Raw genomic sequence first — 72,089 nt, 5'->3', positions numbered from 1 at the left:
TTATGAGGCAGTGCGTCACTTTTACGCCGCAGGTGCGTCACTTTTTGTGATGCACCAGTGGCATAAAAAATGCGCCTTGTTGCGCCATATTTACAAAGTGACGCATCTAGGTAGATGCGTCACTTTGTAAACCCCTGCGCCACATTATACCTGTGCCAGGTATAATTTATGCAAGGGGGGCGTAATGACGCAAGGAAGGGTCGTAGAAGTGACGCAGTAAAATCTATGAGATTTCACTGCGTCACTTTTAGGACGCCGTTGCGTCAAAATCTTGCGCCTGCCTCACAGCAGGCGTAAGACTGAAGCAGGCCCTTTCACATTGGGGCTTGCCCCATGTGAAAGGACGCATTGCTGGAGTTGCGTCACTTTTGTGACACACTCCAGCAATGCGTCACTTTTGCGCTTACAGATACATCAGAAATACTGACATATCTGTAACTCCTTGCGACATGATGCGTCATACATTAAATATGACGCATCAGGAATGTCGGAAGGAGTGCGCATTGAGAAGTGACGCATCGCTGCTTTCACGCAGCGATGCATCATTTCTCATAAATGAGGCCCCTGTAATATTTTGTTGATGCTCATAAGGGTCTGAGGAGTTTTAGCAAAATTGATCGCAAAATTAAAAACAAATTCTCATGGGAGAAATCCAATCTCCCTTAAACCACCCACAATAAATCTGTTTACTTGTTTTGCTTGCTGAAATTTGGAGGAAGTATTACACCCCACCATTACATAGACCATTAGTCTGCACTAGTGAGCAGAATTAGTAGGGTGTTTTTAGGGACAGGTAAGAGTTGAGTGTTCACTGTCTCTGCAGAAAGGACAGGAGCAGAGATTTCGTATTGAAATAAAAGCATTGTCTAATCATAAAATGGACATAATTGCTTACATTTAGTAAGTGTCTAAGCCTGTCCCTCTCTTACCCTATCTACATTTTTCCCAGGTTATAGTCAAAAGTGAGCCATGTGGTCTGGGCTATCCCAATAACTGTGAATCTGTCTCGCTTGGCTTCGGGGAGCTTCATATGTGTGGGTGGCTGCAGTTGGAAGAGCACACTGAGACAGTGCATTGATGCAGCAGAAATGATCAGCATGAGGCATGTTGGAGCTGCAGCAACAGGCTTTGGAGTACTGGCATGGAAGGGCAGAACCAATTGCTAATTCTTCACAGCACAAACATAAATGTAGATGACAAAAACCTGCACAGACATCTTAGCAGCTTTAATGAGGATGACAAGGCCATTTTGAATGAGGCAACATACTTAATGAAAGCCTCTATTCGCCAATAGGATTAGCCTATCAATAAAAACATGGTCCACAGTGTAGTTAATGCACACCGTGAGCATGTCATGATGCTGTAGGAATATTATTAGTCAATACTATTACCACATAGTAAATAAGACTTCCAATTGCAGACTGCCATGTCAGTGTATTTTTTTAGGGGACTGAGCTCCCCTCAGGATCCAGCAGGAGTACAACAAGCACTGTTTCTAAAGGGCAGCACACGCCTTCTGCCCAGCCAAATATTGTACTCAAGGTAACCAACACATGGGTGGAGACAAAGTCCCTCTCTTAGGTATGCTTCTTAAAGCTCTTTTTATGTTGATCACTTATGGGCATGGGACTACTGCGATGTGCATCCAGATCTAAACTATTTTACAACCTCTCACTGGGTAAACTAAAACTGTACCTTCAGTCTACAGTGGATAGGAAAACATTTCTGGACTTGCAATGATTTAAAACTTAGGAGCAGTGTAAAATCTACAAACAATATGTTTGTTATACAATCAGGTTTGTCCGATGTGTTTAAACTGAGCGATGTGTCATTTCTTTTTCATCATATAATGGCTATGAGGTTATCTCCAACCCCATCTCTGGAAATGCTTGACCTGCCCCATGGCTGGGAGCAGGGCTGGCTTGAGGGCATTGCGACTGGTGTAGTCGCAACTGCCGATGACTGTGGTTTAAAAATAACTCTTAGGTTAAAAGCACATGAACTTCCTTGTGCATCCAGCAGTTTTCAGACAGCAATAAAATGTCAAGAAAACACAGGTGATTAATATTCCTACTGTTGAGAGGTGGGAATTTTGTCTAATGGCAGGTTAGACTCATCCTAAAGTAGCACACAGGGTTAATGTGCCCGCAGCAAAGAAGTTGTACCAAGCAGATTTCAGAACTGAGTGTGAGTGAACTCTGAGTAGCAATATGTACAAATGTAATGTAGGTCACGGAGAGGTTGTGGAGAGATAATGTGCTCTGTTGGAGAGTGGTAGTGATGAAATTCATAGAGTGGGAGGTCATGGGGGAGTTGGCGCCAAAAAAGACTGTTGTACCGTGCACCACCAGCGCTAGAGAAAGCCCTGGCTGGGAGTTTTAGCCTCCCCGAGTTCGGGTCTAGTTGCGTCCCTGCTGATATGGCTTCTAAGTGGCACATAGGGCACTCCAGGCACAGGAGAAATTGGAGGGCAGACTACATAGTGCAAGTCAGGTTGGGTGCCTGTTGATATTTGCTCAAGTAACTCCACTTCTTGAGGTAATTGAAATTTTTATGGTCAAGTATGTCCCCTAACGTGTACCCCAACGTCTCCATGTACGTACTTCAAGTACATGTAATTTCCCTCCATGACCGAATATGAAGACGCAAATACATTTGCGTCCAACGTTAACATGTCCTCTTTCAGATCCACCATGAATGGATCAATAATTCAGTTCCTAACCATGCCATGCCAACGTCTTTACATGGTACACTTTTACGTTTTTCCTGGCTCTACCGAGCTAGGCCCTGATTTCTGTCTCCGAGCCCTTTCTGCTTTCTGCCTCTGAAAGCTGCAGCATGGACACGTATCCCTGACCTCTGCCTTACTTCCTGCCAAGCGAAGCGGTGCCTGGCTCAACCTGGCCTGCCTGCCAAGACAGTATTTAGCCTTCAAGTTATCTGTTCAGCCTCCTCGAAAATACATTCCTGTCTAGTGATTTAGGTAAACATCTCCTCGGCTGCAGAGCAAAGAGCAAGCCGTCCTGTCTCCATGCAAGTAATTTACAGTTCCCGTTGCCATAGTAGGCCCATGGCCCTGCACGTAGACACGTAGACACATATGCACGCACTAGCATTCAGTATAGAATAGCCTCTGCCCGAGAGACCTTCTACTCCAGATAATACATCCTCCAAACATAAGATACCAGATATGTTATAGGTCCAGGTCGTTCTGACATCCCAGACTTCTGTCTCCTCTACTAGTGTTAAAGTTCTCCCCAGTTACCACATCTATGTCACGTCATGCTAGCTGCGCGCGCATCCGCACTTCCTGCTGACTCTGAAGACTACCTCTGTGCACACACCCACTTATGACATCTCCTGTGACGACTACATTACGTTCACATTATACGCCTCCGTGTACGCCTATTCCACGCCTTCTTTCACGCCCCCTGTTACGCACATGTGTTCTTATCTTCTTCTTTTCACCTGTTACGCCTACTGTATTGGATTCAATGATGTTACTTTACTATATATAATGTGTAATGTTAATAAAACGTTGACTGTCCCTTCCCGAACCCTAGTGGTGACGAAACATGATCTCCAACCTCGAGGTTTTACATTAAAAACCCGTATGACTCAGATACCACGGACTCTGCCTCTCATTTGAATGAGCTGTCTTGTAATGATAATTATACGGAAAAATTGACTAGGTAATTTATTTACCACATAATTTGGCGCCCGAATAGGAACTCCTCCCCCACCCCACGCGCCGGCAATGCGTGGCAGGCCTTGCCCCCTGCCACAGCAGTGACGGACACCTATGCGCATCTGCAGGTTTTCCTGTATCTCCCTCAGGCCTACGGAGGTGACGGAGACTGCGGTCGACATCCAGACGAGGCGGTGAGGAGTGCGGAGGATCCCGACCAGAGCCCAGCCGAGAGTAACAGTGTCCGAGGTATCCAGAGGCCCACCTGTTCCGAAGTACTGAGGCGCATGCGTAGTAGCAGTAGCAGTCCAGTCCAGAGTCCAGTCAAGTCCGAGGCCTTCAAGTTCAAGTTCAAGTATTGCTCCCGGTGAGTACCGTTGCTAGGGACGCATCTAGACGGGTGCATTAGTTTGTGTCCGGTAAAGACAGGTCTGGGTACACAGTCCTGGTCCGTACGTGTTCACTTAGGTGAGCGCGGTATGACGTGTCTCTTTATGGGACCGGTCTGTACTGTTTAGCAGTGCATCTAGTGATTCAGTAATTCAAGCCTTCAAGTATTATTTTCACGTAATTCCAAGTATTGTGTTCTATGTTCTAGACAGTATCCATTCGAAATGTTTTAATGTGTTTTATGTCGTGGTATGACTGACTGTTTGCTTTTCATTACTGTGTTTATTGTGTTCAAGTCAAAGTCATAATGCCGTTATTTACAAAGTTACGTCAGATAGGAACTAGGAAAGGGATTCTTGAAGAAGCAGTGCCTGTCCCGCCTAGGGACACTCCAGGATATTTTATGTACCACAAGCACGGCTTAGACGCTGTGTTGTATTTAGATCTGTGGGTGGACTATACCAAGCACTTAGAAGAGAAGTTTAGATGGCCTGTTTCAGGAACATGGGATGCTGAATGCATCATGAGAGTAGAAGAAGCATTATGGAAAAAGAAAGCCAGACAATCTCAGAAAGATGCCATAGAATTGTGGCGTAAAGAATCGCATAGAAGAACAGAAAAAGAATTCAGAAAAGCAGAGAAACATAGAGAGGAATCCGAAAAAGCCAAAGAAAAAGAGTTACTAGAAGAAGGAGAACAGGTCAGATCAGAGCATTAGACCGTCAAAGAAATGCACTCATTACAGGCATGTATCCAATTCTTGCCGAGGGCCTGCCTAAGGCCAACCCGGAAGTACCCTGTAACCTGCCACCACCATTGGTTCCGACTAAAGTACGTCACCATAAGACCGCAGCAGATATTTTCCTTTCTTCCTATTTAGATGATGTAGCTCCTGCATATACCAATATACCCGTGCAACCTGCTAATAATAATCTGCCACAGCATATTCCTGCTGATCGAGTCACGACCCCTCCACGTCAGCATCTTCCCGCACCTGTTGTCACTTCCCCCGCTACAGGTCCGCCTGCCACTGTTTCCCCTGTTCCTGGTCCGCATAATCCGTTTGGCACAGCTACACCACCGTTAGGTTATGCTCATGCTTCCGCTTCAGGAGGTGCTACAGGAGGTCCCCATCACACCCCGCCACAATTACAGCGATTGACAATGAGAGAATTAGCTACACAGCGTACCCCGAAAGCGACTCCTTCTGAGAAGCTTAAACAATATCTTACAGATTGTAGATATGATCCAGTACCAGGTAAGACTGGGACTATGATGTTAGCCTCGTTACGGTTAAGACGTGTTGCAGAATATTTGATTACCCTACCAGGAATGCCCGAACAATTAGACAGGATATACCATTTCATTCAAACAGGAGAAGGCCCAGAATGTGTTCGTGAAGCCATGGCATATCAGAAAGTCGAGACGCAAGCTTTAATATTGCGATTTTTGATTAATTGTTTGATAAGAGAACGAGACCGACCAGGTTTTGATCAAGAAGAGATGGAGGGAGTGACTAAATGGAGTCAGAATATTGCAGATTGTAAGCATGACAGAGAGAAATGTATAGAAGCCATGTCTAGAAAAATCCGTAAAGAAATAGTAGCCATACATACCCGACAGAATGCCGAAAGGACAGCCGAGTCAGACGATAAAGATACCTCAGAGGAGGAAGAACCAGAGAATGCTACAGCAAATCAAGATACGATAGCGTATGTAGGTAGGGCGAAGCCTCCTAAACAGTACCCTTTAGGTAATCCTTTTGACAGACCCATTCGTCTAGAAAGCAAGAAACGATACCTTTCCCTGATACCAGAGCAATGTTCTCTTGAACATATATTCCAAGTTACTGATAAAATCCTGAAAGAAAGAGTAGGTTATCATGAACTCACTACTTTACGTGATCAGGAACTTGCCCGGTCAGCAGTCCAATGGGCCGGGGATGACAATTTATATACAGATGACCTAGTAGTGCAAACGTTTTTAAGTCTTATTCCAGAAGAACAGCGACTAGCTGGTATATACATGACCCAACATCTCATTATCCAGTATGAAAACCAACAATCTGATCCAGGTCCCTTGTATAATTTATTGCAAGACTTACTCCTGAGAAGATGGAGAGGCCTAGGTACCGATTTAATTGACATCATTTTAGAACAACTCATAAATATAGGACGTTCTTGACTCCACTTCTTGTTTCAGTTCCACCCCCAGTTAGACAACCCTATCACCTAGACAGACAGAATCCTTTACGAGAAGTACACCCAATCCGGAAGCCAGATGATACGCTTGAACGTGTGTTTGTATACACTCCTTTGACTAAAATGGAATTATTAGAAATGAAGAAAATTGTACCTTGTCACGATAAAGACCCTGCAGGGTTCCATCGTGAATTAAAAGATATGTTACTTATGGACGATTACACATATTCAGACATTCTAAAAATGTTAAAAGTATTGTTGCCAGCAGGGATTTATGAAAAACTGAAAGAGAAGGATTGGGAGGTGGGAGATAAAAAGATTAATTGGACTGAATTAGAAGATGAAGAAAAAGGACGTACCCCAGGTTTAGGTCTTGGGGACAAAACTAAAGCATTACCAGGATTGTTAGTACAAGTATTGCCCCGATTATTGACAGTTAAAAAGGAAGATTGGGATGCAATTTCAGCCTGCAAACAGAAACCAGATGAAGACACTAGTGATTTTTATTTCAGATTCGAGAAATGTTTTATTATTAATAGTGGCCTGAAAACAAGTAGCGAATCTTTTCCACATCTTTTCGTAACCAAATTAGTTGAGAATTCCTTACCCCAGGTTAAGAACAGAGTATTGAAAGTCGAGAGTACATGGCAAGCTAATACGCCTTCCCAAATGTTACAAATGTTACAGTACCACCAGAATAGAATCAGAGAGGAACACGATCATGAACAGAGACGCATGAAAGATACTAAAATGAAAGTACTGGTTGCCCAGTCTGTTCCAGCAGATGGTCAGAAGAGGGGTAACATGCAGAACACCCAGACTAGTCGTCCTACAGGTCCTGTTAAATGAAATTGCAATTATTGCAAACAGCCAGGTCACTTTATTAATGAGTGTGCCGTTCTGAAACACAATATTGCTACAGGCAAAACGAAAGAAAGACCACGTCAGCCTAGACCAGAATATGTTCAACAGAATATTCAACAGAATCCGCAACCTGCTCCACAACATGTTCAGCAACAGACAGTAGCTGTTCCCCAACCCCAGCCTATTGCCGCAACACAGCACGTCACACAGCAGATGTACCAGTATGCACAATCAGAGTATCCAGATTACCAACAGTATTCATGAAATAGCCTAGAGAGGGAAGTAGGTTTGCCTCTCATCGAGATTCCTGTAGATCAAGATGGTCCTTATGTACATAGTCAAGTATTAGGAAAAGACAGAAATTTTTTGATTGACACAGGGGCAAGCAGAACTACCATTAGTCATGACGAGGTTCCAGGGGCACCCCTCTCAGGCTCACAGAATGTTTCCCTTGGATTTTCAGGAAAGCCTATTATTAATGAAGTATCGAAACCAGTTCCCCTTGCAGTTGGTCCATTGTCCCGTACTACAGATTTATTGCTTACGAAGTCATGTCCAGAAAACCTGCTTGGTATTAAAACGCTTAAAGCTCTAGGAGCTGTAATATGTTGTTCTCCGGAAGGAGTGAGATTGTTTCTACGTGACTTCAAGGGTCACTATGTGTTGAGAGATTTTGATCCCCGATTACTTAATGTACCACAGCATTTATGGGCACAAGGCCCCACTGATGTAGGTTGTATGCACATCACACCATATCGTGTTACACTCAAGCAAGGTGTTGTTCTGCCCAGAATCCGACAATACAGATTGCCACCTGAGGCTGTAGTAGCCTTATTAAAAATTATTGACGAGCTTATTGCTCAAGGAGTAGTTGTAGAAACTGACTCCAATATTTGTAATTCTCCAATCATACCGATTCTCAAACGTACTGATCCAAACGCACCCCCAGTTTATCGTTTAGTGATTGACCTTAGAGAGCTCAACAAATGTATCATACCTCAGTTCCCAGTGGTCCCAGATATTTCATCCCTATTGACTGCCATTGATTCCGAAGCGGCATTCTTTACTGTAATCGATCTCAAGAATGCCTTCTTTAGTGTTCCCATTGATCCGGAAAGCCAGTATCTTTTCGGATTCAGTTTAAATGGCCGAAGCTTTAAATTTGCACGTGCACCTCAAGGGTTCACGGAAAGTCCGAGTATCTATAGCCAAGCATTGAAAAGACAACTTGACAGTATCCACATGCCTGCTAATACTGCCCTACTTCAGTACGTCGATGATCTATTGATCACCGCCCGAAGTGAACAAGAATGTGAACATGCATCTCTGACAGTCCTATATTTTCTGGCCGGCAAGGGACACAAAGTGTCTCCTTCCAAGCTGCAATTCTGTGTTCAGCAAGTTGTGTACCTTGGTCACTTGCTGTCCAAGAGGGGGAGACAGCTAACACCTGACCGCATCCAGTTAATTGTACATATGCCACAACCCAAGACACAAAAGGAAGTACGGGCCTTTATAGGCCTCACCTCTTACTGTAGACAATGGATTCCTCAGTATGCATATCTAGCCAAGCCCCTTATACAGTTGACAGCCCAGGAGGCAGCGTCATCGACTGTCCTCCCTTGGACTCAGGAACATACACTAGCTTTTGACGATTTGAAGAAAGCCCTATGTCAAGCACCTGTTTTAGCGACACCATGTTACAGCAAGCCTTTTACACTTTTTGTCACAGAACGCGAAGGTACTGCCTTGTCAGTACTCACCCAAGATCAAGCTGGTTCACATAAACCATGTGCTTATTTTTCCAGTACACTAGATCCAGTAGCCCAGGCTCTGCCTGCGTGCTTGAAATCTGTAGCAGCAACAGCTCTAGCAATCAGACAAAGTGATTCCATAGTATTAGGACACCAATTGACAGTACAGGTTCCACATTCCGTGGAAGTTCTTTTAAACAGAACACAGACTCAGCACTTGACTATAGCACGACTGACAGGTTATGAATTGACATTATTCCAGCCACACATAGAAATCAGACGCTGCAATACATTAAATCCTGCTACACTTTTACCGTTAACTACAACAGACCCTATGTCACATGACTGTGTGGAAGTCATTAACACTATGACGAAGCCCAGACAAGACTTGACAGATATCGCATTACCAGATCCAGACCTGACACTTTATGTGGATGGTTCATGTATGAGAACAAGTACAGGAGAGTTGGTGGCCGCATATGCAGTGACCACTGAAAATGAAGTCATAGAAACACATCGTATTGACACATTGTCTGCCCAAGCAGCAGAGCTCATTGCTCTGACCCAAGCCTGTATTTGAGCCAAGAACCTGAAAGTTAACATATACACAGATTCCCGTTATGCATTCGGAGTTGTACATGACTTCGGAGTCCTTTGGCAAGAGAGAGGTTTTTTAACTTCCCACGGTGCCAAGATACAGCATGGTCCCCTCATTCAAGCTCTGTTAGAAGCAATACATTTGCCTACAGCCATAGCTATCATGAAATGTAAGGCACATACGAAAGTCACAGATACCATTTCCCAGGGTAACGACCTGGCAGATCGAATAGCCAAGCATACAGCTCAGACTCATACTCAGACTGTTATGACAAAGACAGTAGTTCCAACACATTGCCTGACAGTTAGGGATCCCGCACTAGACGTAATTGATATACAGACACATGCTACCCCAGACGAAATCAAGAAATGGACAGAACTAGGAGGGATCCAGACAGAACAAGGATGGATGACGAAGGGAAAAGCCACATGGTTTCTCCCCGACTCTATGGTTCAAGTTATCATTAACACTGCACATAGTCCTGCACATTTAGGAGAAAAAGCCATGTTAGACAGTATTCAAAACCTTTGGTTCAATAAGCATTTACGAGCAGCAGCAAAACAGAAAGTGCGTACTTGCATGATCTGTTGTCAGTTCAACCCAGGTAAAGGCATTCCCGTAGAGCAAGGTGGATTTCATCCTCCTGATCACCCTTTTGAAGTCCTCCAGATGGACTATATCCAGATGGACCGTTGTCGAGGATTCAAGTACGTCCTCGTAGTTGTATGTGCCCTTTCCCGATGGACAGAAGCATATCCAGTCCCAGATTACACTGCCGTGACCACTGCCAAGCAGTTGGTTCGCGAATATTTCCCGAGGTTTGGTTTGCCTCGTGTCGTGTATTCAGATAACGGACAGCCATTCTCGTCCGAGCTCATGAAGCAAGTTTCCCTTTTGTTAGGTTACCAATGGAAGTTCCACTGTGTTCGGCATCCCGAAGCAGCTGGATTAGTAGAGAGACATAACCAGACTCTGAAAACACGTCTTGCCAAGGTCTGTGCAGAAAAAGGAGTGGACTGGATTGTTGCCCTTCCAGTTGCCCTCTTCTATATGCGAATGGTAGCCCATTCTAGGACAGGGCTATCCCCGTATGAGGTGGTTTTTGGCCGGCCACCGAATATGTGGGGGACGCCTCTGCCCCGTAAATTAACCGATGTTGACAGTAATATGCTGACAGATTACCTTGCTTCCTTGATGTCTGCACTACAATCATGTCGTTCACAGGTCGCAGCAGCCTTTCCGGACAACACCGAGGTGAAGCCACACAAGATCGTCCCTGGCGACTATGTATACGTTCGTAATTTTGACCGGTCAAGCCCTCTGGAGCCCCGCTGGAAGGAACCTAAGATCGTTTTGATGACCACAAGGACTGCAGTGAAACTGGAAGGCAGAAAAAATTGGCTCCACTCGAGCCACGTCAAGAAGTGCTATGGACTTCCGCCAAAAACTGATTCCCAGGACTGCCGCATTCCAATCGTTGATACTAAACTCCCCCTGGTAGAGAAAACTCCGTCCCAGGAGTACAGATTAAAGTTGAGGTCTAGTAAGTCAGACAGTTTAATTGTTTAAGTCCCCCCCTGGGTGAAGCGGTTAGACAGGTTCCTGACATGTACAAGCTAGACCCACACAGTGAGAGAGATAGACAGGAGATCAAGAAACAGAAATATTGCAAGAATCTCCGAAGTAGATGTATTGTTACTTTACTCGTCATGTTTTTTCTGAGTCTTACGATTATATGCCTAAGCTATATGTTACATGTATATTTTCCTATACAAGCACATTCTTCTTTCAATGACACTGCAGACCACACCTTTAGTGATCTGCCCCCGCACGAACTTTCTTACCGACTTGCACTGCGTAACAATTCTTTCATCCGTATGTTACATCATTCACATCAGACCAGCAATGCCACTAATTGCTGGGTATGTGGCCGACTCCCTCGTACCAGAAAATGATGGGAGCCCTGCCTCTTTTTCCTTACCCGTTTACACATAATGGTTCATGTGGGGCATGGTTTACATTAATGTCCTCGTTGGATAGTAAGTCCAAAGTTTCCCAAGGTAATTGGATATGGGGAGACCTGAAGACCGTTATGAATAAGGCATGTTTCCCAGACAAGGAGGGTCTTCCCCAGATGACAGGTACCGATCTAGAAAACGAAGTATATGGATTAGGTAATTTTACACTTAGCCTCATGATTTTGAATGTCCAGTCAGAAACTAGTACGAACTTACCCTCAATATCAGTTTTACCAGTGAAGGGTGACCTATGCGTTAGAAAGAAAGGTTCAGTACATCTAGGACACAGCGATTGTAATACAGTTATTGAATTCAGTGATAAAGGCAAGTCTACATTCAAAGCTTCCCGACACTCCTATTTCATTTGTGGCCATACAGCTTATATACGTTTACCTCTAGACTGGGATGGTACTTGTTACATTGCATTCCTATTGCCACCTGTTTTTCTAGCCCCACCTGATTACCATAGAAATTCTCATCTCGTTCATGTCAGACCCAAGAGAGAACTCCCGATTATCGATTACACTGAAACAACATGGGAACAATACACAGATTTCAATAAAGGATTCTTCCCCTATTTAGGAACTGTTTCCAATAGTAAATTGATACGTAAATTGACCAGAACCCTTGAAGCAGTAGTGAACGAAACTACCTTTGCCCTAGGTAACTTAACAGAAGAGCAGTCTGCTATGAGACTTGTCGTTCTTCAAAATCGTCTCGTCCTTGACGTCATCCTGGCAGATAGGGGCGGGGCTTGTAGAGTCATCGGATCCAGTTGTTGTGTTTTCATTCCAAATAACACACCGTCAGTATACAGAGCCATAACTCGGCTCCACAAGATTGCAAGTCAGATTCACCAGAATCCAGGCACCTGGACATGGTCCGGTTGGCTCTGGAGCATTATATCAGCCTGGGGATGGAAAGTCCTATCCTTCCTTGGAATAGCCCTACTCATAGTGTTCAGTTGTTGTCTATGTCTACAATGTGGGCCAGCGATTTGCGGCTTGTGCGCCACATCATGTATTCCCCATCCAAGTCCACGTTCTCGTGCCCGAATGAAAAAAGATGAGCAAATGATGCTATATGAACAGATAGATGGACTCATGAAGATTGATATATCCTGAAGGGAACGTAGGGGACAAGGAGGGAATGAGGTAATTGAAATTTTTATGGTCAAGTATGTCCCCTAACGTGTACCCCAACGTCTCCATGTACGTGCTTCAAGTACATGTAATTTCCCTCCATGACCGAATATGAAGACGCAAATACATTTGCGTCCAACGTTAACATGTCCTCTTTCAGATCCACCATGAATGGATCAATAATTCAGTTCCTAACCATGCCATGCCAACGTCTTTACATGGTACACTTTTACGTTTTTCCTGGCTCTACCGAGCTAGGCCCTGATTTCTGTCTCCGAGCCCTTTCTGCTTTCTGCCTCTGAAAGCTGCAGCATGGACACGTATCCCTGACCTCTGCCTTACTTCCTGCCAAGCGAAGCGGTGCCTGGCTCAACCTGGCCTGCCTGCCAAGACAGTATTTTGCCTTCAAGTTATCTGTTCAGCCTCCTCGAAAATACATTCCTGTCTAGTGATTTAGGTAAACATATCCTCGGCTGCAGAGCAAAGAGCAAGCCGTCCTGTCTCCATGCAAGTAATTTACAGTTCCTGTTGCCATAGTAGGCCCATGGCCCTGCACGTAGACACGTAGACACATATGCACGCACTAGCATTCAGTATAGAATAGCCTCTGCCCGAGAGACCTTCTACTCCAGATAATACATCCTCCAAAAATAAGATACCAGATATGTTATAGGTCCAGGTCGTTCTGACATCCCAGACTTCTGTCTCCTCTACTAGTGTTAAAGTTCTCCCCAGTTACCACATCTATGTCACGTCATGCTAGCTGCGCGCGCATCCGCACTTCCTGCTGACTCTGCAGACTACCTCTGTGCACACACCCACTTATGACATCTTCTGTGACGACTACATTACGTTCACATTATACGCCTCCGTGTACGCCTATTCCACGCCTTCTTTCACGCCCCCTGTTACGCACATGTGTTCTTATATTCTTTTTTTCACCTGTTACGCCTACTGTATTGGATTCAATGATGTTACTTTACTATATATAATGTGTAATGTTAATAAAACGTTGACTGTCCCTTCCCGAACCCTAGTGGTGACGGAACATGATCTCCAACCTCGAGGTTTTACATTAAAAACCCGTATGACTCAGATACCACGGACTCTGCCTCTCATTTGAATGAGCTGTCTTGTAATGATAATTATACGGAAAAATTGACTAGGTAATTTATTTACCACATTGAAAAAGTAGTTTAATGATACTTCTGCGGCTTTCCTATCAACATCACAACTATCTCTCCCAGCCAGTACTTGCCCCTGCCAATTTCGCCTATTATTTGGATGAAACCTTGAAGTGGCCTAGTGAATGAGGCTGTTGACTGTTGATGCTACCTAGGCAGGCTCCAGTGGGGGAAGGACTGGAATGGGCAAGATAAGGCGGTGTTCTAGATTTGAGACAGCCTCCTGTACACGTGTAACTCATCTGCTATGCCTCCTGAGTGCACCTGCCAAACCAGCCTGTACAGTGCCATTGCCACTGACTGGACATTACTGCCATGGCAAATGCACTAAATTGCACTTACTATCCCCGCAGGTATCTTTGTCTCCAAGACTACAAGACTCTAAAAGGACTGGAACTCAAGGGTGCCACCATCATTAATAAGAAAGGTGAATAAAGTCGAAGAGACATGATCACTAGTGTAGGACTGGGAAAGAAAACAGGCTTGGCACCAAAATAAAAGTGGCCACCATTAGCAAATCAAATAGCTATAAAAGTTGCCCGCATTTGAAAATTGTTGCAGTTTTTAATTTGTAAAGACATGCTGTGTGTGATAGGTGTTTTGCATGTTGGGAGGCATGTAGTTGTGCTAGGTTAGGACACTGTTTGTGGTAATATCAGGGCAATCAATAGTAAAAACAGGTCCACCAGATCATAAACTGGGGCCACAAACTGTCAAAAACAAGGCCCACACACTGATCTGTCATACCAGCCCTTCTAGCACTGCCAGGTGGCCCTTATTACTTTTGAATAGAATATAGTGCTATTTGGCGAAGAATTCACAGTATCAAAATGTAAGTGCCTTTGCCATTTTTTTGCTGGGCATTGGTCTCAGAGCCACAAGGGTGTAGGAATGTGACAGGTGGATTTGCACACAAGTAATATAATAAGTTATGTATTTGCATAAAATATTTCTGTACTGAGTTGTCATTTGCACTGGTATTTATTTTCTTTATGTATTTATTTCTCATTAAAAGGTAGGATGACTTACTCATCCCAAGTCAGCATTGGCCTGCCTTCAATCAGGACACTTGTTAAGCACGCTACATACCCGTGAGGGTCTCAAGGCGCTGGGGGAGTGTGGGGGGGGGGGCGCTGCTACTGATCGAAGAGCCAGGTCTTGAGAAGTCTTCTGAAGGCCAGTAGGTCTTGGGTCTGCCGTAAGTTGGTGGGGAGGGTGTTCCAGGTCTTGGCGGCGAGGTGGAAGAAGGATCTGCCGCCGGCGGTCGTTCTTCGGATGCTGGGGACTGTGGCGAGGGCATGGCTGGCAGAGCGGAGCTTGCGGGTAGGGGCGTAGAAGCTGCGTTGTATGTTGAGGTACGCTAGGCCGGCTTTGTAGAGGGCCTTGTGTGAGTAGATGAGGAGCTTGAAGTTTATCCTCTTGTTGACGGGGAGCCAGTGTAGGTCTCTCAGGTGGGGTGTGATGTGGCTGCGGCGAAGGGATGTCGAGGATCAGTCGTGCAGAGGCGTTCTGGATGCATTGCAGCCGTCTCAGGAGCTTGGTTGATGTTCCTGCGTAGAGAGGACGTTTCCGTAGTCCAGCCTGCTGGAGACGAGGGCCTGGGTGACTGTTTTTCTCGTTTCGGTGGAGATCCACTTGAAGATCCTGCGGAGCATTCGTAGGGTGTTGAAGAAGGATGAGGAGACGGCGTTGACCTGTTTAGTCATGGAGAGGGTGGAGTCGAGGATGACCCCCAGGTTGCGAGCGTGGTCAGTGGGTGTCGGGGTTGTTCCCAGTGATGTCGGCCACCAGGAGTCGTCCCAGGCTGAAGGGGTGGAGCCGAGGAGGAGGACCTCTGTCTTGTCTGAGTTCAGCTTCAGTTGGCTGTTCCTCATTCATTCGGCGATGGCCTTCATTTCTTCGTGGAGGTTGGTTTTGGCGGTGTGAGGGTCTTTGGTGAAGGAGATGATTAGCTGAGTGTTGTCGGCGTAGGACATGATGTTGAGGTCGTGCTGTTGGGCGACATGGGCGAGGGGTACCATGTAGATGTTGAACAGCGTTGGGCTGAGGGAAGAGCCCTGGGGTACGCCGCAGATGATCTCAGTGGCGGTGGAGCTGAAGGGTGGGAGGCAGACGCTCTGAGTTCTGCCGGAGGGGAGGGATGTGGTCCAGTCCAGGGCCTTCTCTTGGATCCCGGCATCATGTAGGCATGTTCGTAGTGTGCGGTGGCAGACCGTGTCGTAGGCGGCTGACAGGTCCCGGAGTATGAGGGCTGCTGTTTGTCCATTGTCGAGCAGGGTCCTGATGTCGTCGATGGCGGCGATGAGGGCAGTTTCGGTGCTGTGGTTGCTGCAGAAACCGGACTGGGATGGGTCCAGGATGTTGTTGTCCTCGAAGTAGCGGGTCAGTTGTTTGTTGACGATTTTCTTGGTGGCCTTCGCCAGGAACGGGAGCAGGGAGATGGGACGGAAGTTCTTGAGGTCCTTGGGGTCCGCCTTGGGCTCTTGAGTAAGGGGTTGATCTCGGCGTGCTTCCAGTTCTCCGGGAAGGTTGCTGTCTCGAAGGAGATGTTGATAGCTTTCCGAAGATGGGGGTCGAGGATTGTGCTGGCTTTGTTGAAGACGTGGCGTGGGCATGGGTCAGACGGGGATCCAGAGTGGACCGAGTTCATGATTTTGATGGTGTCATTGTCGTTGAAGTTGGACCATATGATCAGGCGGCCGGTGGTCACGGCGGTGCGGGTCTCGATGGTTGGCAGGGCGGTCATGGCATTGAAGCTGTTGTGGATGTCTGCGATCTTGTGGTGGAAGTAGGTGGCCAGTGAGTCGCACAGGTCCTGCGAAAGGGGAATGTCGTTGGTGTTGGATCTAGGGTTGGAGAGTTCCTTCCTGATGCTGAAGAGCTCTTTGCTGTTGTGTGCGTGGTTATCCAGGCGGTCCTTGAATGCGGTCCTCTTGGCAGTTCTGATGAGTTGATGGTGTCAGTGGGTGGTGTTCTTGAGGGCCGTGTAGTTGTCAGGTGATTGTTTGCGGAGCCAGTTTTTCTCCAGTTTCCGGCATCTATGCTTGGAGGCCTGGAGGTCTTCAGTGAACCAGGTGGCTTTCTTGCTGGTGTGGATGTTGGGGGGTGTTTTGAGTGGGGCGAGAGTGTTGGCACAGTCGTCGATCCACTGTCCGAGGTTGAGGGTGGTGGTGTCGGGTTCGGTGGGGTCGGCTGGTGGGCTCTTGGCGAGGGTGGTAGCTAGCTGCTCTTCGGTGACTTTGCTCCAGCAGCAACGCGGCATCTGTTGGGTGCGGTGGTGTGTGCTGGGCTTCCTGAAGGTGAAATGGACGCAGCAGTGGTCGGTCCAGTGGGGTTCGTGGTGTGGTTGAAGGAGACGTGGGGGATTGCGGAGAAGATGGGGTCTAGCGTGTGACCAGGGGCATGGGTGGGTGTTGTCACAAGCTGTCTGAGTCCGAGGTTGGCGAGGTTGTCGATCAGGGTGGTGGAGTTGACGTCGTTGTTGTTCTCGAGGTGGAAGTTCAGGTCCCTGAGGAGGATGTAGTCTGTGGAGGTGAGGGCGTGGATGCTGATGAGGTCGGCAATGAAGTTGCTTAACTGTGACTAAAAATCATTGATTTCAGGTATGTTAGTCTGGGTAGCTAAATAGAAGCAGAACAAGACTATAACACCTAGAATGTGTCAGGAGAACACACAAAAAAGTCTAGTGTCCATATTAACACAGAGGGAAGTGATCGCCCTAGAAACAGGAGCATTGGAAAAGAAAAGTACATAGCAACAGTATCACTGTGCATAGTCCTCCTTACTCTTAAACATTCTTTGACAAACACATCTCAGTATGCCATTGATTCAAGTCCCTCATTTCTGTAAGATAGCTAAGGGGAAGCCAAATTGTCTGCTGCAGAGATCTGTGTAAGCAGTCGGTTCACAGATTTGAATACCAAAATAGTACCATTCAGTTGAGAAATTACATCAATTGTTCCTCCCCACCTCAAGGCCACTCTGTTTGATTGCACTTGACAAATGTTAGTTTTGTCTGGGTAACCCACACAGGATTGAGGGATCAACAGGCACGGCAGGCACAGGTAACAGTGGTGGGGCAGGGCATGAGGGAGGAAGTGGACAGACGGCGGGATAGGGAACGTAGCAAATAAAACACTTACCTTGCACTCACTGTATCGCCCAGTCAGCGATGCAGCGAGTGCAAGGTAAATAGTTTTATTTATTTATTTGTTTTACTTTCCCTATTGTGTCGTCTCTCCACTTCCCCCCATCCTCCCCACCACACCCCGCCCCCGCCCCACCGCTGTTACTTTTGCTGGCCGCGCCAGAGGAACAATAGGTTTAGAGAAAGTGTTTAATTAATTCGTTAAAGTATCAGTGATGTGGATTACCCTACAGATCACAAGATCCAGGTTCATTAACATAACACAAGCGGTGTATACCTGCTGCAGACGTTAGGTAGGTTACAAGTTTTAATGTAAGATAGGGCAGTGACTTAATAGACGTGCCAATGAAATCTGTATGAACAGCATACATAGATATAAAACCTTACCCAGACATCTACGCCTTCCCTTGAAATGATGGCTTGGTTTAAAGTTTCAAGGAATAAGAGGGGCCTTTATCAAACACAGGAGCTTATATTCAAGCCCTATGTGCCACTGGAACGTCGCTTTTTTTGATGATCCGGTGGCACAGAGGGCTAAGCTACTGCATGGCTTTTCATGGCCTTGTAGATATGGAGTGAGGCAATGCAGGGCAAGTTGCTGCGTTGCCTCACATTGCATTGTGGAGGCATGTCATGAGCATGCAGTGGGTGTTTCCATGCAAAGCGCATAGGTTTTGACACATTACCAGATTTACAACATGACATACATCTAGGAATGCAGTATAACTGTGCGCCTCCCCAGGGGTGGCATAACGAAGAAAAATAAAATAATTTCTTTTTGTGTTTGCCAATCTGCAGCACACATAGAAAGAGGAAAACACCTCCAATTATTGTTTTTGTGCAGGAAGGGGCCCTTCCTGCAAAAAAACAATCATGCCAACAAACACAAACACCCTTGCACCATGGTGCAAAGGTACCTGGGTTAGAGTGCGGCTACTAATTGTGCTCTGGTGCTGGTTGAAAGGACAGGAATGGACTGTATCTTGAAAATACGGTGCATTACTGCCCTTTCAACCAGTTTATGCGGATGTCCTGGGAGATAATTACGAGGTGTATTCAGGGGTGCCTGGCATGTATGTGCACTGGTGAGGAGGACGGGCAACTATGTAGTGGGAGCATGCATTTAGGCATGGCGAGTGGCACATAATAAAAAATAAAGTCACTTACCTTGCATGCTGAAGGTCCAAAGTCTTCTTCGGTCCCTCCTGCATTGGCTCCTCAGGCTCCAGACTCCAGGAAGTTCTATTAACCAATCCTGGCGCTACTCTCACCAACATGAGAGCAGTGCCAGGATTGAATGGAACATTCTAGCTGTATGCTCCTTTAGGCCCTTAGTGCCTGTACTTGGTCTCAACCTAGCTGTCTAAGACAGCTGAGTGGAGAGCTGCAAAGTGCGCATGTGACTTTGGCCGACTCAAGAGAGCCGGCCAAAGTGACATGGGCACTTTGGAGGTGTCCATCTTGCTCCTCCAGTCATCCTCTGCTGCCAATCAGCAGCAGAGGAGGACCCCCCCCCCCCAAACTAATCCCGGCTGCAGGCTGCTGCGCTGCTAAACATGAAAAATAAAATGGGAATAAAATAATTTCATTGCAATTTAAATTTTCACATTTAGCGCTGCAGCGGATGGGTAAGGGGGGGGGGGCGGCGCCTCCTCGCCATCACAAAGAAACCACAGCTGAATGTATTAAATAAAAGTCTCTTTCTCTGTGGGAATGAAGCATTATATGCACAATTAATATTTTTGCACTAAATTCCTCACTGCTTTAACAGGCACTTTTACCCAATTAATTGTGAAAATGTTTTGCTTGCCGATATCTGCCTTGGATAAGTTGCATTTTTCCAATACCGTTATGTTGAGTGATCCTGTGCGTCACCATAGCTTAATTCTCACTTTCATACTCACCAACACGTAATTATGCTCTAGATGCCAATCTTGTAAAAAAAATGGAGGATTGAGGCACTCACTGGCCACATTACAGAAAGTTTGCACGGCTGGAAAATCCGGGCAAACCATTGGCACCATGTTCTGCTGCTTATTTAATAGGGAATAAAGTGTCAGTGTCCAGTTAAACCCAGTGTCTTCTTTTTCACTTATTTTAAATGCCTCAGACACAGTGATGACTAACCAGGTGAAAATGTGTATATGACTTTTCTTGAGCCCCATTAGTGAAAATGCTGCTAGCCAGAAAATAATGTGTTTTACTACAAATATAAATACCTACCTGCCTCAGGGATCTCCTAGCCATCAAAAATAGTTATTTATCCTAAATGCATTACAGTGAAATCTTTCCAGGGGCCATTTGAGCTTTGCTATTTAGTCTAAAGGCAAATGCCCAACGCATAGTGATGTATACCAGAAACTTTCTGTTTGTTGTTGGTATTTCATTCGGAATGGAAATACCTCACCCTAGTTTCAACTATCTACGGACTATTTGTTATTGGCTGCAAATTTTAAATGCAGATTCCTCGGGAATGGTAACTACAAATAGGTGACTGTTTAAGTTAATTTTTACTTTGCACCAGGAAAATACAGAGGCAACGACAAATGTTGAAATGTTACTATTGTTTAATTTACCAATGAACTTTTAGATGTGTTATAGATGTATGCACGCAGAGTAACTTTGCATGAACAGGCAGCATTAACATTTAGCACTGCAGGGTCTTGCAGAAATACGTTGCTAGATAGAGGAACTCGTTCGTCCCTTCTAAGATACATTTGGAGTGCAGTATAAGAATTGTATGACAGAGGCATGCAAGGCTGAACCATGCGTGCCGCTACAATGAGATCCCAACCGCAAATGGATCTTATCCACGCATTCTTTACAACAATATTTATTGCAAAGGCATTATTGCTAAAGAAATAGGTGTGTAAAATCAAAACTAGACTATCCTAACTACTCGTCCATCCAACCAGATCCACGCGGAACTACCTGCAACACACTCTAATTGAACCCTGAAAATATACAAAACCGCTCCTTTCCATAGGCCCCAATGCCAGCGTTTTGCCATTTAGAAACTAGGCCCAAAACCACCCTTTCCATTGATCGATTTCCTCCCAAAAGATAACAGGCACAGTAGTCATCCTCAATCATCACTCACAGATGCCACTCGTGGGGGTTATAAGAGCCCTAGAAACCACCACCTCCTCCGGGCTTCAATAGTGAAATGGGGTGGGGTTGTGCGGACCCTCTCCTTGGCGCAGGAGGGCCCCAGAAACCCCCATCTCTCAGTGGCCAAAAAGATCAGCAAATGGGGGAGGAAGGCTGTGCGCCCCCCTCCCAGGCTGTTCCAGTGCCCAGCGACCACCACCCCCGGGGGGCAGGCCATTCAAACAGAAAGGAGGGGAGCCACAAGCCCTCCCTTGAAGCCACTAATAGCCCTGGCGACCGCCAACCCCCACGGCTGGCTCACTATGTCCCCATGTGCCCACCCCCAGGACACAGCTGTTTGCTCTCATTTGCCAGGAATGTTGACAACTCCCAGCAAGTGGGAGCAAACTGTAAGTCCGCTCCCTGCAATTGGGCGGAGGAAAAAGGCTCCCACTCTCTGAGAGTGGACTTTTCATCTGTATTCATACCCGCTTATGAAAGGTTTTCTCCAACATGCATGGAGCAGCAATGAGGCAGGGAGCCAGCAGGGAATGCAAGGACATTGAGGCTCCCCCGCAGTCCGCAACGCAAAATAATGGGTGCTCTGTGTGGGCTCCAGGGCACCCAGGAGCAAGAGGTGGGTCCTAAGGGCAGCCTGGGTGAGGGGGGGCCACATATTCATTTTTGACCAGGAATTGGGAGATAGGGCCCTCTTCCCCTTACAATAATTGGCAGGGCCCCGACAAATAGGGTCCCCTTTGCCAAAATCGGCCCGGGAAGAAGGGCTGCATGGCCCCCCTCCCCTTCCAATAATTAACAGGGCCCTGGGGATAGGGTCCCAGGGCCAAAATCGACCTGGGAAGGTGGGCTTCAGGACCCCTTCCCTCATTAACTCTTGGCCAGGCCCCGGGGATGGGGTCCCTGGGGCCAAAATCATCCCAGGCAAGGTGTGCTGTGCTGCTCCCCTTCCAATAATTGGCTGGGCCCTGGGTGATAGGGTCCCTGGGGCCAAAATTGGCCCAGGAAGTTTGACTTAATGGCCCCCATCCCCATTAATTCATGGCACGGCCCCAGGGGATGAGGTTCCCGGGCCGAATTCATCCTGGGGACAGGGGCATGCTTCCCCTTCTATGAAGAACTTACTGGGCTTCATAGGCTAAGCAACTCTAAATTAAAGATGATCTTAAATGCATTGTGGAGGGGAATGCATTGTTGATCTATTGGAGTGCAATCTATATTGACTGTGATGAGTGGGTTCTTTCTTGTCCTTACCTGGTGGGAGCAAAGTCCATGGTTCGCCCTTTAATTTACTACAATTATTCAAATGTCCAAATCATTGGGAAGCCTCACCTGTTTGGCCCAGCCCGCCTTAGTAGAAAGCATTGGTCTTCCCACCTTTAGCCAGGATGGTGTACAGCTTAACAAGAAGCTCCCCAGCGTGTTTTCTTCCGATTTTAGTGATGTGTTCTTGATGCAGTGCTTAATTTGAGCCGGTGGTTTCAAGTGCTTGGCACCAGCACTTAATTGTTAGCACCGGAGCTTGTGACAGCCTACCACAAGTTGGCGCTGCCAAGCTAATTTAAAGATGGCCACAACAACAGTTAATTATTAATGTTATATTAATTAAAATGACTATTAACTGCCTCAAAAGCAATTCTTATAGCCTTGGGGGTCTGAAATAGTCCGAATTGTCACAATTGTAGGAGCGTGAGGGTAGTCGTTATGTTGTTACTATCACTGGAAGCAAAGCAGGGGTAATGTGTGGTGTGAGCTACAGTGGCCTCTTGACGAGAGCCCTGGCACCTACTGTTTTTACAAATTAAGCACTGTCTTGATGCCAAGGAATATGAGGGCATCTCCATCAAGGAGAGAAGCACTTACTTCACATAGTTAAGAAAAAGGACCCTTGTTTGGCAGAGATTGACCTCTTTTTTCTCTCGTCTTCTCTATAGGAAGATTTATGATATCACAAATTCCTGGATAAAGACGCAGGGAGAACAATCACATTGCCAAAATGCACACAAGGTCACTGGTGACATTTCCTCATGCTCCATTGTGCAGCTGTAGTGTAGAATACATACTGGATATTAACTCAAGGAGTTGCACTTAGTAATTAACTAGTAGAAATTACTCCAAGTGGGTATATATTTTGGGCAAAACTGTGGACTCTTGTTGGATAAAGGGCTGAGTGTGGTTGTGATGTGGCCCTGTGACTGACACAGCTACTGACATATCCGTACAGACACCTAGATACCCACTCACACACCTACTCACAGACCCATTCACAGACCCACTTACAGACCTCCTCAGACAATCTCACATGCACTCATAGACCCACTCAGTCACTCATGTTTCTACTCACAGTTACACTCAGAAGCTCTCATACCCACTCACACACCCACTCAGGCTCTCACTCACAGAACCACTCAGACACTCTCACAGGTCCCAGTCACTCATAGACTCATTCAGACACTCATGCACCCACTCACAGACACACTAAGACATGTATTCCCACTTACAGACATACTCAGACACATATGCCCACTTGCAGAACTACTCATACTCTCTCACACCCATTTACAGACCTTACTCAGGGTCTAACGCACTGACTCACAGACCCACTAAGAGACTCTCACACCCAGTTAGAAACTCACACACCCACTCACATACACAGACATTCACTCACAGACTGACTCACACAGTCATGGAGGCTCTCGCAAATACACTCAGACACTCTCACACCCACTACTGACCCACTCACTCAGACACTCATGCTCCCACTCAATCACACGCCCACTCACACACCCATCAAGATACTCACACACCCACTGAGACAATAATGCACTCACTCACACTTACTCTCAGAGGTTACAGGTTACAGTTAGGAAATAAAATTTAAAAACCTTAGAAATTCACAAAAAAACAAAGGTTATAGGGAAGTTAGAGTTAAAAAATAACATTGAAAAAATCATAGAAATTCACTAAAAAAACAAAAATTACATGAAGTTATTGTTAGGATATAACATTAAAACTTAGAGACTGCCCTTATTAAGTCCACAGAAGAAATCAGGAAGGTGTTGGACGCGGGCGGACGGGCAGTCCTGGTGCTTCTTGATTTGTCCGCGGCCTTTGATACGGTCCACCATAGTATTTTGGTGGACCGCCTTGAGGGGTGCGGAGTGCGAGGTGTCGCGCTGAGCTTGTTGAGATCTTTCCTCTCGGACAGGGTTCAGGTGGTAGCCCTGGGAGATTTCGAATCCACTCCTTTTACACTCCCAGGAGGGGTTCCTCAGGGCTCCTCCCTGAGCCCTACCCTTTTTAATATATACATTTCCTCCCTCGCCCCGGTGATTCGGTCATTTGGCTTTGAATTGACATCATATGCAGATGATACACAAATTGTGGTATCTCTGCTCCCGGGTCGAGAGGAAGGAACAGCAGCAAGATTTCAGGACTGTATGATTGCAGTAAGTTCATGGATGGCTAGGAATTGCCTTAAATTGAACTCCTCGAAAACAGAGGTTCTTCTCTTTGGCAATGAGACCAACTTATGGACCCCCAATTGGTGGCCCCAAGAAATGGGAGAATCTCCCATACCTGCCACGACAGTAAAAAATCTGGGGGTACTCATTGACAGACAACTTTCTTTTAAAGCACAAGTCAATGCCCTCTCATCCTCTGTTCACTGGATAATAAAAACAATCAGGAAAATTCTCCCCTTTCTCTCCACTAGCAGCAGGAAAACTGTCGTGACAGCATTAGTGCTGTCACGCCTTGATTACTGCAATAGTTTGTATCTGCAAGCACAGCAAGGGATCCTGAACAAGCTACAGATGCTGCAAAATGCTGCTGTCCGCTTAATTACGGGTCTTCCCAAGTTTGCATCCGTTTCTGGGGAACTGAGCAAATTGCACTGGCTCCCAGTACGGAAACGTATGATGTTCAAAGCACTGTGTATAGTGTTCAAGGCAGTGAATGGACTAGGTCCGTCTTTCCTTCAACAACACTTCCAGCTGTATAAACCAGGCCGACAGTTAAGATCATCCAACAAATGGCTTGTCAAGACTGATCGTATTAGGAAAGCTCGATGGGGAGGTCGCAGCTTTATTTCCGGAGCAGCCGATATCTGGAATAAAATGCCCCTCCCCCTAAAACAAAGCACTGACCTAATGACATTCAGGAAGAACATTAAAACATGGCTTTTTAAGCTATAGGGACTAACATTGTATGGAGAAAGTATATCATTTCAGCGCCAGGACACCTGCCCGGTAACAGTGCGCTTAATAAATGGTAAAAAATAAAAAAAAATAAAGAAATTCAGTGAAAGAAGCAAAAGTTAAAGGGATGTTATAGTTAAGAAATACAATTTAAAACACCTTAAAAATTCACTGAAAAAACCAAAGGTTACAGGGACGTTATAGTTAGGCTCAGATTTAACCTATATAACCAGTGAATTTCAGCAGTTATAGTTACCCGAACTAACTATAATGTATGCCCCCGCAGTGCACTACTTATGACCTCACATATTACATCACTCATGACATGGTCAGTGACATCACTGATGACATCACTCCTGACATCTCAAATGACAAACCTGATGACATCATTCACAGAACCATTCACAGCCTCACAACCCCTTTCATACACCCACTGACATACCCATATAACCACTCATACACCCACTTACTCATCCACAGAGCCACTCAAACACACCCACTCACTCATACACAGCCACTTACTTACCCATACTTACCCTCACTCATCATACAGCCCCTCATGCACCCAGTCACTCACCAGTATAACAAACATCTCAACAGCGCCACTCACGCACCCACACAGTCACTTACATTACCCATGCACCTGCTCGTGCAGTCACTCCCACACCCAGTCAGTTAACCAAACAGCCACTCACCCATACAGCGACTCACTCACCCATACATCTACTTAGCTACCAACATATTCACCCATACAGCTGCTCAAACACTCACTTATGCACACATGCAACTACTCACACACCCAAGCAGTCACTCACACACCCAATCACACATGGATATACACAGTCACACAGCCACTCACACAATATATGTTAGAAACTGTATTACTCATTAGCAGTACACAAAGTTTGCTAATTTACCTTTTGTAGTACCTCAGTATGGGGAACACTCATAAACATTTAGAAAACACTTACAATCAATGGAAGATGTCATCAGTGATGTCATCAGTGATATCAATGACCATGTCATGAATAATGATGTAATATGTGAGATCATAAGCAGTGCATTGCGGGGGAGTGAGTTGCAGTTAGTTAAGCTAACTATAACTGCTGCACTGGTTTTATACGAGTGAAACCTGACCCTAACTATAACCGTTCCTGTAACCTTTGTTTTCTCAGTGAATATTTATATATATATTCACTGAAAAAACCATAGGTTTCAGCCACGTTATAGTTAGGAATTAGCATTTGCTACAAACCACTTGGGGAACTTGCTCACCTTGTCCCACTGCTGCTGTGACCCCCGCTGGCTGCCCTGTTGCCGTGACTCTTGCTGGCTGCCCTGTTCTCCCTCCTGCCGCCGCAGCACACCACCTTGCGGCCGCCGGGTGGAAGGAAAATCCTACATTTACCGGGATCCTCTGTGGCCGCTGCCGCTAATCCTGCGCCGGAGGCGCATAAAAGACACGTGAGTCCCGGTGGAGCGGGGCCTTGCTACAAACCACTTGGGGGACTCGCTCATCTTGTCCCACTGCTGCCTTGACCCCTGCTGCCTACCCTGTTGCTGTGATTCTTGCTGGCTGCCCTGTTCTCCCTCCTGCCGACGCAGCACACCAACTTGCGGCTGCCGGGTGGAGGGAGAATCCTACATTTACCGGGATCCTCTGTGGCCGCTGCCGCTAATCCTGCGACGGAGGCGCATAAAAGACACGTGAGTCCCGGTGGAGCGGGGGCTTACTACAAACCACTTGGGGGACTCGCTCACCTTGTCCCATTGCTGCCGTGACCCCCGCTGGCTGCCCTGTTGCCGTGACTCTTGCTGGCTGCCCTGTTCTCCCTCCTGCTGGCGCAGCACACCACCTTGCGGCCGCCGGGTGGAGGGAGAATCCTACATTTAACGGGATCCTCTGCGGCCGCTGCCGCTAATCCTGTGCCCGGAGGTGCATAAAAGACACGTGAATCCCCGCGTCGCGGGACAGCGCGCGGGCTAAGCCCGGGCAAAGGGCGGGCCGTCTGTGGCCATCCGGGGCAGGACGTGGCAGGGCTGGGCCACACCCCTGACTTTTGAGCTACTATCTTCACACCTACAACTCAACTGCTTTGATTTGTTGCACTGGTTTTTATTCTTGTTTTAAATGTTATAGGTGTATCTTAGCACCTCATTTTCAGTCATAGCTTGTCCCTATTGGCCGATGCCCAACGGCTAGGGACCGCACCCGTCATTATCTCTTATCTTGACCTATGCAACGTGTACTTATTTTTAGCATAGTAGTGTTCCCCTTTTGTCTCTCTGCACCCAACCAACTAAGACCAATATGGGGAAAACTACCATTATCACCACTTCACGTCCTGTGACAAGGCAGCTGGCCGCTTCCACCCAACCCCTCCCTACCCTTACAGCGATAGACAAAATGCTGCAAAAAATGATAGGCGTCGTCTCTAATGCTATAGAGAATACCGAGAGGTGCCTTTCGCTAACCCCGGCGCTTATTCCCCAACAGGTAGAAGGTGATCTGCAGGAGGCCACACTAAATCCCTTTGAAAGCACTTCGATTCTCATGTCCTTTGCAGAACTACCTTGTGCGCAGCAGGCCCTGGATGTTAGTGTCCCTACTATAGACCAGCTGCCAGATTCCAACCATGTGATGAGGAAGGTTATAAGGCAGAATAAGAAGTCCAGGACTCAGAAACCTGGACGCAAACAGGCCAACAAATGAGCTCCGACAACGGCTGCCCCGTTGGCGGACCCTGGCCTGGGTAAACCCTCCCCAGGGCTACCTCTCTGGGCTACCCACATGATTATAGATCTCCAGGCCCTCAAGGAGCAGCTGATAACTTCTCACCTTAAGACACTGTCCTCAAGGATAGACCGGCTAGCTACCCTCATTAAAACTAAGGGTGTGGGGAAAGCGCAGGCCCATAGTACTCCGGGGAGCTTGTATGCAAGTGCCGGACCCGGCACTAGTAAGACACCTGCCCCAGATGCTAGGCAGGGACATAGTATCCTCCCGGCCACCTCCCCAAAACCTCAGGCACGGGGCGTAGCTAAGAAACCTACCAAAATCTTGCTAATACCGGATCAACCAGGTGCACGAAGATGCCAACTGTGGCACCGGGTAGTTCGATTGGCGCCCCTTCTTGCCTCCAGGTCCCCGTGAGACAGCAATGCACTACTGGTAGCAGCCAACCCTCCCTCCCTACTAAACCACATGAAGCTAGCCAAGCAAAACCCCCTCCCTGTCCCCAGCTACCCCCAAAAGCAGCACCCTTTGTGGTGGTGCTCACTGGCGTCCCACTGCTAGATAATGCTCGAGGGGAAACCTACTCAGCATTGAAAAATAGGGTCATTCACTGGCTAAATAGGCACCGACCATTGATGGGACAGGGCCAGGGGGAGATTATGTTTGTACGTAGGGTTGATTGGCTGGGAACCAGACCCAAAGACATCGAGGGGTATTGCATCCTTGTCAACTTCAGGGACCCAGCTGCAGTTAAACAAATCATGGAGAGTGGTGACCAGGCTACCACGGGCATGGTCAACACCTGCCACCTGAGTTACTTCTACAGCACAAATCGGGGGCTGGCCCAGCGTGAACACCAACCCCTTTTCCCTTATGGTTATTGCGCTCCTCAATTTAATATTCCCCTGGGCGATCGATTTAGGGCCCTGAGCAGTGGGGACTGACTATCGCCAACTCGGGGAGCCCTGACCCTGACACATAATCTTGAGGATAGCCAGGCGGTGGGAGGAGTCCGTAGGGTTGTAGAGCCCCCTATAAGTCAAACACATATCTTCCCTGGACCCGCACACCCTACTATACCAACAACAGAGCTAGCGGTGGCCCGCCCCACAATGATTGAGTCTTGGAATGTGCCTGGGTTGGTGACAGAGCTACAAAATCCCGAATGGGGGGAGTTGGTGGATACTTTTGACCTTTGTTTCTTTCAAGAGACTTGGCTTTTGTCTCCTCCTGCTAGGGTAGGCTTTGCATCATATCACGAAGTGGCATCCCAGGGGCCAAGGGGAAGACCCTCGGGAGGGCTGTGCACGTGGGTGGCGGTGCACATGGGGTGCACAGTTAAGGTAATAGACACCAAATGCCTAGACATCTTATGCATCACACTTTCATGTGGTGAGGGGTTGGTTTTGGCGGTGCTAAATATTTACCTGCGCCCTGCCCCCATCCAGAAGGCCCTATCTACCCTGGAGGCCCTGGAGGTGCTATTATCTTCCTTCCCCCCCTCTCATCACATTATTATTGGGGCAGATTTATATGTCATTTTGAGCCATTAACCGGGATCCCTCCTGTTACTTCTGAAGAGGATGAGGCTTGCTCCATCCCCAAGTGCACTATGTACGCTGCATAGCACCTGACGCCGATGGCTCATGCCATCAATAAGCTGGTCGTTACTTTCTCCCTAAGGGCCTGCATTGGTAGACTTTCCCCTGACGTACCAGGTGCTTGTACTTTTAACAGGCCTGGGAAAAGCACTACCATTGATTATATCCTAGTAGACGTGGGCTTTTGGTCACGTCTCAAAGAATTTACTATAGTACCTAGGGTCGATAGGGACCATAACCTACTTTCACTCGAACTAGTGAACCCCTTGGGGAATCACTTGCGATCAGAAGATGCTGGGACCTCACCTTCTCCTAACCTCACCCAGGCCTCGGGAGGCAGGTGAGTCAGGTGGGAGAAGGTTGCCCAAGCCCCGGATAGGGTAGCGGAGATCTATAATCACGTAGCAGGGGCACTAGAGGCGGTTAGCAAGCTTGGGGGATGTGACTATGAGCCCTCTTACTTCTTGGCTCTGCAGGCCACCCATAACTCCCTATTTAACCTATTGGCTGACTTTTTTGTAACATTCCATAGTGGCAGGGGAAAGGCAGCTAAGCACTCCCACTGGTTTAATCAAAGTTGTAGGGAGGCCAAATCCACCTTGATTAAGGAGGTGAAGCATGGCACCCTGATGTCCGTTAGAAATGGTCGGCTCGCCTATAAAAGACTTATCTGTGCGGCCAAGGCTGAATGAGAAGCCGACATTTGGGAGAAAATTAGAGAAGCCCTTGAGGCTTGCGACTTCAGGCTATTTTGGAACCTGGTCCAGGGTGGCTCGGCCTCAGGCGCGTATGCCATCGTCCCTAATCTTAACCAGGAGGTGTGGCTTGCCCACTTCAAGCCCCTCTACGCACTAGACTCTCCGAAGGCTCTGGCGCCTCCATGTGTGGCCGTAATTTCTGATCGAGCTGTCGTGTTGGGTAGGGCCCTCGATGGCTATCCCTTCACGACCTTGGAAATCAAGGCAGCAATTAGGAGTCTGATGCCGGGAAAGGCTCCGGGGCTGGATAAAATCCCTGGGGACCTGTACCAGACCGAGGATGGGGTATGGGCACCATACTTCACTTTTTTTAAATGCCATCATGCAGGGTATGGCTATTCTGCTGACCTGGCTAGGTGCCGAAATCATACCCATATTCAAGAAAGCTTCTTCCCTGGACCTGGCCAACTACCGACCGATAAGCCTGATTGATGTCCTCCAGAAGCTTTTTTCCAGAGTCCTCCTGACCAGGTTGCAGAGTTGGATGGACGATAACAACGTCCTGTCCTCTCTGAAGGCCGGATTCAGAGCGGGGGTGTCGACGATAGACCAGCTTTTTAGACTCCAGCTGGTCCATTGGAAGACTGTTACTCTGGGGGGCGGCAGTCTGTACTTGATATTTGTGGACCTTCGGTCGGCTTTCGACCTGGTTCAGCGGGACAAGCTCTGGGTCATCCTAACCGAGATGGGCGCTCCGGCTTACCTGTGCGAGCTTTTTAAGCAACTGCATATGGGCACGTACGCAAGGGTGAGGTTTGGGAAGGGGGGGCACTGACTTCCCCTTTCCCAGTGGAAAGGGGAGTCAGACAAGGATGTGTACTAGTGCCCACGCTCTTCTCTTTATTCCTCAATGGCCTCATTGCCCATTTACTGGGAGGGAACAATCTGGACTCCCCTACACTAGCTGGTAGAAAAATCCTGGCGTTAATGTTCACTGACGATACCCTCCTACTGTCCAAAACACTGGGGGGTGTCCAGCGCAGATTGGAAGCATTCTCCAGCTTCTGTAAATTGAGGAACTTGGAAATTAATTTCGCCAAAACAAAATACATGGTGTATAATTCGATCCATCCGAACTGTCCCCACCCACATCTGGATGGAACGGCTCTTGATAGAGTCTCAACATTTGATTATCTGGGGGTCACCCTTAATGATAAAATTAACTGGGGTTCGCAGATTGCTAAAGCCAACCTGAAACTCGCCCAGTCATCAGGCGGGATCTTAAAAGTCCATAGTGAATCTTCCCTCAAACTCACAGGACCGCCTGTAGAAATCTATAAGGCGCAGGCAAGAGGTGGCGCACTCTATGGTGCAGAACTCGGGGGGCATGTAAGTGTGGCCCGTCTTTCCCTTACTGAGAATAGTTTTATAAGACGCAAAAGGCACTGCCCTCTTCCCCTTGAGGTTGGACTTAGGTCTGGCGCCAATACACGAGGTCGTTTCAAATCGCCCCCTGTTATATTGGAGACGGCTATGGACTACCCCGGAACTTGAGAGCTATAGGGAAGACTTGCGGGACCTGCTAGCCAGAGGGGGTGTGGGTAGGATCCCATGGCTGAAGTACATTTGAAGCCTAGTACAGAATCTGGGCAGGGGGACCTGTGGTCCTCCCCTGAGGAGGCTTGCGCCTCGCTCTCTAGAAAAGCTTTGAGCATAGCGCTGAAAGAGCATGGTAGCGCTCTCCTATCATCAAACCCGTCCCTGGACAGGCTCACCAATACCTACCTAGAGATTAAGACCCTCCCTTCTTTTGAAAGATTCCTAGACCAAATTCAGCCACCTTTGGCTAAGAAACTTTACCTCCAGTTTAGGCATGGCACACTCCCCTTAAGGGAAACCACAGACAAGTGGTCAAAAACACCACTTCCTGCAAGTACTTGCCCAGGATGTGAGGCTAGCAGAGAGACAGATCTTCACGTTCTGCTCTTCTGCCCCTCTTACTCTAGGGCAAGAACCAAATGGTTAGTCGAGTGTTGTCAGTCTAGAGGCATAAGGGACTACAGAGAGGCCTTTAGACTCTTCAAATCAGACAAGTCCTTTATGTTTGTTCTTGCCACTTCAAAATTTCTTCTGTCGATGTGGTTCAGAAGGTGTGCAACCCTAAAGGGTTTTAAAAAGATATAACACGGGTGGCCCCCTTTTCACTTACTTTGTGTGGTGGGTCAGACTGTAATTTGTCTGAGAGAGAGAGAGACACCAATGCTTGTTTATAAACTCAAGTACGCTGCTTTTAGAGGTCTTTTATGAACTTTTTTATAATTATTAACTTATTTGTATATAGTATTGTTGTATATGATGTGATATTCATGTCTTTTATATGGTTTTTAACCGATAATAAAAAATTTTGACTGACTGTATTTAAAAAACCTTAGAAATTCACTGAAAAAAACATTGGTTTCACACATGTTATAGTTAGCTGGACATTTCACTCATACAAAACCATTGAAATTCCCCCGTTATATTTAGTTCAGCTAACTATAATTCTTGCGCCCGCAATGCACTGCTGATGACATCGCATATTACAGCACTCATGACATGGTCAGTGACATCACTCATGACATCACTGATGACATCTCAAATTACATCACTGATGACATCATCCAGTGAATGTGTGTCTTTCCAAAATAAATACATTTTTTATATATGTATATCTAAAGGTTGATGGAAGAATAAAGGAGTAAATAAGTGTCTAAATGGATGTTTTTTTGTAAAATTGATTGTATAACTGACTTATTAAGTATATCTTAGTAAATACATGTATTAGCGAGTAATGTTTAAATATGTAAATATCTGTATCAGTGTCTCACTTTGTGTATAAGTGGCTGCATGGGTTAATGAGTAGCTACATGAGTGTCTATATGGGTTATTAGTTGGTTTTTTGGTATCAGAATGAGTGTCTGTATGGTTTGGTGAGGGGTATTACTTAGCGCACAGATGCATGATTGACTGACTCACTGTTTGTATGTGTTTTGAAGACAGAATGTGTGCAGGACTGTATGGGTGGATGAGTGTGTGTATGGGTGTGTTAGTGAGTGAATGACTGTCTCAATAGTATCTTTATGAGTAACTTCATATGTTTTAAACTGGTATATGTGAGTAGTGATGTATATAAGTGAGAATATGTGAGAGTGAGAGATTGGAAGAGTTCCTGTATAAAAAAATATGTGTTTCTATAAGTGATTGTTTAAGAGAGTAAGTATGTGTACGTTTCTGTAGAAGTAAGTGTAGTGGGGTGTGTATAGCTGTATATGCAAGTAAATGGATGTTTGATAGTTTATTTGCATGCGTGAGTATGTGTGTGAGTAACTCTATGGATGAGTATGGGTGTGTAACAGGATGTATAGATGTATGAGTACATATGATGCGTGAGTACATGTGTGAGTGACTGTATAGAACTGTTGGTGAATGAGTGTATGTGTATGTAGATGTTGGAATTACCCAATAGGTTGTTGTAAATGATATTGGTATCTCAATTTTATTGAAAATGTTAGTTTCTATTTTTGAATGTGTGTATCAAAGATTAGATTAGGGTGAGAGGAGGTCTGCCACTCTTTCACAAGGATGATGTCATCAGTGATGTCATCAGTGATGTCATTTGAGATGTCATCAGTGATGTCATGAGTGATGTCACTGACCATGTCATGAGTGATGTAATATGTGACGTCATTAGCAGTGCATTGGGGGCGTGTGAGTTATAGTTAGCTGAACTAACTATAACGGGGGCATTTCAATGGTTTTGTATGAGTAAAATCTCCAGCTAACTGTAACATCTGTGAAACCTATGGTTTTTCAGTGAATTTTTAAGGTTTTTTTAAATGCTAATTCCTAACTATAACGTGGCTGAAACCTATGTTTTTTTCAGTGAATTTCAAAGGTTTTTTAAATGGTAATTCCTAACTATAACGTGGCTGAAACCTATGTTTTTTTTCAGTGAATTTCAATGGTTTTGTAAATAATATTTTTTTAATTGTATTAATTGTTATATTTTTTAATACTAATTTACTACATTGTTTTAAAGTATTTATTTTTAGATTTTTTATTTTTTAAATTACATTACATATTTTTTTGTTTTAAAACCTTTATTGTGCAGAAGGAATCATACATATACGGGCCTACAACCAATCAGGCCGGCCACGACACATTATGAAAGCACATGAGACAATAATGGAGATCCCCAGCAGTCGCCCAGCGTTATACAAGCAAGCGATCCAACATTAAAGGGCTGAATATAACCGCTGGAAGCAGGATTAAAGAAAGGTTAATTTTATAATATAATAGGAAGTATATCAGGATCAGTTGCAACTTTTAAGTCATCTAAGTTCCCGTGGCAGGCCACGTTTCAAACATCAAAACAGAAGGGCATTGATAAAACGGGTAACAGCAGCGGTTAACAGGAATCAACTTATAGACACCCCAGTTCAGGACAGTCTCCACCGCAGCCCATCACACATCCGTCGAACACCTAAATGTGTACTAGTACATAACAGAGGAACCAGAGCAGCAGCGTAAATGTATTCATCCACTATACTAACCCAAGTAAAAGAAAAAGAAGGAAAGGGGGGAGAAAGAATATTAGAAAGAGGTAAAGAAAGAACGCCGCGCTTCTGCACGCGCCCCAGCGATTAAAGCGCGCAGGACTGAGAGACCCGCTATCGGGGTTAGGGCATGCAAGTCATGATATATGTTCAATCAATATCTTAGAAGCAAGCAAGTCGTCCCCTTCCCCACCAGCTATCACACCATGGGAGACACGCACAGACGCAGCGTCCCGATAAAGGGATACAAAAGAGCCATAGAACTGAAAGAATAACGAACAGTAAAGAGACCCCATCCCTCCCACCCCACCCTGCACCCCTGCAGAAGGCTACGGCCTACCTCCCCAGCAGCGTGCCTGTCGCCCTAAATAGAACCCGAAATATAGAAAAATCAGAAAGTGAGAAAAGAAACAAAACAGAAAAAAAGGGGGGAAAAGGATCCAGTGGGAGAGGAGATCTGTAATCGAGTCATTCGGCCCCTACCCCCCGCCTTCACACAGATGAAACCCACATCAAAGCGAGATCGACACAACCTCAAGTATCAGGAACATTCGAAGGAATCGGCCATATTGTCACGGCTACGGGCCTTCCTCATCTCCATCCGTTAACCAGTAGTCCGCCGGGTTCAGTCCGGCTCACCCCTGTCCTCTCCTGATCATAGCTTTCATGCACAATAAAGTAGTGGGCAGCAAAGAGTTCGAGGTGGAATGGACACAGGATCGAGACAAATCAGGCCAAGGGTGTAAACCAGAGGACCCCAGTATCAAACGGCAAAGCAAGCAATGGTTGCGGCAGTCTAGACTTTCCAATAGCAACATCAGGAGCAGCAAACAGTCTGGGTGCGGTCCCGCCGCCCAAAAAAGCGAGGTCTCCCCCGCAAGGTAGCAGCGGGACCACACAAAGCAGTTCGAATCGAACATCCAACTCGCTCCCCAGCCAGTTGGGCATGAACGGGCCCCGACGTGGGGCCCCCGCCTGCACCCCTCCACAGTCAAAGCTACCTGGGGATTCGGGGCCGCAGGCGTACAGTCTTGTAGATGCACGGCGGCAGCACTCCTCGCAGCAGCCGAGGGGGACGAAGCATCACACCCTCCGAATCGAGCCACGTCCATGAGGGACGGTCCAACAAACATGGCGGCAGACCCATTATCTTGCACAACAGCGCTGAGGACCATGGCCTCACGTAAAGAATATAGGGCGGCAAGGACATCCCCAATCGTGGGCTCAGGCTCACAAGACTCGCCCCTCATGCACTCCAGTGACCGAGGTTCGCCGCCCCAGACAGATCCGAGACTCAGGGCACCAGCCGCCATCTTGCAAGTTCAGTCGTGACTCTCCGCGCCTCAACTTCTGGAGTGGGCTCTCAAGCAAGGCCTACCGCTGGAGTCCCCTCGAGCCCCAGAAATGGCAACCTTGGTGCAGAAAGGAGGGCCACCAAAAATGGGGACCGCCGGCTCCACCGTCCCACGGACGCCGCCCGCCGAATCTGGGCGAAGGGCTTCAAGATGGCCGGACAGGGCAACAAAGGGGGGACATGCCTCCTGCACGGTCTACCCCCATCTGAGGCGGGCCGCGCTCTACCACAGGGCCCCCAGGCCGCCAGACCGGGCCCGGTCAGTCGCCACCGGTACAACCGCACAACGGCCTCTTCAGCCGACCCCTCTCCTCCACCAGGGGCCGACGACGACACCCTTACTCCGGCCGACCGTCACAGGCAAGTCCCCGGTCTGCACGCCGCGGAGGCCTCGGACCAAGCAAGGGCATAACTCCAGATCCGCGGCACACAGGAGCCCCCGGGACAGACAGTGAGTGCGAGCATTGTTTCACCTTTCCATTTCTTGCCAAGTGTGTCGCCTCGGGGCAGGATGAAGAGCAGGATATGCGTTTAGGCAGGAAGGTTGGCGGAGCCGAGCTACAGTGCGGCCATCACGGTCACGAGCTTGGCTCCTCCCCCACATTACATATTTTTAATCTAAATTGAATTTTTTAAATATTGAAATTGTAATATTTATTTTTTATTTAATATTTTTTTAATTTATATATATTTTATATAGCAGGCAATTATATCCTATGGAAGGAAATTCAAGATACTCATAAGTACAGTTAAATTTACTTTTCAGGAATAGTAGTGGGCTGAAAGATGCAGCACTGAGGTCTCTCCTGATAACAGGTGAGTAAATCGGAATTCGTAGTTTGGCAGATTTTTGAGGAATTTTTTAAAGTTCCAAAACTCCACACAGAAAAATTTCCAAGTGAAACCAGTCAATGTTAGCCTATGGAAGGAAATTCAAGTTACTGTAACTACGATTAGAATTACTTTTCAGGATTAGTAAAGGACTGAAAGATGCAACACTGAGGTCTCTCCTGATAACAGGTGAGTAAATCAGAATTAGTAGTTCGGCTGATTTTAAAGGAATTTTTTGAAGTTCCAAAACTCCACACTTCAAAGAATTTCCAAGTAAAACATATCAATGTTAGCCTATGGAAGGAAATTCAAGTTACTGTAACTACGATTAGAATTACTTTTCAGGATTAGTAGTGGGCTGAAAGATGCAGCACTGAGGTCTCTCCTGATAACAGGTGAGTACATGGGAATTAGTAGTTCGGCTGATTTTAAAGGAATTTTTTAAAGTTCCAAAACTCCACACTTCGGAGAATTTCCAAGTAAAACATATCAATATTAGCCTATGGAAGGAAATTCAAGTTACTGTAACTACAATTAGAATTACTTTTCAGGATCAGTAGTAGGCTGAAAGATGCAGCACTGAGGTCTTTCCTGATAACAGGTAAGTAAATCGGAATTCATAGTTCGGCTGATTTTAAAGTAATTTTTTAAAGTTCCAAAACTCCACACAGAAAAATTTCCAAGTGAAACCAGTCAATGTTAGCCTATGGAAGGAAATTCAAGTTACTGTAACTACGATTAGAATTACTTTTCAGGATTCATAGTGGGCTGAAAGATGCAGCACTGAGGTCTCTCCTGATAACAGGTGAGTAAATTGGAATTAGTAGTTCGGCTGATTTTAAAGTAATTTTTTGAAGTTCCAAAACTCCACACTTCGAAGAATTTCCAAGTAAAACATATCAATGTTAGCCTATGGAAGGAAATTCAAGTTACTGTAACTACGATTAGAATTACTTTTCAGGATCAGTAGTAGGCTGAAAGATGCAGCACTGAGGTCTTTCCTGATAACAGGTGAGTAAATCGGAATTCATAGTTCGGCTGATTTTAAAGTAATTTTTTAAAGTTCCAAAACCCCACACTTAGAAAAATTTCCAAGTGAAACCAGCCAATGTTAGTCTATGGAAGGAAATTCAAGTTACAGTAGCTACGATTAGAATTACTTTTCAGGATTAGTAGTGGGCTGAAAGATGCAGCACTGAGGTGTCTCCTGATAACAGGTGAGTAAATCGGAATTCGTAGTTCGGCTGATTTTAGAGGAATTTTTTTAAAGTTCTAAAACTCCACACTTAGAAAAATTTCCAAGTAAAACCAGTCAATGTTAGCCCATGGAAGGAAATTCAAGTTACTGTAAGTATGGTTAAAATTACTTTTCAGGATTAGTAGTGCGCTCAAAGATGCAGCACTGACGTCTCTTGTGATAACAGGTGAGTAAATCGTAATTCGTAGTTCGACTGATTTTACAGGAATATTTTGCTCAATAGTAAAGGAAGGGGGCGGGGCCTGAAGTAACATGTGTACAAACACGCCCTGTGGTGCGTTTTAGGTTGGAGAATTAATTCCTCTTCAATCCTGAGGTCCCCTGTAAACCAACTAGCCCACCAGGTACCTCCAGTATGCATGCGCCAAGGAGCTGTGTTGCACAGAGGTGTTCAGAGGGCACGCCCCCTTTTTACAACACTCTGCAACACAGCTCTGTGGCGCTTACTGGAGATACTTGTTCGACTAGTTGCCCCCTAGGGGACCTCTGGATTGAAGAGGAATTAATTCCCCAACTGAAAACGCGCCACAGGGCATGTTTGCACTCACATCACCTCAAGCCCCACCCCCTACCTTCACCACTGTGCAAACGCGGCCTTAGCGTGTTCTAAGTTGGGGGATTAAGTCCCCTTGCATACTGGGGGTCCCTGTGGGCCAACTAGCCCACTAGGAACCTCCAGTATGCGCCTGGGGGCTCCGTTGCAGAGAGGTGCAAAAAGGGGTGTGGCCTCATTACACCTCTCTGCAACACAGCCCCCTGATGCGTTTGCAGAGGGGGAACTAATTCCCCTTGCATACTGGAGGTCCCTGGGGGCCAACTAGCCCACCATGAACCTCCAGTATGCGGCAGGGGGCTGCCTTGCAGAGAGGTGTAATGAGGCTGCGCCCCTTTTTACATCTCTGCAAAGCAGCCCCCTGGCACGTTTATAGAGTGGGTACTAATTCCCCTTGAATACTGGGGGTCCCTGGGGGCCAACTAGCCCACCAGGAACCTCCAGTATGCACCAGGGGGCTGTGTTGCAGAGAGGTGAAATGAGGCCACGCCCCCTTTTACACATCTCTGCAATGCAGCCCCCTGGCGCATTTGCAGAGGGGGAACTAATTTCCCCTAAATACTGGAGGTCCCTGGGGGTCAACTAGCCCACCAGGAACCTCCAGTATGCCCTCGGGAAGGTGCAGAGTACTGTACAGAGTACAGTACATTGTATGGTACTTCATACCCCGCAATTAAAAAAATAAAATAACATTTTGGGGCCTTAGGGGGTCTTTGTGGGACCCCCTGAGCAGGCCTAGGGGGTCGGGGTGTTTCTACCCTGCCCCCTTTGCGTGTTTTGCATGTTTGTTTCACTGCTTTCTTGTGCCTAGGTTCTACCGAGGCACAAGATGGCTGCTGACACTTCCTGGTTTGCAGAGTTGAAAGACAGTTGACAGCCAATGACCATGCAGCTCGTGCTCGGGAAGGTACAGAGTACAGTACAGAGTACAGTACGGAGTACGGTACTTCATCGATAGGTATATCTATGATTTTACTTTTGATTTTCTAGGAACTACTGAACGGATTTACACCATTTAACAAAAAGGGTAATCTGCAAACCGAACTCTACCTTTTTGCCAAATTTGGTGTCATTCCGTTCAGCCGTTCGGGCTGTAGCCCTGGCTAAAGGTCCTATGGAAAATTGCATGGGGAAAACACGTTTTGGGACCCCGCTTTTTTCTCAGTCCCTGCTTCATGAATCACCCCCAAGCTTTCAGGGGAGGAGCGAAGCGGAGCAGGCCATTTTCAGGGAGAATTTCGCATGTATTTGTCTACCAGCGCCACAGTTATTCCAAATAGAATGTTACGGATTTCCTATGGATACTAGGTCCAAACTATACCTACTGGTGACCGCCAAGAGGTTATAGATATATATATATATATACATATATATATATAACCTCTCCAAGGTGTCCCCAAAATGGAAGGCACTCGAACACCGTTTGCAGGCACACCCTTTTAATGGTACAAGGGGAAATGAACATCAATTGCTTTCACAGTCCAGCGCATTCAAGAGCCTGACGCGTTTCGAAGTATTACGAACTTCTTCCTCAGAGGCAGGATGAGCTGGCATTGCGTGTTTGTGGACCGGACATTACTTTCAAATGGTCCGCTCTGTATGAGCCACTCCTTCGCTCCAAGCCCCCTTATTAGAATGTTTGTCACGTGCGGAGTGAGGAATGCTGGGCCATGTAGTCCACACTGAATTTAGTCAGATGCACGCTGTTTAACTGTTGCTGATTTCAAGTCCCTAGATGGGCCTCAATGTTCAGACTCCACTTTTATCCATAACGGTGTCCACGCGGTGTCCACAGAGAGGTCCATTGATGATTCGGACCCCATAGTCCCTTAGGAAGGGGTGGTGCGCTTCCGACGGCTGGGACCGCTGCCTAAACATTACCGCTCCAAGGTGTCCCCAAAATGGAAGGCACTCGAACACCGTTTGCAGGCACACCCTTTTAATGGTACAAGGGGAAATGAACATCAATTGCTTCACAGTCCAGCGCATTCAAGAGCCTGACGCGTTTTGAAGTATTACGAACTTCTTCCTCAGAGGCAGGATGAGCTGGCATTGCTTGTTTGTGGACCGGACGTTACTTTCAAATGGTCCGCTCTGTATTAGCCACTCCTTCGCTCCAAGCACCCTTATTAGAATGTTTGTCACGTGCGGAGTGAGGAATGCTGGGCCATGTAGCCCACACTGAATTTAGTCAGATGCGCGCTGTTTAAGTGTTGCCGATTTCAAGTCCCTAGATGGGCCTCAATGTTCAGACTCCATTTTTATCCATAACTCACAAAGCAAGATTATTTACCCACGCTTCACATTCCTCAACCCAGGCCACATGCTTCTCCCACCAGCCCACACATAAATTTGCATAACTGGCGTCGAAGCACGTGCCAATGGCTGCTCCTTGTTTCTGTCTGTACTATTGTCCTCCAAAGGTGAAGATATTGTTGTAGACATAAAATGTAATAAGTTGTAAAATCATCCTATTGTGCTCATAAAGTTTAAGAACCATGCCTCTCAGAAAGAATTGCAGTGCCTCCAATCCTATCGTGTATGCTGTACACGTGTACAAACTTGTGACATAGAGAGTAATCATCAGAAAATTCTCCTCCCACTGCATACCATCAACTAATCACACTAAGTCTTTTGAACCCCTAATATAGGGACTCAAATTATTTACAAATGGAAATAAATAAAAGTCAACATTTTCTGGTAGGCTAGACCTGAATGAGATGATGGATTGTGCTGGTCGGACACGCGCATGCCTACGTACCTGTGGAATGTGATAAAAGGTAGGGATTTGTGGATATTCACATTTGCGAAACTGATATGCCTTATAATTTAAAGTGCCTTTGTCCTTCCAATTGTGCAAAAGCTCATAAATCAACTTGATACTTTGAATATACCCCCCTTGCAAATGGGTTCTAAAAGATGTCCCAAAGTTGTCATAGAGATTCCTTTTCATGGTACTCCTTGCTTAACAACACAACATAACCCCCCATGTCTGACGGTTTAATGACCAAACTGGTATCCTTTTACACAGTTATAAGGGCTTGCGACTGGTGCTGTGTGATGTTTCTATTCCCTCGCTCCTTTCCCCTCCATTGCATCTTTTTCAATTCTTTACGTACTATTTTATGGAATGTATTCACTGTATCATGGTGGGTTTGGGGGTTAAAGCATGATCTCGGTTTAAAGTTACTTGATCCACTTTTTTGTTGTATTCCAGTGAGTCCCAGTATACTGCCCACTTCGTCTGCCCCTTCACTGAGGCCAAATGGTGACAATTCCTCCACATCTTGTAAAGCAATTAAAATATGCAGATCTTCGTCTGTCAATATATCAGTTGTAACCAATGGCTTATGAATATTGTCCTTGCCCTTTTGTTCTTTCAATGTATGGACCTTCAGCAACTTGAGCTTCCTAACAAACTTGGAAACGTCTATCCTGGTTTGCTCAGTACGTGGGAAAAAAGTAAAACCTAACTTCAACACATCAATTTTCATGTTCCTAAAGACTCTATCTAATAACTGAGCACTGTCCGATCCGCAGTCCTTATTTCCATTTGCCTCTCCATTGCTCCTGGTTATTCTCTGAGATGTGGCTTCTTTTGTGCTTTTTGTTGCCTCGTCTTGTTTTCCTAGGGTTTGATCCAGTGAGCGAGTTCTCTGGTATGTTTTTGCTGTGTTTAATGGATTCATTGGTACTCTTGAAAAACAGAACCCTGCCAATGTGCTGGGTTTGCCATTACACTTGATGTTTCTCCTTCAGAAATGTTAGTGATCATTTCTGTTTCTGATTCTGAGGTTTCTTTGTTAGACTCAGTTTGTAAGTTTTTGCTTTGCATTTCTCTCTCTTGGGAATATCACATTTCTTAGCAAACATTAGGACCCTCCCTCTGTCACTTAATCACCTTTATCTCTTGCCAATATACTCTGGTTATGCTGTTTGATATTCTCTCATAGGCTACCAATCTGGTTTTCATCTTCTGCCAAAGTTTTTCATTTGTTTTTATTTCTGGATCATTCGAAATGTGCTCCTCAAGATTTTTTAATTTTAATTAGGAGCTTCTCTCTATCACTGCAAGTGTATTTCACAAGAATTTCAAGCATCCCTTTTGCAGATACCGACTGAGCACTGAGCCCATTCCAGCAGCAGTTGTGGGTTATGATTCTCATAGAATGGAATTCTGTAGATTCTTAGACCACTGGGTACTCTTTTATCATCCAGATAAGTTTGTAGGGAAGTGGACTCCCACCACTTCATAATCGCACATCTATATGGTCTCTCAAACTGGGTAAACAGTCCTTTTAATGTATTAGATTGCTCACCTGCAAGACTGTAATTACTCTTGAGCCTTTGTTGTGAGGAACCAAAAATGTCTACTGCAGCTTCAGCAGATAGGGGTTTTACCTTAATTCCCCCATACATTATTTAAGAATGCAACGTAGGGGTAAGATTCGAGAAGTGAAGTCATTAGGCATTTTCTCTTTAAACCCTGGATTGTGGTAAAAATAATAATCAGAATCAACACAAAACAATTTAAGTGATCACTTAAATTCTTTCATGTCCATTGTGATTATTATTGTTTACTTTTGGGTTATTGTATGTATGTATGTGATTTGCCTGTGGCAGTGCTGATTAAGGGGTCCGTTATGATGTCGGGTGGATCGCCACCGCCATCGTGGCGGTGGCGATCCGCCCGACATTCATGCCTGCCGACCACCCATTTCCCCCGCCTGCCGCTTTTCCGAGCTGGTCGCCTTGCAGCCGGGTCGGAAAATTTTAATATGGTGGTGGTGTGTATTAGACACCGCCAGCCATATTATGATGGCCTTTCAGACATGCCTTTCCGTGGCGGCAATGCCGCCACAAAAAGGCATGAGGAGAATCCCTGCGGGGGCCCGTTGCGGGCCCCCTGGGACTCCGGGGGGGTGGGGGGTGCACATGGGGGGTACCTATGGTACCCCCCCGCCTTTCAAAGTGCAACATGGCAGGCACCGCGCAGTGCCTGTCATGGTGTGCTTTGAAATGCACAACGTTTATTTTTACCATTGCGGCGGGCGGCGCTTTCTGCACCGCCCGCCACAATGGTAAAAATGCACTGGCAGGCGCATCCTACTTGCCTATGACGGGCGGTCCCGTTTTGCACGGGATGGCGGGCGGGCAAAGTCCGCCCGCCCTCCTAATGGGGGCCATAGTTTGGTGAATGTCCTTTTCACAAACCCTGTTTTTTACCATTTTCATATTTTACAATCTTTATTGAATGTAATATACTATATTGTATGGTTGCCTATGAGAACCACTGTAGCACTTAACAATTGTATACCCAGGTTCACATGGGTTGGAGCGTTGCTTTTGCAGCTATAATTCTGAGCTGTCTGACTGGGCAGGAAGGGGGTACCACCAGGGAGCAATTCTGCAAGGCGCAGAAGGACTGACCCACTCTTGTGGGTCTTTGGCAGCAGGCTGAGACCCAGGTAGCTGGTGACACCTCTAGCAAGCACCTGAATTATTTGGAGAATGGTCTCCTGCACACTGAGCCTAATGTACCTGAGCCTGGTGCAACACATGTGTTGATGGTACTCCAGTGCTTCATGGCCTTCTTACTGGGTCTGGCTTATGATGTGCCACTGGAAGGTCATTTGGGGCAAGACAAGACCTTTGACAGTCTTGTCATCCTCTGTTATTGACCTCGAAAGAGGAAGGCCTCTGATGTATTCTGTAGGTCCTGTTCTACCTGCCACATAAGTGGCTAGTCAAGGGGGTAGTGCAAGGCCCCCTGCAACCTTTTTATGTCGTTAGCACCCATTTTGAGAGGGTGGGCATCAACATTGTGTGGCGTCTGGACCTCAAGACAGCCATCGGCAACAGATTTGTTCTGGTCTTGGTGTACCATGCCTTCTGGTACTCAGAAGATATCCCTCTAAGGACTGTGACTGCCCCTGCTATGGCCAGGGCACTGATGGGGAACTTTACCCGTGTGCATTACCCAAGGTGGTGGTATCTGACTGGGGTATCAACTTCATGTCTGGGTACATGAAGGCTGTGTAGAAGGAGAAGGCAACCTACAAGTTCTCCACTCCTTACCATGCCTAAACCAATGGATTGGTTGAAAGATTCAACTGAACCCTCACAGGCAAGAATATGGGTCTACCCGAACCCATGAGGCATAAGTGGGACTTCCTCCTGCCATGTAATTTGTGGGCCTACAGGGAGGTGCCTTGAAATTCAAGGAGAGGGGGCTCTATGATCCAAAGGGATGGAGCACCCAGAAACTATACGGTATAAAAGGAAGGTTCCCTTTGGGTAGAATACAAATTTAACCAATACACCAATCACACTGTTCACACGACTCAATAACACCCCTTCTTGAGGGTCCCCAATGAAGCACTTATAAATATACCGCTCAACTATCTTTGTATATAAAAGTTATATTCATCCAATTTATTTTATCAAAAAAGGTTTCACAAAATACAATTTATACATCACAAAATGTCATATTGATTACAATTGAAAACCACAGCAAATATTAAAAAGGAGAAAACTACAAAGACCATACACTATGTCTGTACTTGTGTTAATTGGCTTAATCAATAGACAGCCTAGAGCACCGATCAGGCTGAGACCCAGGTAGCTGGTGACACCTCTAGCAAGCACCTGAATTATTTGGAGAATGGTCTCCTGCACACTGAGCCTAAGGCCCCTGAGCCTGGTGCAACATGTGTGTTGATGGCACTCCAGTACCAAAGCTGCATGACTCTCCTTCTGCATACATCTGCTCCCCTGCAAATCCAGCGACAGAGTGACCACCACCCCTGCAATGCTGCACCAAAAAGGAGAAAGCATGGTTAAATAGGAAAGACTTGTTTTTTATGATGCGGAAAATCAAAAAGCAGGACAACTCTTGAACATTGAGACACCGTGGGTATTATTTAACATGCATACCGAGACCTTGGTATTAGCACCAAGTGACATTTGTATGCACTATCCCTTACTGTGCTGTAGTCCTATGTCCTGTGTGTGTAGGCCTACGGCACACTCATGCACACCTTGTGCCTAGTGTTGAACAAACAAGGTGTACCTTAGTGTGTGATGTGAAATCGTGATATAGCTTCTGTCTCAAGTGCCACAACTCCAAGGGTAACAGTTGATCATTGGAAGTCTATGCAGCAATAGATTCATTATCATGTAAGTGACTGTTAGTACACATGCCAAACACAACATTATGCACATATCACAGTGAAGTTCTCTAGGACTGAGAAGAGATGCATGTGTGACTCCAAGAAGACGGTGGTTGAGCTCGAAGGCACACAAGTCTCTCTGTTTGTTATTTTGACCCAAACCCCCTTCCCTCCTGGGGCGGCACTTGACTCACAGTTACAATTCTCTGATCAGACACCACCCTAGGAGATATAGGGGGTCCAGCATTGTCTCTGCTGACAAGAACCAGATGAGTGCCATGACACCACAGAAGAGGATTGGCTTCACCCCTAGAAACTTCTGTATGGGCACCTTGTGAGAGGACCTCTCAGAAAGAAGGCTGGAAGCAAGCTCCCAAAAAGCCTCCCCAGGATGTAATCAGTTACATGCTGGCATTCCGCAACTAGATGGTCCACTTCCAAAAACTCGCACAGGAGAATCTGGAAGCTAGCCAGGAGCACATGAGACGTTTGTATAGCCAGAATACCACTCTGGTTGAGTTTCAGACTGGTCAAAAATTGTGGGTGGTGGAGATCATGGACCCCAGGGTCCTGCAAGACCATTGGTCTGAGCCTTATAAGGTGAAGGAAAGCAAGAGTGATGTCACCTACTTGGTGGACCTCAAGACTCCCAGGAACTCTTTGAGGGTATTTCATGTCAATCGCCTCAAGCCCCACTTTGAGAGGCCAGAGCTTACCATGCTGTTGGTTTACTGATGATGGGATGGAAGAGGAGAGTGAATCTCTACCTGACTTCCTTTCTTCTAAGGAGCAGGATGGGTCAGTGGAGGGTTTCAGCCTCTCCCCTATGCTGACTATAGATGAACAGAAAGACTGCCACCAGTTGCTGGGGCAGTTTGCCTCTATATTCCCACTTACCCCAAGGATGATTATACCAAGTGGAGGGTAGCAAGGTACAGTTCCTTCAGCCAAAAATGTAACTCATTCTGGTTAGGAAACTCCCAAAGACCCAGTGAGAAGTGAGAGCCTTCTTAGGCCTCACTGGATATTACAAGAGATTTGTCAAGGAATATGGCACCATTGTTGCCCCCTTGACAGAGCTGACTTTTAAGAAGCAGCCAGATTAGGTGATCTGAACAGAGGCATGCCAGAAAGCTTTTGTCACCCTGAACTAGGCAATGTGCACAGCACCCATGCTCAGGGCCCTGACCTCCCCCAAGAATTTATTGTGCAGACAGATGCCTCAGTGCACGGCATAGGGGCTGTGTTATTACAGCTGGATGAAGAGAGCCTGTATCAACCTGTAGCAATTATCAAGAGGAAGTTACTTACCAGGGAACAGAGGTGGAGCACAATAGAATAGGAAGCATTTGCTGTGGTCTGTGCGCTGATGAAGCTAAGGCTATACCTGCTTGGCACTGACTTCCGGGTTCAGACAGGCCACAGGCCCCTCAGATGGTCAATGCAACTGAGGAGTGAGAATCCCAAACTGTTAAAAGGGTCCACCTCCCCAAAGGGAATGGATTTTGTGGTGGAACAAGCATCCTGGGACTGGTTTTGGGGTATCAACCCTCATCATCCAGGCTAGTTTGAATCGAGTGACATAGTGAGCACGAGACCCATGTCTGGGCATAACCATCCCACTTGGGGGGACTATAGCAACACAAAATGATGAATGGAGTGCTGAACATTGTCAAACATTTACCCCAGTAGAGGGATTTTGGCATAAATCCATTGTTTATTGCTCCCCATGCCTTTCCAGTTTACACCCAGACATATGCAAATCAGTCTTGACCCTGCTCCCCATGGGAATTGTCTACCCGAACCACCAGGCCAGACCCGACTTAGACTAGACACAAGCAACCTGAGGCTGGTTTCAGAGTATCATCCCTCATCAGTCAGTCTAGCTTGAATCCAATGACATAGTGAGCGCGGGACCCACATCTGGGTCCTGGGCTCACTGTGCCACTGGATTCAATCATTCCATCCATCACCTTGTTGTTTTGGCATTTGCCGCCCTAAGTGCACTTGTATCCCTAGAAATGGGTCCCGGACTCCCTGTGCCACTGGATTCAAGCTAACCTAGGTGATGAGGGGTGGTACCCTGAAAACGGTTCCAGGATGCTTTTTTCCAGTCCAAGGAGGACCTAGCCTGGCAATTTGGGCTGGACATTTCCCATTGGGAGCAGGGTTAAGACTGATTATCATAATGCTGGGTCCAAACTGGGGTGGCATAGTGGGCAAACAATATGATGGATTGGGATGTGGCCCAAGAGATTGTCAATGGCTGAGATTAATTCATGCATTCCATCAAGCACCTTGTTGTTTTTACTTCTAGACAGCTGGTATTTTCCTACTTCAACCAGTGGTGCCTTCTGCCTGCCTCTGGAATACACATCTGGGGTGGGTGACAGTTGGCTTCCTGCATAACCCTCTAGACAGCCAAAGGAAGAGTAAGTGTGACTTAGAGGCCATCTGCATGCTGATGGATCATCCTGAGCAGGTTGGGATCAGCTGAAACTAACACTTGAAAGGGCTATGTCCCGTCCCCACACATATGGTTTCATACCCCCTTGTAGTGAGTCTGGAGTCAGGACAGGAAAGAAAGGGACTCTGTGAATTTCACAGCATCCCTTTGAAGTCTGCCCCACTGCAAAGTCCCACTGGGTATAAGCAATGGACCTCTGACACCACCAAATCAGAAAATTCTGGAAGTGAGGACATTTTACCAAGAAGAAGGATTGCTGTGCTGATGGTGGGAGTGCCACTTTGCTGAACTGCTTTGCTGTGTTGGCCTGCTGATGGCTGCTTCTTGCCTGGGAGTGAAAAAGACTGGACCTGCATCTCTACATTCAAGAACCAAAGTATCCCCAAGGGCTTGTTGGCTTGCCTCCTGTTTCCAAAGTCTCAGGGATATCAAAGACTTCTCTCTTCCTCAACCTAAAAACAGCAACCAAACTCTGTCTGATGTGAGGCCTGCGCTGCCAAGTGGTTCCAATATAGCCCTGGGCCCTTGGAAGTGAGTTTAAAGTATTGTATTTACCAGAACACACGCTTCAACATCATTACACCAATCAGAACTGACACATCCCCATCGTCATGGGAACTAGATCCATGCATCGCTCTTGAAACCGATGCATCACCTCCGGAACGGCCATATCGGAACCAATGCATCCTTGCCACTGCATGGAGAAGATCAGCTCATGGCCTCTACAACATACGGAAACCTGGTAAATCGCACTCTGGAATTGATGCATCCTTGCCACTGCGTAGAGAAATCTGGCCCATCACCCCAACTGCATGGGGATCAGTAATGGATCTCATTGTTTTCAACCAGGATCAAATGTTTCTTTTCAGTGGTCCCTGCATGGGTCCTGCATCCAGCCCACACCCATTTGCAGTTGGCCTGAACACTTGACTTTGTCCTGGTCTTGTGTGACCAATTAAGTCTTTAAAGCTTATTGTTTTTAAGCACTATTTTTACATTTAATCTTTAAAAATGAATATCTTGACTTCTACTGATCGGATTTATGTCACATTGGTGTTGTTTTAGTTATAAAACCACTCTCTATTTTTCTAAACTGGTGTCAAGTCTTTTTGTGGTGTTTTTACTGTGTTACTGTTTGGTGTGTTGCACAAATACTTTACACATTGCCTCTCAAACCTGACTGCTCTGTGCCCAGATACCAGTGGGTGAGCTCAGGTAAGTTTAAAGTGTGTGACTTACCCTGATTAGGAATATGGTTCCTGTATGGACAGGGTGCATTCCTCTGCCAAGCAGAAACCCAATTTCAAACACTCTGTAAATCTGGACCCTACTGCCTCACTAAAAATCTCTTTTCTAAAAGAAAGTGGCCAACTTCTTCATACGTGTGCAGCTCTTAAAAAATATGGCATGCACAATTTTTTACAATCACGATATGCAGCTCTGATGATAGCGCAATGCATGGATGGTAGTTCAATGAAACCAAAATGTATACAATTCATTCAACAGTAAATGTGTATGTCTAAAAGGTGCAATCAATAAGTGATTCAACGTACCCCACAGTACCTTGGTGTTGTTTGTATTGTTGTGCAAATAATGAGGAACAAATAGCAGCAAAGTGGTGGCGTTGCCATAGGATCACCAAATAAAATTGAGGACTATGTCTCACAGAAGATAGGTAGATAACTTTGAAATAAGCAGCCAAGAGCCTTTGTCCCTGCTTACCATCTTGACCAAATTCTATAAACCTGCGGAAATCACTTCATATTCTAGTCAGGGTTGTAGCTTGAACAGCTACATTTGGGTATGTGGAACAGAGATTTCCCAACCATCTCTACCATTGAAAGGATAAAAATGGATTACAGTCCTAAATTTCAAAGGCTTCTCTGCACCACATAAAATCCACCTAGTCCTTTGCTTATTCTTGGCCTGTTTTGTGTGAAAGGGTAGATGAGGGGTGGGACTATGCAATTTCTGCAAAGTTTCATAGAGATGAGTGTTTGTGCTATGAGTGCTACTAATCCGAGTGGATCTCAGACTGCAGACATTGTCTGCCAGACTGGGGGCCCTGGGCACAACTAAATACACCAGAATCCATTTATTAGGGGGCCCCGGAGTACGCACCTGATTACAGTGCCTAGATTCTCATTAACTGCTAAACAGAAGAGTACATTGAAATGGGCTTAATCAGTGGCTTTAAGTAGTATAGAAAACAAGAATTTGCAATGCAATAGGTCTCGCATTAGTTAAAGTTAGAACTGTTCGCATTGCAAATGAGTATGTTCTTTAATGTTTCTTTTGTATGTGCAATAATAAAGAAACTCCTTATAAGCAAAGCAACTTATTAATAATTTACAGAAATGCAAAACGTTACAGCAGGTTATGCAGATGATATGAAATATATGATATCAAATGTAGTTATTTGTTAATTGTAATGGTATCTTTTAGCTGTATGATCATTGAGACAAATTGATATTGTTTTTTTTTGTAAAAGTTGTCGATATTGTTTTTTTTTTAATAGAGGATTTTATTTAGTGAGCGATTATAGTTAGAGATGAGATGCTGTATGAGTTATGATTAATGCTTTTAAAAAAACTGCTTTGATATTCTAGTATATTACTTGAAGATATCACTGAACATAGTATATTTTCAAGTGTTGAGGATTAATTAAATGAAGTAATGGAGGCATTTTTACATTAAACAGAGTTCAGTGTAAAGATAGCAGTGTGGAAGATAAATGTATGAGGGTTCCCCTGAAAACAATTGAGTACACAGGTGTGAAAATAAAATTGTAAATCACAAGAGGGATATTTCGTGGTTTCATTAATATTGAGCCCTGTCCTATTAGAAGGGTATCTCTCCCATATTTGTGGACTTCATAGAGCACCACCAGCTACATACCACACCCTTGCCACTCTCCTGCTCAAAGGGCGTGGCCCTTTTGCGCTACTTGTCCTTTGTATGACCTTGGATTTTTTACAATCTCTACGAGTACAGTGATGTAACATTGATGGTTGCACCCCCACTCTGAAAACTGTGCAACACCACAGTCTGAGAGCTGTAATTGTTGAATCAAGTGCTAAGCATTCTCACACCCAACACGGCCACACTCTGTGCTCTCTCACCACAAGCACTCTCAAAGAATAACTAACAGTAATCAATTGGTGATGTAGAGAATGCTAGAAAGTCCAAAAGTCTGGCACACCCTGTTCTTGGGATCATCTGGACTATTGTTTGGTGGTATACCGGGGAGTATGGCGGAGGCCCGGGGGAGCATTTGTGGTCAGGGTGCAAAATCTGTCACCTAATAGTGTAACTTGTGAATGGTATGCTGTAAACCTTAAATTACGTTTTTAAAATGTAAGTGCGTCCTCCGCTGCTGTCCCACAATCGCCAATCTGCACAAGATCTGACCCACATTCACAAAGGCCCTATCACTGACAATGCTGTTTCTCTCCGAAGTTGTGCCTCCCACCAGTGCAACTTTTCATTATCAGCTCACAACAACAGAAACTATATGATCTTCCTTCAGTAGCCTGTTGCCTATTTAGCTTTATGGCAGACGAGCAATTTGAGAATATGGTAATAAAGCCTCAATCACAGTAACAAAGTAGGATAGGTTGTAATTTCAGTGCGCTAATGGGTTTCAAACAATATTATGAAAGGAAACGATTGATCCATTAAAGGCCTGTAGTATTATTAACAAGCAAACTAGAGCTTAAAACACAAAACTACCGAAAGGGGTTGCTGACAGTCTTGAGTTGCTTCAGATGGAACGTGGCCTAGCTGTACTGGCTGGACTGTCCCTTTTGTGGCGGCTGAATTGTATATGGTTGAGTCTGATTTCAAACAGTGGAGACTATAAAAAAGTTGGATTAAAATATGTCCAGAGCATTCACTTGTGGGCCCCATTATTTCATCATTTCCACTCATCATTATTTTTACTATCATAAGGACACTTGACAAGCTGGCAAATGGCGATTTTTCCCAGGAAACAAAATATATTTATTGCGCAGTGATGACATTATAGAGAACCTCCCCGATGACCATCACCACTTTTTCTTCAGTGTCTTTGGACCAAGAAAAGGGACAGATCGCTGTTCTAGTTGAGCAATTCCATCTAAAACGTCGACGAGTTATCAAAATGCCCAATTCTACCGGCATGTACTCTTTCCGATCACCAGACATGTTTTTAGAGATGCGAATGGAGCGCCCTCGGACACGCACGTGAAGTGCTACTTGTCCCTGGGAGCCACGCACCAGGCACCACCCACGTTGTTTATACAGCAGCAGCACGACTACTTTGAAAAGTGTAAGTAATGGGACTGGCCCCTTCCCGAATCCAATCCATCCCCATCTGCAAATCCCCGTCATAGTCCTTGTCCCAGGTCTTCCATCCTTTTTTCACCCTCTGTGTATGTGTTGAGTGAACATAAGACACACATTCCCTAGCGTCAGGCTGCGGCATGTGATGTTTTCCAGAGGACACGGGCAAGCAGCCAAGTGTGCACCAGAGGAAAGTACCAATGGGCCCCTGGAGCGCAGGAGACAAGCACAGCGGTTCTGGTAAGTGGTCCGGCAGTGAAGTTGTGCAATTCCTCGTGCATATTTCCATGTGCACGTGTACACTGGTGAACACTAATCTCATTTGACGGCTCACGCGTGCACTGGTGCACAGACTGCTTCGCAGACCTTCCATAAAGTGCCACGTCACCAGGCGCGCATTTCTGCATCACTTGTAAAGCCGGCAGTATTATGCGGCAGACAGCAGTGGGAGAGGCAGTCTCTACCAAGAGATCCGATAAGGGGTTGGCTCCCAGCCTGCTGCTGGCCCAACAATAGGTGCACAAACTCTAATTGTAACATGAAGAATACCTCCTGGGCAAAGCACTACGCTATGCTCGCGGAGTTTGCGAAGTTTGCGCAACTTCGCACTACGCGAGCTGCACGTAGCGCAGTGCGAACACGCGTAGTGCAGCCTAGCGTAGTGCAGCGCTCATTTTTTGCTTGTTCGCGGTCCTGAACGTCATGTTCGCGACCGCGAGCAAGCAAAATGACATCCAGGCGAGATTCTCAACGTGGGGAGGTAAGGTTTCTCATTGTGAGTGGTTGCGCATGCTCGCGACCGCTCTCAATGAGAAACTACCAGTTCGCGTTGAGAAAGCTGCAGCTCGAGTAATAATCTACTCGAGCAGCAGAAAACTACAACTTGCACTGTGCAAGATGCAGTTTTCAATGATTGCACAGTGCCGGATGCTTGTCCGCACTGTGCAATCATTGAAAAAACATCTTGCACAGTGCGAACATGCTACTACGCAGCTCGCGTAGTGCTACGTGAAGTTCGCGTAGTGCGAAGTGCACTTCGCGTAGCTTCGCGTAGCACTACTTCGCGAACTACGCCCACCCTTACTCTCTAGCTTTATAGCCGCATCGACTGACTAGCACGGAAAGGAGAACAAGACAGGCGAATCGGGCAAGAAGCACACAAGATGTCAGCGGTTCTTTCATTTAGTTGCTTACCTGTGAAATGGATCCAAAAAGAGAACAATCCCACGAGTAGTACGCACTTGTGCGCCACAGCGAGACATGTGCTTTCAATTATCGCCCCGTGTCTTGACACGATAATTGAAACCACATGATGGCCGGCGCTCGTAACAGACACCAATAGGCCCTGGGCGGAACAATGCGCCCGCCTTGGCCAATTGCGTGCTGTCTTTCATAAAAAGACGCACGCAAAGGCCAATAGCCTGGGCCAAAAGGAAAAGCACACGCACGAGCGTGTGCGATTCCTAGGTCCGTTTCTAAACCCTCTCCAAGAGATCTCTCGCTGCACAGGCAGTGCTGCGCACTGCAACGCAGGCGCGAGACCTAAAAACGGGTGTCCTGTTTGCCTCATTGGGGGTTCGGCACTGCATAAATGCAGAGCACCACAAATACAGAATTTGACTTTGCTCTCACATCAAAAGCATTTTGGGAAATGGTTAAGATAAGTAAGGCCATACAAACTTAACAAACACAAGGAGATGGAAGACTGAGCGCTGAAACTTTTCACACACTCACCCCCAGTCACAGACGTGGGTTCAATCCATCATCGTTCTTTAGATCACTTCCCCACCCCAGCTCAGACCCAGACATATGCAAATGAGTCTTGAAGCTGTTCCACATGGAAACAGTTCAGCCCGAACTACCAAACCAGGTCTTCCCTGGACCCGAAACAAACATCCTGGGGCCAGTTTTGGCGTTTCATCCCTCATCAGCCAGGCTAGCTTGAATCCAGAGGCAAAGTGAGCAAGGGACCCACATCTGAGCATGCGCTGCCAACTTAAGGCAATCAAACACAAGGAAATGATGGACGGAGCAATGAAACTTTTCAGACACTCACACCCCAGTCAGAGATCTGAGGGTTTTTTTCCCCGGAGTTTTATACAGCGCAAACTTGACCTGAAGTTATCAGGTATCAGAGCGCTTTACATAAGCACCAGCTGTGTTACACAAGGACACTTTTTGTTGTTGTTAGGCACAGGGAGATTAAATGATTTTTTCAGAATCACAGGTTGTTGAAAGTCATTGCCGAGACTCGAACCCTGTTCCCCTGATTTGAGATCGACCACCCTAGCCGTTAGGCCACACCCTCTCCCCAGTTGAATCCATAACAATGGGGGTGAATGTTTGACAATGTTCAACATTACGTCCATCATCCTTTTGTTTTGCATTTTCACCCTAAGTGGGAAGGGTATTCCCAAATGTGGGTCCTGTGCTTGCTACACCACCGGGTTCAAGCTAGGCTGGCTGATATGGGGTGATACCCCGAAACAGGTCCCAGGATGCTCATTTTCCGGTCCAGGGAGGACCTGGCCTGGCAGTTTCGGTTGGACTGTTCCCATGGGGAACAGTCAAGGCTGATTTCAATATGGCTTGGTCCAAACTGGAATGGCCTAGATTAAACCCAGATCTGTGACTGGGGGTGATTGTTTGACAATGTTCATTCCGTCCATCATTCTGTGGGGGAGGAACTTAGGAAACTTCAATTAAACCGATCAGCCAAAGCAATAATCCAGAGTGCATTCTAACAGTGATATTTCTGGTAGTTCTAGAGCCAAAACCCTTTTGAAAAGTGATGCATATGTGATTGCAGAATACTTAAATAGTTCACAGACAAAGAAAGTGGCTTACGCCGATTTGACACTAGCAAAACAGAAAGGCTTCGATTTAGGAAGGCACCCAGACATTGTTTATACAGTGGGGCTTTATAGTTTTCAACAAACTATCTCAGAATGGACAACCCAGGAGGTAACTAGCTAAGTGGATTATAGACAGTACAATTAGGGGTTCAGCAGAGCTGCTGGTTTATTCTAAACCGTAAACTGTATGCCTCTTTCACCTTTCTTCATCCATCCATCAAACTGCTAGGCGCTGCATCCCATGACATGATAAGCACACCTTGATGGTCCTCACCCATGACATGGAAACACTTCCTACACAGGATCAAAACAAAGATCCAGCCACACATCCTGTGTGGCATACTACCCATGTAGGCATGCACTCCAGCACCCCACATAGTGGTGTACTACATAAATATTGCAATACAATACAATTACTACACTTGTATAGCGCACTCTTACATTTGGCTAGTTTGTATGCACTGAAGAAACAAATGTTGGAAAAACCTGTTTGTTAGGATTGAGTCCTTTATCCGCCCTCTTTCTGAATCACAATGAATGGAATGGATTTCAAAATCTTGTACATTTTATAGCAATTATTCTTAGTTAAAAAAAATTAAAAAGCATATGTTGCTGCAAACCTTCAGAATGTGAATACTCTTGCGCCACTTTTATTTTGCAACAAGGGAAACTCGTTCCATCTTATTAGGTGTGACATAAGGGACTGGGAACCATGGCTGTCATACCAAATACTGCCATGGATTTTCCCTCAGACATGAAATTGTAGACAAAGGGGTAAAAATCAGTATGGTGCACTTACTGCGCTGCATCTCTTAAAGTCTGTAGGACTGTCAAAAATTGAAAAAACACTTGACTTTTTTATTACGAGGGTTAAAGGGCCAAGACACTGATTGGCTGTGTAATGCAGGAAAACTGGTTTGAATAGGGCGTCTGCAAACAAAACATTTTACACAGAACCATTAAGCTGGTCTTGCGTTAACATGCATTGTTTTGTTAAGTGTAGTGGAAAGGTGACAACATGGCCATTGAGTGATAAACGCGCAGGCTGAGGAATAAAAAAATAAAAAAATAAAGAGAACACGGGGCCTAACAGGCTCTGCAACACAAAGATTACACAAGGTAACGCAAGGTAAGAATGCCGTGCCAGGAGGCATCCACAGAAGGCCGCCGGGGTTGTGCCCATCACTCGGACCGCAGCTGTCCGAGCTGCCTGACAGGAGCCGGGTGCGCAGTTGTGGTCATCAGTCCAGGATACGAGGCAAACATGTGACGTTTAGGTTTCGTTCTGAGCAGGTGGAGAAATCAAAATGACCATTACGCTTCAGCTGAATGTTGTAGTTGTGAGTGCCTGACACCCCAGACCCCTCACCCAGTGCGGACGTCTGTGGCCCAGGCGGACTTTGATAACCCGCTGGCTGAGAAAGAAGACCGGAATACACCCCTGCTCCATCAGCCGGACAGATCTGAGCCGCTTTTAGGCAGACAGGAAGCGTTGTGTTGTCCTAGGCGATCACGTTTAATGGGGCCTTTGGGAGTTGTCGACACTTGTGTTTGAGGCAGCGTCGAATGAGCACAGAAGACAGAGGCGCTTCAAATCTGCCCTTGTGTTGTAAACAAGCAAAATTCCTCATGGACGCTATCGAGCAGCGCTGTCGGGGATAATACGTGATGGGAAAGATGCTGGGAGGTGCTCCCATAACTGAATATGTTACCCGTCAGGTCCATGTGGAATTTCTTCATATTGCTCGCTGTATCAACAGAGACGTTTGTCTCTTCACAGCACATAGTACCTATGATGTGAATGAATGGCACGTTGCCTGGGGCTTCGTTTACCTCAGCATAGTTTTTAGACTGTGTGGAAGAGGCATTTTCGAAAGTCAACTATCAGGTAGACAAATGGGCAGAGGACTGTAAGTAAGATCTGTTATTGTTCCACACAAATATCCGCATGAATATTAAGCGTCACACAAAATAAGTAATTCTATTCAGGGATAACATCTTTAACTGAATATTTACACGTTCCCATCCAGTATCGATCATTAAGAAAAAAGAACAACAACAAAAAACGTATATTTCAGACAACTTGGTACTAATTAAACAAGTAAGCAACAAAAACAGTAATGCGCGAGGAGTGCACCACAGAGGAGCGGGGGGGAGGGAGCGAGGCAGCGATGCAAACGCCTGCTGCGCGTGCTAGACACGGATGGGAATGGGCGTTGCAAAGGAGGGACATGCGCCCTTCTTTGCCCAATCGTGTGCCTTTTTTTTTTTAGCAAAAAGCTGAAGCCAATTGCGGTCGGCGAAAGCCTGATCACACGCACAAGCGTGTGAGCAGCTTTCAGAACCCCATACAAAAGGGCTCTCGCTGCACAATCAGTGCTGCACATTGCAACGCAGGCGCGAGCCCTAAAAACTGGTGATTCTGAACAGATCATCCATGTTTATGTCTTGAGATAAAGGTCAATTCAAGCTTATCATTCCCTTTCCAGAGCTCTGTGGAATACTGTCCCACTCTCAGAAGACCTGAAGTGATGCTCCAATCACCAGAGTTCGCCCAGTGCCTTCTGGGAATTAAGGCTAACCTTTAAAGAAAGCACACGAACGGCAGATTGCTGATCTATTTTTGTTTAAAATACCGCAGTTCTTTGTGACAATATGTGTTCCTTTAAAAAAAAAAAGAGAGAGAGAGAGCGAGAGGAGAGTAAAACTGGAAACCATGTTGAACTAGTTTTTAGAATTGAGCCAGGTGGCTAAACATATCTTCAGTGAGGTATTGATGAGTGGGCCAAGCGTCCTGATTTCTCTCTTTCCATTTGCAACTTCTTAGTTACAATTAAGTGAATTAAATGTACAATATAGTTACAAGAACAGTGGTGTCTTACTTAAACAAGCATTTGCAATGCAATAGGTCTTGCAATTATGAGATTTTGAGCTATTGGCATTCCAAATAAAACTGCCTTTTATTTATGTGTTGTTTTTAAAACAGATAAATAAAAGGCATTGAAATTTACAATGTCAATAGCTTAAACTGTCACAAAAGCAAGACCTATCGCATTGCAAATGTGTTCTATAAAAAAATGTGTTAGGAGAGAACTGTCTTGCACAGGACAAACCTATTTGAGAAAACAGTGCTTTCGGAGGCTGTAATTAAAGCCTACCAAACAACACAGGTAACATGGGGTGTAGCTATGGGAGGTTACTAAATGAGAAAAGGCGGTACTAAGAAGGTACTACTAAGTCTTTTGACCAATGAACAGCCACAGTTTACAGCGGACAATGACACGAGCCAATGAAAAATGTGGGCAGAGAGTAGACGGGCTTCAAGTCCCTTCCTCAATACAGCATGGCTCACAGAGCACGCATGTGCTGCCCAGGCTCAACCCAAAAAGTAAGGGGCAGATTTAGAAGCCCCTTGTGCCACTTTTACGCCGCCATTGCGTCACCTTTGTGATGCAGCGGCGGCGCAAAAGATGCGCCATGGTGCGCGGTATTTACAACGTGATGCATCTGGGAGATGCGTCACGTTGTAAAGCCCTGCGCCAGAAGGAGGCGTTCCTGCGCAGGGGGTTGGCTTTCCAGTGCAGGAATGCCTCCTAAAAGTGGCTGAGTGAAATCTACAAGATTTCACTCAGTCACTTTGGGGACCATGCTGCATCAAAACACTGCGCCTGCTTGAAGCAGGCGTAAGGATTGACGCAGCATTAAAAAGATAGGGCCCCCCAGAGCATTGCTGGAGCTACGTTACGCTTGCGAGGCAACTCCAGCAATGCGCCACTTTTACGGCACAGATGTGTGACGCATCTGTGCCGTTTTTGCCCCATGGTGCGCCGCATTTACAATGCGGCGCATCCATGGTGGGGGAGGCATGGCGCACAATAAGTGGCACATCCCTGCTGATATGCAGGCATTCGCCACTTATTGTAAATATGCCCCTGAGTATCTTTCTGTCCAACATTAGAAGTGGCAGACAATGCCTGCTCTGCGTCTTGTTGCAAAATGTCTGGTTACCTGCATGTGTTTCTGGGCAAGCGTGAATGTTGATCCCCACAGAAGGAGTTGGGAGAAGAGAAGTGACTTAAACGCCCAAAGGTGTTCGGCCTAAGGAAAAACTTCCATGGCCTCTATACCTCAAAGAATCCTATTTTTTATGTTCTGGTTCTTGCATTCCTTGAAATGTCTCAAGGTGGGACTCTGATGCCCACCTGGGTGTGCTGAGGTGGGGGAGAGGCCGAGATGCCTCAGCCCGAGCTCACCACTGTAAAACAAGAGATTTGTTGGAGGCGACGACTTGGAGGCAGATCTGTGAATGGAAAACTAGCAGTTCCTTGAAATGTAGTAGGATTTTCAATTCAGAAAATTACACTAAACATAGATTAAGGAAAACAGATATCTGAAAGTTAAAAAGAAATGTCAAAGGTATGTAAATAAATAGCTAACACCTCTAGGTCACAAAGTAAGGCTCTATGGAGAATAGCATGAGGTCCCTGCATTGAAAAAGTACCCCTATGAACGGTTGAGCTCCCAGCCCCTAAACACCACCCTTCTGGATTAATGTTGTCTAAAAAAATGTATCCAACTCGAGGGAAGTGCATGGTGTAAACTGCACAGCATGTCTGTGGAATAAAGACACAATGCTCCTGGAGAGGTACGGAGCACTGGAGGTGCCCAGGGCAGTGCAGTGAGTTTGGATGAAATATGCAGCGCTGGCTCTTGGCAACACAGAAGCCTCTGTCCAGCGTCCAAAAATAGGCATCTGAGAGGCAGGAGGTGTCATGTTCCTTTGGGAGTCTTATTCACTCAGACAAATCCTTAGACCCCCGAGTGGATAAAACCAGAGTGCGACGTTATCAGACCGTGTCAAAGCAGGAGCTTTCCCCACAAGCACTTCCATGATACCAATTATAAACATATCTAGACACCTGCAAGCCCCTGTTTCTCTTGTGAGTCACTCATGCGTGCTACACATGCAGAAGCTTTTTGGGATAAACATGGCAGCGACCTATCAGCTTTGAAAGTGACAAATATGGCTCTTCCTCTGTCTGGCACTTCAGAGACATTTTGATAGGGCAAACGATGTATCAAGAGTTCAACTGGCTCGATTGCACCAAAGGAAAATGAGCCCCCAAATAATCGGCTGTAGTAGCCATTCACGTCACTGGGCTCAGTGTCACTGCACCTGCTGCACTATTGCTAGCTGCACCCCTGGTTTGACCAGCACTGCTAGTTTTCCATTCACAGATCTGCCTCCAAGTCGTCGCCTCCAACAAATCTCTTGTTTTACAGTGGTGAGCTCGGGCTGTGGCATCTCGCCCCCTCCCCCACCTCAGCACACCCAGGTGGGCATCAGAGTCCCACCTTGAGACGGCGGTACGCAGCCGACCCCCAGATCGTGGTAGTGCTTAATCCACCTGTTTTAAGGGCGAGGGTTAACTGAGCATGATTAAATTCTTTAGCTGACAACCACGGAGGCCTGGCTTGTTGGTCTCCCGCTGCAGAAACAAATGACCTGGTTACACAAGTCGTTGCTTCTGAAAGCAATGAGGCAGCTGCGGTGCGACAGGGCAATGTTGTGATTCTTAAAGTCTGGTATACCGCACAGTACATCAAAAATAACTGAGAGCAGTGCAGTGTGTCAAGGCTGCTGGACTACGCGATGCACCTCATCCCGCCTAATGGAGAAACTCAATAAAGGATTTGGTTCATGCCCCGTGTAACAACCAAGTAAAGGGGCCAGTAGCCATGGGAGGATACAAATGACAAGCAATAATGAAGGTTCCCTTTTCCCCAATGTTAGATAGGAAAAACTGATACTGTAACCAAAGTAGCAGAGCAGATACAGTAAATCCGTGCCCAAAAATAAAAGTAAACAAACACAATATATACTCCCTAACACTGTGGTATCCACATATAAGTTTGTAATTTAGGAACCAGGAAATGTATGCATTTTTTGTACTTTTATTTTTGGGCACGGATTTACTGTATCTAGTCTGCTAGTTTGGTTAGAGCATCGGTTTTTCTAGTCTAACATTGGGGAAATGGGAACCTTTGTTGTTGCTTCTGTATACATACCCATCCCTTTTCCGAGGAACAGGGTACCTCCCTTACATTTTTGTCAGGATACAAATGACAACATGGCTGTACTGAGGAGGGACTAACAAACCTCATAATGAATCAGAAGACAACATTTACAAAGGACAAATACACAAGCCAGTGAAAAATGAGTGCGGGAGTGGGTGAAGCTTCTCTCCGTACTGAACTACCACAGCTCTTCGCAGTGCAGCGTTAGCATGCTGACTCATGCTTGACCTTAAAATAGTAGGAATGTTACAGGATTACCAGGTGAAAACTGAACTGGGTGGCCAAAGGCTTTTTAATGAGTTAATGAAAAGTCTTCTTTTCCTGCTTCACAGAGGAAATTTTGGAACTAAAAACTGCAATAAGATACAGTTTTGCATCACATTATTTTGGATCCATAATACCTCTGATATTAGGTCTTATTATCTGTGTTACAGGAAAACCAATTTTATTATTTCCGTTCTCAGAATTATTGAAACTGTCAGAACGGATTATTACCATGGATATCATTGATTCTGCTTTGATTCCCATATGCATTTCTTTTTTGTGAGGGCTGTTGATGCTGATTTATCAAAATGCATGCATCACAGCACAGCGCAAAGCAGCGCAGCAAGACCCCTTGCTGTGCTATGTTGTGTGACAGGGAGAGGGCTGGAATGTGCCATATTTAGCATGATATGGTGCATTCCTGTCCTCTCCTTGTGCTTGCACACTATGGGAAGGGACACCTGCCCGAGAAAGAAGACAAGTTATGAGAAATAAACGTATTTCTCCTTATTTTGCCACCCATGGGAAGGCATAACATTTTGGCACATTCCAGGTCTACTACCCATGATAAATCTGGGAATGTTCCAAAATCCATAGGCGGATGGTTGGGAACATCCACGCTGCAGCCATGGGACAGAGTAACACAAGGCAGCAACTTGCTTTGCATTGCGTTACTCCAGATTTATCAAGTCACTCAGTACCGTGCAAGGTGGCCTTGCGTGGCTTGGTAAATCTCATTCTAGGTTGTGCTGAGCCCTTTGTCCCCTTGCATGGCCCAAGGGCGACGCAAAACCTTTGGTAAATATGCACCTTAGTCTGGTTCTACCTGGTGAAATGTGTCCACACAAGTCCCAGAAGATGGAATATGATCATATTTCTTTTACAATTTACATAGACATTTGGTTTCACCTAAATAACATTATGGCCTTCATTACAAGTGGCCCAATCATTTTCAATATGTGTGGCAACTCCTGTCATGAGTCTTGCATATGTTATTGCTCCTGGTACATACACAGTGCAAAAACAAATTGTTTTATGTCACATTTTGATGTAATAAAGCTGCTGATCTCTAACGGGAGAAACAATCCCCAAAAATACTGGGACATGTAGATTTTGGTATGGTAGGGATGCTTGTGGGGCTACTTTACGTGCCCTGTCGACACAGATGTGGGAGTTTCATGGGCCTTCTAGGATGGAGCTAAACAGCTCTACGATGTATTGATGAAAGGCATCCCCCTCTGTTACACTTTGTATGCATTGTTATACTGCCAAGAGCAGTTTTCTAAATCTTCATATTTGGCTACAAGATTATATACGGCTACTTGAGATGCAACATGCTAATGTGCAGGAGTTAACAATTGTTCACTTACTTATTCATTTTTTTCTTTCAGGTTGTGTATGTGAATCCTGTTGCTCAACTCTGACATGATTTCTTTTGGGTTGCCCATGAGTTTCACCATTCACCTTTTTGAAAGCTTGCACCAAGAAGGATCTGGTTACAATTTGCGACTTGTCATCCTGTTCACAACCAGCATCCACCTTTTTATCTCCTGTTTCTGTTTCTCTCTCATTTTCCATTTTGCGGAATGCTGGAGTAAGTTTTTGCAATTCGAATCCTTCTTGCTTCACTCCCTAATCATGTTTTCCTGTTTGCTGACAGCTGCACGGTTGGTGGTCAAGGGGCAGATATCCCATGGTAGTGTTGACTTCTTATAGCTTCTTATGAACGAGTTGGTATTAAGGAGGTCTAGGTTCTGGGATTTGTTGCTTTCTGGGCGCTCCAAGAGAAGGAAAGTCTCAAGTTCAGTTAATTTCTTAGAAGCTAGAGGGAGACTAGGGGCCCTCGTTTCCATTCAAGGTACAAGGTATTCGTGGTGCAAGGCTGCTTCTCACATTTGTTCAGGTAGGTGCCAGGTTTAGGCGGGTGCATGTCCCACTGTCATGTAGAGTATGACCCCACCTACGCAGCAGCTTTCAAATTGTCAATCTTCAGAAGTTGATGCAGTTCGGCCACTGGGAAGGCCTTGTCACTCTAGGGGCCACATGCATGAAGATTAGAAATAGCAATTTCCTAATAGAGAATTCCTGCAAATCGCAATTAGGAAATCACTACTTCTAATGTATGAAACTCTATTGAGTTTCATTAGCAATTTGTAGTGTGTCGCGTATAGATCTAATTCATAAATATTAATAAGGTAGCTCGCAATTTGTGATCCACTATGACTCTCTGCCATCACAGGGATGATGGCCTGTTAGGTTCAGAAGACCACAATGTCTGTCATTGCTTTCAAATAAAGCAATCACTTTTAGGTTGCAGCCTACCAGACAGTGCAGTTGTGTGGTATGTGAAAGACATCTTGGGGAGTTTCAGAAAGTTGATCTCTGAATGCATTCTGCCCGTTGCTTAGCCATTGGCTGTGTGGTTTGTAACTCACATTTTCTTGCTTTCAATTGCCTGGCTTAGGATCTCCAGGTTCACTTCATTCCTCCCATGCCAAAACCTTATTTACCACTATTCTTCTGAGCGCTCCATTTCTGTAAACAAGTCTGCAAATTTTGCTGTTATCTCGTCACATTTACAGTGCATTCAAAGACACAGGTCAAATGCCAAACTGTACCTTCCTGAGAGCTTGTGAATTAGGCTGACTTCAAAGTGAAGAGCTTATAGGAAAGAGGAATGCAGATTATTCTTTGCATGATGCCCACATGTGCCTTTCCTATGCTCATTTAGAAGGCTGTAATCTAACCCTTAAATAGCACATCATGTAACATGCAGATAACAGTTTTTTTCTTTTTAGGCACAGTGAGATAAGTAACTTGCCCAGAATCACAGGATGCTGCAGCCGTGATGCTGTCCCTGGTTTTATTTTTTATTTATTTTCTCATTTAAGCCCACAGTTAGCAAAGTACAGACACTAATTAATTGTAACTTTCAAATTTGCCCAAACTTGTAAAATGCCGGGCAGATCATCATATGTCAAGAACTTTGTTTAGAGAGTTGCGGGCATGCTTCTCTATTCTCAGTTAAAAAAAATAAAAATACCTGGATAGTTGACTGGTTTAGTGTTACTCGAGTACCTGGGCCCTTATTTATGAGGCCGTGCGTCAGTTTTGCGCCGCCGGTGCGTCACTTTTTGTGACGCACCAGCGGCGTACAAAATGGGCCTTGTTGCACCATATTTAAAAAGTGACGCATCTAGGTAGATGCGTCACTTTTTAAACCCCTGCGCCACATTATACCTGTGTCAGGTATAATGTATGCAGAGGGGGCGTTCCCCCGCAAAAAGCCTCGCAATAGTGATGCAGTGAAATCTGTGAGATTTCACTGCGTCACTATTAGGATGCTGTTGCGTCAAAATCTTGCGCCTGCCTCACAGCAGGCGTAAGACTGATGCAAGCCCTTTCACATGGGGCTTTCCCCATGTGAAAGGACGCATTGCTGGAGTTGCGTCACTTTTGTGACACACTCCAGCAATGCGTCACTTTTGTGCTTACAGATGCGTCAGAAATACTGACGTATCTGTAAGTCCTTGCGACATGATGCGTCATACATTAAATACGACGCATCATTGGTGTCGCAAGGAGTGCGCAGTGAAAAGTGACGCATCGCTGTTTTCACGCAGCAATGCGTCACTTTTCATAAATGAGGGCCCTGGTCTTGGTAGATCTGTTTGTTTAGTAGATACCTAGGGTGAATGGTTTTGGGTTTTGGGGAGGTCTGAGAGACAAAAGGAGCATTCATCTTTCCCATCTCCCTGCCCCATTGGCACTATAAACTGTACCTCTGGCAGCGCCCTAGATGGCACGAGCTTTGGGGGTGGCGTATGCCCCCCTTACCTGCAGCCATCACAGGATTTGCCAGCACACCCGATCCTCCACCCGCTCTTACCTGTGGTCGTCACGGAAATCGTCAGCACCCCTGCATTCTAAAATGCTGCTGCAGGCGGCAAATTCAGGGAATGCCACTGGCTGGCACGTCGGCTAGCTATACACTGACCTCTGGGATGCATTCAACCTGTTGGGAGGAGATGAAAACATACCCCAGAACACTGACATGCTCATTGACACCATTTGTGTCATGGTTTCTGTCATTTGAAGGCTTCAAGGGGGGGTTCTTCGAGCAGTTGTGCTTTTTTTGTGTCTCATCCGATTACGTAATTCAAGTTTGATTTTTAGGGCTAAATAGCAACCAATAAGTTTTCTCTTCAGAAAGATAAACAGTTTCCCAGAATGTGAGCACATTACACTGTGTGTTTCAATTACCCTTTACCATTTATACCGGTTAATTACTAAAACCCTGCATGCTACCATTTGAATAAACAAACTACCTGTTTTCGTCAACAAAATCTGCTGTCAGTTTGTTGAGCGGACTCTTTTTTCATGGCTCTATTTTAAAACTATGTGCAGGCAACCTAAAACGATTTTGGGGCAGAATTACGAGAAAGTGACTTGCACGGAGTCAATTTCTTGTAAATCTGCCCCAAAATGCCCCAAGCCATTTGGCTGTGCTGCACAGAGTCACTTTCAAAGCACAGGGATGCAACATTTTTACAACAATATGTTGCATCTCCGTGCTTCCCCCTGCGCTGGTGCACAAACTGTTGCCATGCGCTGGCGCAGGGACCCTTGCATCATAGTGCAAGGATGTCTGGGTCATGGGGAGATTGTTTTTTTCAGGAAGGGCTCCCTTCCTGCACAAAAACGATCTGAAATGCAGTTTTTCACCTTCTATGTGTGCGGCATTAGCACACATAGAAGTTGAAAAACGTCATCTTTTCAATTATGTTTATGTGTAGGAAGGGACTCCTTCCTGTACATAAACAATCATTAGAGGTGATTTCCTCTTTCTATGGTCGGTCTCCACTAAGCATGGGCGGAAAATCCGTTCTGCTCGCGGATTTTGCGGATTTTCGGTAAATTCGCAATCCGCGAGATTCGCGAATTTCCCGCAGAATCTGCAAATTCGCATGCAGCGGATTTTTTTTTCTTGGTGATACAATTTTGCGGCGTACGGCGTTCACTTACCGTCATTCAGCTTTTGCCGAGTTGTTTTTCTCGATATTTTGCGAGTGCTGCGCCATTTTGGATCTTGCTGCGGGATCCCGCGGGAGTTTGGAGACGCATCGCAAGAGTTCGCAATTGCGAACATGTAGGTGCAGCGGGCAGCAACAATCTCGCACTCGCGAAATTACAAAATTTGCAATTCTGCACAAGAAATCCACTAGCAAGCAGCATAGACCTTCTGAAAATGATGATTTTTATCAGAATAACTCCTCAGGTTGACATTTGCCTACACTTTTTTGGATTTGAGGCATTTTGACTCTCTTTGGATCACTTTTGGATTAGAAATCAACTTTCATAAGTAAGTTTGTTTTGGGCATTACAGTTGCTGTTCTGCAGAAAGCACTCAGCAGGTGCAAAAGTTCACTCATCATTAGTAACCATTCCCTGTAGTACTTCCTGAGGGCCCCCTCCAGAGTTCAGTTGCCTATGTTTGTTTGGGGCATTACACTTGCTGTTCTGCAGAAAAACAAATTTCGCAAACCTGAAAGTAATCAGCAGGTGCAAATGTTCAAACTCATCATTAGTAATAGTAACCATTCCCTGTAGTGCTTCCTGACTGGGGCCCCTCCAGAGTTCAGTTGCTAGTTGCAACAATTGTATGACCCTGCTCTGACCCTCACAGCAGGCTCATAGAATAGCTACAAGTAGGATACAAAGGTCCTGGAAAAAAAAATTGCACTGCAACAGAAAGCAAATTACAGATAAGGAAGCAGGTGCCAGACTGGAATTTTAAAACAGTGACACATTAATAAACCAACCCCAAATTAATTCATGTCAGTTGAAGCAGGGCAGGTGTGCTTGCTTTTCCCCCCCATAATCTACAGTGATGATGAACCAGAGGGTGGCATTGATGTACCAGAGGGTGGCATGGGTGAAACAGAGGGTGGCACTGGTGAAACAGGGTGCTGGGAACCTGTGATGATGAACCAGACGTAGAAACAACATAATCGTGACTGTTGCGAGCCGACAAGTAAGTTCGCAATTGCGAACTGTTACCAAACCCTCGCAAACTGGCAGAAACCCCTGCGAACTAAAAAAAAAATCCGCAAATTCGCGAGAATTCGCGGATTTTGCGGATTGCGACTTCGCAATTATGCAAATTCGTGAACGCCAGATTCGCAAAATTCGCCCACCATTGGTCTACACTAGTTACAAAGCAATGGCCACTAACCGGCTTGCCTCACTAGGGTCAGAAAGATTTTTTACGTTTCAAAGTCATGTTCTGTGGCATACTGGAGTACAGAGTAAAGCGTTGGTCACAATAAGCGTAACGCGTTGTATTTGAAGTGTTCTGATGCATTTTAAATGTAAACATACACATTACCACATCATTGTCCACAAACCTGCCAGCTAAAATTACGCTGTTTTGCATTCTTATATTCCTTCATTTTACCTCCCCCAGAGCTCCTTGCACAATCACAACGATTACCACAGCAACCTATTGTCTGATCATAAATAGGAGTGTGACGTCTGATGCTATCTTACACATGCATAGCAAGTGGCAGTGATCCTGTCTTTATGGAAATGTTTTGTGTATTGATGGGTGGTCAAGTATAGGCTGTGCAGCAGCGAGGGGCTCTGCGCCTTTCTAATACATTCACACCGATTATTAGGACAGTTTTGAAAAGAGTGCTCATTACAATATAACTGTTGCCTGCTGTGTCAGCTGGCTATATCACCACCAGTGGTGGCTCCTCCGCTATGGTGGAGGAGCATTGCCCCACTGCTTTCTCACAGTCTGAGAGCAAAAACATAAAAAGGTAATAACTTTTAGTTATTTCCATTTTGTTTCCTTTGCCGGTGGAAGCGTGGGCGAGAGGGGCTGCTCTGCTTACGGAGCAGGGCAGGGGAGGAGGCGTTTGCCCACTCCTGAGTGCCCAATGACTGTTTGGTCAGCCCTCACGGTCCCCTTTAAACTAGATCTGCCGCACTTTCTCCTTATCATGGAGAACATGCCCCCCTTTCCAGCCCTGTCGGAGGCAGGAGAGCAGGAGCAGAGAAGACGCAGGACCTAGCCGCGAGGTAAGTTTTATTAATTGTTTTTGTTTTTATTATGACCCTCCATGCACAACCCCACTCCCCCCATGACCCTCCCTCTGCACCCACCCCCCCATCACACGCCATGCCGGCCACAACTGATCGTCACCCGAAACTTGTGTAAATTATGCTCCTTGGGCTTGGAGGGCATATCCTTGTGTTCCAAGCTCTGCAGAGTCTCTTGATGCAGGCTGAGCATGTGTCTGTTGTGCCCCAAATTATGAAATGTTGGGAAACCCACAATTTGGAGTGGATGAAAGGAGGAGCACGTGCCCTGGTGTGTGCATTATACATTTGGTGCCACTTCTGATTACCTAGCGATTAACAATGGCAATTCCAGCAAGGCTGCAAATCATTGCCAAATCTGACCATGTCATGGATGTTCAGCAGGAACAAAAGGCAATGGCAGGGCTTGTGGCCTCATAGGCAAGAACTATAGGCTTTGTCAAGGCCTTTGCGATGGAATATACATCCACAATCCACACCTATTTCGTGTGCTCAGACTGAAGGGAGAGCCTACACATACACTGTCTCCCTTCATACTTTGCTCACAAAGGAGTGAATAATGATTGGAAGCTGCTTGGAGCCGAAAGGCTGGCCAGATTCCATGGTCCAGGAGAGTTACTGTCCTTTACTGCTGCTTAGATGTTTCCTGGCTTCCTGGAACTTCACAGTGCTCATCTCTTCTGTGACCCAAATTGAAGAGGGTTTATGTGTTGCTATGATTCGGCTTGCATGGCTGTGATCTAGCAGATTGATGCTCCTATTCAACAGGGAAAAGCCTCAAGGAAGACATCCAGATCAGTCTCCAGTCAACCAGTGTTATTCTTCCATGAAATGTAGGACATAGGTCAGGGGATGGCATGTTCAGGAGATTGTGGACTGCAACAGAGATGTTACTTTGGGTGCTAAAAGAAGTATTGATGACCAAGACTGGTGCCCCCCTGACTCCTCCAGCTGCGCAGTGGCTGAGAACCTATCTGTTACTTGTGCCCCTAGATCTCGCATGCATGCCCATATGGCCCACTAGTGACTTTAGTCAATCCAGATCAGGAGATAAATCTTGTGAATTGGAGATTAAATACATATTTAACTCTCTTTACTTACAACAGGGGTCTTCAAACTGTGGGGCGCTACCCCCAGGGGGGCCGTGGAGCGATGCAAAGGGGGTCGCGCCTTCACAGTGACACTTCTGCCCTGGCCTCCAGGGCTTCAGCCCCCCCCCTCCTCCCCCATCCTGTGTCTCAGCCCGGGCTGCTGCAGTGCAGCTCGCGCTCCTGGGGCCTCCGCTGGGCAGTGTCTGGAGTCTTATCTCCATCCCGAGTTTTTCACAGGTCTTTAAAGACCATTAGCATATTTACATGCCTTTGTTAACTGATTACCAAAGGTTAGTTTTTTTATGGTTCCAGGGCCCAGGGGCTACTGGAACCATAAAAAAACTAAGCTTTGGTAATCAGTTAACAAAGGCATGTAAATATGCTAATGGTCTTTAAAGACCTGCTGAAGCGTTTGAAGAGCAGCGCCTTTCTTTTTTTTAAAACACAGAACAGCCACCTTACAAGCAGTGATGGGTGGGGAAGGCATAGCGAGGCGCCGAAGCTAAACACGCTCACATTAAACTATGCTTTAGGGGAGATGGAGTTAAATTGACCAGCAGGAAGTGGTGGTGAGGGGATGGCTAGGAGCAGACAAAGAAATGCGATTTCGGGGGATAGTTTTTTAAAGAAGAAATTACTGCATGCATTTCTGCATTCTAAATGAAGATCGAGTTTGGGGTGAAACAAAAGTGCACATGATCTATGAGTGGAAACTCAGGAAGTGATATCACAGTCTGTTTATGTACCACTAATGCTTGTTGATTGAATCCTGCATTGGAGCCATCCACAGCCTGCATGCGTGGAGGCGAAGTGTTAATAAATGAGTGGCACACATTGACTCCAGCTGTGCTGCGACCGCTGTTATCAGAGCTGAAAAGTGCCTCACCTGCATTGGGAATTAAGTTATATCATGATCGTTTTTAAGACGGCAGACACTCATTAAATGTGATCCCCCTGGTCCCCCACTCTGCCTATTCCTTACATTTGTATTTTTACACTTACTGCTGTAGTGTGAGAATGCATTTAATGAAAAGAAATATAAAGTTGGGTTGCCAAAAGAAACATCCCTGCTATGTGTTGTTTAAAGATCCTGCAGAGACCTGCTCTTGACACTAAATTGAGTTATAAATAAAAAAGTATGTATTAATTAGTTATGTGACTTTTCTGTCTTTATTCTCTTTAATTATTAGTCATGGATCATTGAGGCACCCCTAGAACACAATTAAAAGTGCTTTCTATTTATATTTGCTGTTCTAAGTATTCACAGATAAGTGAAAAAAAAACAGCTGTAGGTGACTGTTTACTTCTGGGCCATCAAAATAATGAGCTGGTAACCCTAATCATTAGACTGGAAGTTTGTTGCAGGATCAGCACATTCTTTATTTCCTCCACCCTCGAACCCTGATTAATGCCATTATAGCAATAGTTTAACTTATATCTGAAACCCTACGCTTCAAGTTTCTGGGAATGCACCCTGCTTTTAGACTACTCACTTCCATTCTCGCCTTCACTTTCACGTTCACCGTGCACTCCCAGCGATCACAATACACTCACACTGATCACAATGCACTCACACTGATCGCCATGCACTCACATCATTCACTCGCTCACCCTGCACTCACACCAATCACCATGCACTCACACCAATCACCCGCTCACCCTGCTCTCACAGTGATCACTGCACTAAAAATTCGCTTGCATTGTTCACTCTGTACCTCACCCTGCAGTCACACGAGCACACTTCTTACCCTGCACTCATGTGACACTTCACTCACCTGTCCCCCCCTTACTGCTCAATCTGTAGCTAACTCA

The sequence above is a fragment of the Lissotriton vulgaris genome, chromosome 11 (genome assembly GCF_964263255.1).
Source record: "Lissotriton vulgaris chromosome 11, aLisVul1.2, whole genome shotgun sequence".
NCBI classification, from domain to species: Eukaryota; Metazoa; Chordata; class Amphibia; order Caudata; family Salamandridae; genus Lissotriton; species Lissotriton vulgaris.
The sequence above is the reverse complement of the archived record's forward strand: the minus strand, read 5'-3'. Positions refer to the sequence as shown.